Here is a 60,948-nt window from a genome sequence, read left to right as displayed (position 1 = left end):
GCTTTGTCAAGCCTGACCTTAAAAACCTCTAAGGAAGGAGATTCTACCACCTCCCTAGGTAACGCATTCCAGTGTTTCACCACCCTCTTAGTGAAAAAGTTTTTCCTAATATCCAATCTAAACCTCCCCCACTGCAACTTGAGACCATTACTCCTCGTTCTGTCATCTGCTACCATTGAGAACAGTCTAGAGCCATCCTCTTTGGAACCCCCTCTCAGGTAGTTGAAAGCAGCTATCAAATCCCCCCTCATTCTTCTCTTCTGCAGGCTAAACAATGCCAACTCCCTCAGCCTCTCCTCATAACTCATGTGTTCCAGACCCCTAATCATTTTTGTTGCCCTTCGCTGGACTCTCTCCAATTTATCCACATCCTTCTTGTAGTGTGGGGCCCAAAACTGGACACAGTACTCCAGATGAGGCCTCACCAATGTCGAATAGAGGGGAACGATCACGTCCCTCGATCTGCTCGCTATGCCCCTACTTATACATCCCAAAATGCCATTGGCCTTCTTGGCAACAAGGGCACACTGCTGACTCATATCCAGCTTCTCGTCCACTGTCACCCCTAGGTCCTTTTCCGCAGAACTGCTGCCTAGCCATTCGGTCCCTAGTCTGTAGCGGTACATTGGATTCTTCCATCCTAAGTGCAGAACCCTGCACTTATCCTTATTGAACCTCATCAGATTTCTTTTGGCCCAATCCTCCAATTTGTCTAGGTCCTTCTGTATCCTATCCCTCCCCTCCAGCGTATCTACCACTCCTCCCAGTTTAGTATCATCCGCAAATTTGCTGAGAGTGCAATCCACACCATCCTCCAGATCATTTATGAAGATATTGAACAAAACCGGCCCCAGGACCGACCCTTGGGGCACTCCACTTGATACCGGCTGCCAACTAGACATGGAGCCATTGATCACTACCCGTTGAGCCCGACAATCTAGCCAGCTTTCTACCCACCTTATAGTGCATTCATCCAGCCCATACTTCCTTAACTTGCTGACAAGAATACTGTGGGAGACCGTGTCAAAAGCTTTGCTAAAGTCAAGAAACAATACATCCACTGCTTTCCCTTCATCCACAGAACCAGTAATCTCATCATAAAAGGCGATTAGATTAGTCAGGCATGACCTTCCCTTGGTGAATCCATGCTGGCTGTTCCTGATCACTTTCCTCTCATGCAAGTGCATCAGGATTGATTCTTTGAGGACCTGCTCCATGATTTTTCCAGGGACTGAGGTGAGGCTGACTGGCCTGTAGTTCCCAGGATCCTCCTTCTTCCCTTTTTTAAAGATTGGCACTACATTAGCCTTTTTCCAGTCATCCGGGACTTCCCCGGTTCGCCACGAGTTTTCAAAGAATATGGCCAATGGCTCTGCAATCACAGCCGCCAATTCCTTCAGCACTCTCGGATGCAACTCGTCCGAGGGGGAGAGTAACCCTATCATGACCATTCTGCTACATGGACTATGTTTCCGAAGCAGTGCAGTGTTCATTGAGGGTAAGCAGTCTTGCACGTTCCACACATTTGCTATCAGGGAGTGGCCCAGCAGATCCTTGGGTGGAGAAGGTATAACTGTAACTGTTAAAGAGAGCACCTGTGGACCCAGTGGCTGATTGACATACTACATAGTGTGAGTCCTAGTCCCTGTACTGCTTTGACACAGGCTACAGGTTTGTTTCACCAGCAACTGAGGAGACCAGTAAGCTGTTAACCCCCTGGCTGGGATGCTGCTCACTTTGGGGGTCCCCTGGCTGGTTGATTTACTGACAAGCCTCTGCAGTGTTTGTTTGGAAAAACCAGAGAGAGGCTGCCCCTCTTCCCGGCTCTGAAAGGTCCCAGTGACACCCGCCTCCTGGCATGGCCCCACATGGAGACTGGGAACTCACCTCCAACAGAAGAGCCCAGGGGAATTGGTTTGCTAAAGCAGAGCTGGGGAAATGTTATGCTGAAACTTTGCACAGAGATTGGTCAGAGTAACACAGCGAGGCAGGCTGTGTAAAGACCAGTAGATTCCCTGCCCGGTAGCTGTTGTTTAACAGGGCTCTGGAAGGATTCCAAATGCGATTCACGACGTACTCTGTGTATCTTGTGTGTTTGTGTCCTAAGTCCCTGTGCAGGACTCTTTCTGAAGCCGACTGGGGACTGTTAAGGCCTACGCTCGGGGTGTTCAGACAATTGCCCTGCGGTTTAACTCTGTGGTTTTCTGCCCAGGCCTGAGAAGGCAGAATCCTGGGATAGTGCAAGAAGGGAAACTCAATACATAACATTGTCTCAACATCTACCCCTGTTTCACTCTTCTCTGCGCTCCACATCCTCTCCATCACAGGCTGCTTGTTGCAGAGAAACCCAGGGTCAATTTGGGTTCAGCCAGACCCTCATTGCCAGAGCTTGGCTTGGTCTGGCACCCGGCGGTGCAGCCTGGGGGCCCCTCTCGGCAGCTGCTGCTGTTTATCCTCCAGAATCTTAGCTTTTAAACGTCAACATTGTTAACGCCGGCATTACTCGTGTAGGAAAGGAGAGGGAGGGTTGCAGATCTCCCCAATCGAGCAGCAGGCTTTCCAAACTGCAGTCTTAAAACCTGCCCAGCATGGCCCTAAGTGGCCACTAGATGTCCCCATCGTTCTGGCCTATAACGTTCAGTCAAGATACCAGTTCCTGAAGGCCAGAGCATGGGCTGACCATCGCAGTGTGGATCTGCCCCAAAGTTTAGAGCATTTGAACCTGGAGTCGCACTCGTTAGAGGGGCCAGAAGCCAGCTGCAGCCTGGCATGGAAGGAGCAGGTGAATCCCCTCCCACCTTGTGCTTCCCTTCTCTTTGCACCCTGGGGCTTTTCGTTCATCCGGCCTGGGTTCAGACAGAGCCTGATCTCTGACTGGGGCCTCCCCAGCCACTAATAAAGAGGCAAGCGGCTGCAGGAAGCAGAGTGCATCAGGGCTCTGACAAAAACAAACAAACCAAACCCCAATTTTTCAGTTCCAAATTTCCTTTAAATTAATTTTAAAAAAAATAATTAAAACTGGCCCCAGTTGTTTTGATTTGGTCGAAACAAAATCATCTTGTGCATCAGTCAGCCTCACCTCAGTCCCTGGAAAAATCATGGAGCAGGTCCTCAAGGAATCAATTCTGAAGCACTTAGGGGAGAGGAAAGTGATCAGGAACAGTCAGCATGGATTCACCAAGGGCAAGTCATGCCTGACTAATCTAATTGCCTTCTATGACGAGATAACTGGTTCTGTGGATGAAGGGAAAGCAGTGGACATGTTGTTCCTTGACTTTAGCAAAGCTTTTGACACGGTCTCCCACAGTATTCTTGCCAACAAGTGAAAGAAGTATGGGCTGGATGAATGGACTATAAGGTGGATAGAAAACTGGCTAGATTGTCGGGCTCAACGGGTAGTGATCAATGGCTCCATGTCTAATTGGCAGCCGCTATCAAGTGGAGTGCCCCAAGGGTTGGTCCTGGGGATGGTTTTGTTCAGTATCTTCATAAATGATCTGGAGGATGGTGTGGATTGCACCCTCAGCAAGTTTGCAGATGACACTAAACTGGGAGGAGAGGTAGATATGCTGGAGGGTAGGGATAGGATACAGAGGGACCTAGACAAATTAGAGGATTGGGCCAAAAGAAATCTGATGAGGTTCAACAAGGATAAGTGCAGAGTCCTGCACTTAGGACGGAAGAATCCAATGTACCGCTACAGACTAGGGACCAAATGGCTCAGCAGCAGTTCTGCAGAAAAGGACCTAGGGGTTACAGTGGACGAGAAGCTGGATATGAGTCAGCAGTGTGCCCTTGTTGCCAAGAAGGCCAATAGCATTTTGGGATGTATAAGTAGGGGCATTGCCAGCAGATCGAGGGATGTGATCGTCCCCCTCTGTTCGACACTGGTGAAGCCTCCTCTGGAGTACTGTGTCCAGTTTTGGGCCCCACACTACAAGAAGGATGTGGAAAAATTGGAAAGAGTCCAGTGGAGGGCAACAAAAATGATTAGGGGACTGGAACACATGAGTTATGAGGAGAGGCTGAGGGAACTGGGGATGTTTAGTCTACAGAAGAGAAGAATGAGGGGGGATTTGATAGCTGCTTTCAACTACCTGAAAGGTGGTTCCAAAGACGATGGCTCTAGACTGTTCTCAGTGGTAGCAGATGACAGAACAAGGAGTAATGGTCTCAAGTTGCAGTGGGGGAGATTTACGTTGGATATTAGGAAAAACTTTTTCACTAGGAGGGTGGTGAAACACTGGAATGCGTTACCTAGGGAGGTGGTAGAATCTCCTTCCTTAGAAGTTTTTAAGGTCAGGCTTGACAAAGCCCTGGCTGGGATGATTTAATTGGGGATCGGTCCTGCTCTGAGCAGGGGGTTGGACTAGATGACCTCCTGAGGTCCCTTCCAATCCTGATATTCTATGATTCTAATGCAAACCCATTCCCCTCCCACTTTCCAATTTGCTGAAACTGTCAGCAGCCACCCGCAGGAGATACCAGCCATTACCGCTGTCGCTGCCCCCACAGCCTGCAGCCAAAGACCAGACACGCTTGGAAGCCCTTGATAGTGCAAAACTTTTTTATTCGGTGCTGTATGTAAAGTCTGAGGTTGGGCCGATCTCAGTTGTGCCCTGGGCTCGTTTGTGATCAGTTCTGGAGTTCGCGCCATGTAGGAGACAGACTCAAACTCCCCTCCTCTCCCCAGCCCTTGGGATCTTACCCTTGTTCTCAAAGGGGCAGCCAGCTGGCATCAGAGCTCCACCCCCATGCCCCTGCAGGTGCGTCTGGGAGGTCAGGGGGCACCTCACGACTATCCTGGGTTGACGTAGTCTAGATGCCAAAGGGGGCAGACAGTAGCTAAAGTGGAGCTGGGCATGGGTGCCAGCCATCCCTGCCCTGTGCTGCAGGCTCTGAGCACCTGGGTTGCAGCCGCTCAGGAGGGAAGAGCTGTGGGGTAGCTCCTTGCCCTGGCAGGAGGGGGCAGTGCTGGTGCCCATCCAGGGCAGGGGGCAGCGTGTCTGACTCTGCTGCTGCTTGATCTGCAGAGTAGCCACCAAGAACTCGTGGGCAGCGCGGGTTCCAGGCACGGCCCGAAAACAGGCCTTGGCCACTGTCCTGCAAGGAGGGGAATTTGCTCCCTAGCTCGGGCTTGGAAAGCTGACGACGTTCCCCCTTCCCTTGCCCCACAAAACCACTGGTGGGAGTGACAATCTCACGTATCCTGGCTGGAACATTGCCCAGCTGAGGATCTCAAAGCACTTTAACATTCACTCACAAAGCCCCGCAAGCCACCTGGGAGGTAAGTACGGGCCAGGAGACCCATTTTTGGCAGATGGGGAAACTGAGGCCTGGCATGGCACAGCCAAAGTCATGCAGGGAGCTAGTGGCTGAAGCAGGAGGAGAACCTGGGAGCCCTGAGCCCGCGTCTCTTACGCTAGCCCCTCAGCAGGAAGGTCCCCCCAATCTTTGGCTGCTGTTCCAGAGAGAGAGATAAGAGGTTGTGTCCCAGAGGCCAATTCCCCAGTGTCCCACTTCCTTGCAGTGACACCTGGGGGGAATTTGGCCCCACGCTAGTGGCTGGAGTGCCCCTTATTCGTTTCTTTGCATTACCACTATCTAGCACTTCCCAGCGCTTGATTGCAAAGGAGCATCAGCATCATGGTATAGAGGGGGAAACCGAGGCACGGGGTGGTGGGGACCTGAGTGGCCCTGTGTGACACACCAGGTCTGTTGGCTGCTTGCTGTGGGTTGGAAACCCTGGTGGATCTAGGCTGGGGTGGGGCAGGTCCGGGGAGAGCTGGTGTCACACCCCGTTGTGTTCCCCTGTGTCACAGGGGTGAGAACTGACACAGGGGCCTCGGCCCAGCACGCAGCCAACCTGCCCCCGGGGTCAGGGAGCCGCTGGGGCACTGGCAGAGTGGATGCTACAATCATCTGCTTTGTGTACAAACGTGAGGCGGTGCGGGGCGAGGAAGCAGCGCACGGCCGGGCCAGGGCCTTCGTGGGGGTTGCATGGTTTCTACCTTCCTAGGAAGCAGCCGGACCAGAGTCAGGAGCCTGTGACTGCAAAGAGCACTGGGCCAGTGGCCCACTGTGGGAGCAGGTCCGGCGTCCCTCCAGGGCAGCGCTTTCTGCTAGCGGGCCAGGAGGGGAGCAGCACTGCCCAGTCGAGGAGGCGGGTCCTGCACCCAGGCTGGGCTAGTCGTGTGCAGGACGTGCCCCGCATGGGGAAGAAGGCCGTTCAGAGCTTTTCCTTCCGGGCTGGAGAAAGGCAGGGAGATGGGCTGAGGCCGCGCTGTTCTCGTCCATCCTCCATCAGACTCAGCCACGAACACTCCCATCTCGAATGGAGCTCCCAGTCCCTGCGGGTCGGCCCGCACGCACGCCGTGGCGAGGCCGACTTCTCCTTGTTCCATGTGCAGAAGGGCAGGCCTCCCCTGGGCACGCCGAGGTAACAATGGGACAGTGGCGTGGCTGGAGAGGCCCAGCCCTGTGATACAGTGAAGTGACACAGACGCCAAGTCCTTGGCCCCAGCCTGCGGGATCATCATTAAATTATACAGACACACCCACACCGGCTCTTCTGTAAACATGAAATGCTCCAGCACTGGAGCGGATCCCAGGGCCGGCGCCGGGGAAGGCGGGCCTCCTTACGAATTCCCGCGGTATGTGATGTTAGTGAAGGTGGAGGTGGCGCCTTTGTATAAGGGGTTGTTGGCCTGTAACAGAAACACAACGGACGTCGCGCCACACAGCCCTGCTCACCAGCAGGCCGCAAAGCACCAAGGGAAGGTAAATAGCATCATCTCTCCTTTATAAATGGGGAAACTGAGGCACAGAGCCATTTGCCCCAGGACACAGAGCGGGTCAGTAGCAGAGCTGGGACTAGAACCCTGGTCTCCAGGGTCCCACTCCAGTGCCCTCACTGCTAGAGCATGCTGGGTAATTTAAGAATTTCGGGGAGCAGAGTTAGGGTCCGTTCTGAGCGTGCCCGGCTGGGGCCTGATTTCCAGATGGGCTCAGCACCATCTGCTCCCATCCTGACACAGCCAGATTTGTGTGCAGAACCCTGGGCAATATCTCTGCCTACCCGGGTGCTGCGCTCGGTTGGAAATCTGACCCATAACCTCAGCCCCCTGGTCCCAAGCACTGGTAAGAAAGGAGCTGGGTAATTTCAAATGGAGAGGAGGACACAGGTTCCCTCTCACTCTCTGATGTCTCATTCTAGTGCCTGTGTGCCAACAGACAGGGGCCCAGACTGCAGCAGCCTCTCTCCACCAGTTCAAATCCTCCCTAGGGGTCAGCCAAAGAGAATGCCGAAGCCTCGCCCTCAGGGACATTTCTCCACTTCGCCACCCTGTTCAAACAGGACTGTGTCGGCCTGGAAGGGATCAAGGGCTGCACGCCAGGACTGAGGGGCACTGGCACTGCAGGCTGGCAGAGCTGGGTGTGGGAAGCCCGGGGCTGGGGTAGCAGGGGGCTGCGGGTCGGGAGTGAGGGGCAGCGGCAGAGCTGGGTGTGGGGAGCCCGGGGCTGGGGTAGCAGGGGGCTGCGGGTCGGGAGTGAGGGGCAGCGGCAGAGCTGGGTGTGGGGAGCCCGGGGCTGGGGTAGCAGGGGGCTGCGGGTCGGGAGTGAGGGGCAGTGACAGAGCTGGGTGTGGGAAGCCCGGGGCTGGGGTAACAGGGGGCTGCGGGTCGGGAGTGAGGGGCAGCGGCAGAGCTGGGTGTGGGAAGCCCGGGGCTGGGGTAACAGGGGGCTGCGGTTCGGGAGTGAGGGGCAGCGGCAGAGCTGGGTGTGGGGAGCCCGGGGCTGGGGTAGCAGGGGGCTGCGGGTCGGGAGTGAGGGGCAGCGGCAGAGCTGGGTGTGGGGATCCCGGGGCTGGGGTAGCAGGGGGCTGCGGGTCAGGAGTGAGGGGCAGCGGCAGAGCTGGGTGTGGGGAGCCCGGGGCTGGGATAGCAGGGGGCTGCGGGTCGGGAGTGAGGGGCAGTGACAGAGCTGGGTGTGGGGAGCCCGGGGCTGGGGTAGCAGGGGGCTGCGGGTCGGGATTGAGGGGCACTGGCAGAGCTGGGTGTGGGGAGCCCGGGGCTGGGGTAACAGGGGGCTGCGGTTCGGGAGTGAGGGGCAGCGGCAGAGCTGGGTGTGGGGAGCCCGGGGCTGGGGTAGCAGGGGGCTGCGGGTCGGGAGTGAGGGGCACTGGCAGAGCTGGGTGTGGGGAGCCCGGGGCTGGGGTAGCAGGGGGCTGCGGGTCGGGAGTGAGGGGCAGCGGCAGAGCTGGGTGTGGGGAGCCCGGGGCTGGGGTAGCAGGGGGCTGCGGTTCGGGAGTGAGGGGCAGCGGCAGAGCTGGGTGTGGGGAGCCCGGGGCTGGGGTAGCAGGGGGCTGCGGGTCGGGAGTGAGGGGCAGCGGCAGAGCTGGGTGTGGGGAGCCCGGGGCTGGGATAGCAGGGGGCTGCGGGTCGGGAGTGAGGGGCACTGGCAGAACTGGGTGTGGGGATCCCGGGGCTGGGGTAGCAGGGGGCTGCGGGTCGGGATTGAGGGGCAGCGGCAGAGCTGGGTGTGGGGAGCCCGGGGCTGGGGTAGCAGGGGGCTATGGGTCGGGAGTGAGGGGCAGTGACAGAGCTGGGTGTGGGAAGCCCGGGGCTGGGGTAACAGGGGGCTGCGGGTTGGGAGTGAGGGGCAGCGGCAGAGCTGGGTGTGGGGAGCCCGGGGCTGGGGTAACAGGGGGCTATGGGTCGGGAGTGAGGGGCAGCGGCAGAGCTGGGTGTGGGGAGCCCGGGGCTGGGGTAGCAGGGGGCTGCGGGTCGGGAGTGAGGGGCACTGGCAGAACTGGGTGTGGGGATCCCGGGGCTGGGGTAGCAGGGGGCTGCGGGTCGGGATTGAGGGGCAGCGGCAGAGCTGGGTGTGGGGAGCCCGGGGCTGGGGTAGCAGGGGGCTATGGGTCGGGAGTGAGGGGCAGTGACAGAGCTGGGTGTGGGAAGCCCGGGGCTGGGGTAACAGGGGGCTGCGGGTTGGGAGTGAGGGGCAGCGGCAGAGCTGGGTGTGGGGAGCCCGGGGCTGGGGTAACAGGGGGCTATGGGTCAGGAGTGAGGGGCAGCGGCAGAGCTGGGTGTGGGGAGCCCGGGGCTGGGGTAGCAGGTCAGCGCTGTGTGCAGTGAGTTTTGCCCAGTGTCTGGCTCCAGCCAAGGAGGACAGTGTCATTGTTATCAGCACCGCTACATTTCAAAGAACGGGGCCTAAGAATGTCATCAGACGCTCATGCCCTGCCGGGGGCCCCTGGAAAGGTGCAGTGCTGCCTCGAACTATGCAGTGGGGGGACAAGGGGGGGTGGGGAAACCTTCCATAGACCCAGCCGCCCCCCTCCGCCTTTGGTGCTGAATTCCCCGCACTCCATGTGTCTCAGCCTTTCCAGCCATGCTGGGCCGCTCGCAGGGATGGAAAAGCAGGAGGAGAGTGAGTCAGAAGGACGTGCTGGGGACGAGTGCTCAGGGGACGGGGGAGGCCACTGGGACATTCTCTCCTGCACACGTGCAGCCCTGCTGACTGGCATGTGTCCGGAGGGCAGTGCCCTGTAGCCAGACTTGGGCTCTCCCTCCCCAAGGCTCTTGATCTTCCCCTCCCAGCACCCTTCCTGCAGAGCATCTCCTGGCTTCTCAGGACCTACCCCGGTCCCCTCTGACCCGCCAGGCCCAGACACCCAGGGCATCTGACAGAGGGGGGCGGGGCACAGCAGCCGAGCACAGTCACCCCAACACACCGTGACGGAGGGAGAGGAGCAGGCTGCCCACCCGACTCTTACCGTGTCCCATTTCGCCCGTGCCCTCTCTTCCTCGAACCTGGCGAACTCCCGCCGGTCGTGGACGGTGATCAGGAGCTTCCAGATGAACAGGGCGGCCAGGCCGATGAGCAGGATGGCTCCTGCCACCACGAGCAGAACCATCAGGACGTCTGGCCCCTTGGGACAGTCTGGCAAGGGAAGGAGGGAATTAGTGCTCGGCCATTGCCTGCTTAACCCAGCGCATATCCTACAGCTCCTCCACGCAGCTAAGCAACAGAAGAACGCCTTCGGCCAGCAGCAGTAGCAGGTCTCTTATCCTGTGCTACTAGAGGGCCACATCGCTCGCCCACGCACAGGGCCAGAGCCTCCTGCACTGAAGCACATGAGCATCCCCACTGCGTTATTCTTGGGCCGACAGGTGAGGTTTTCAAAGGGGCCTGAGCACCCAAATCCCCCTGCAATGCACCCTCGCTCCCTTTGGCTCCTTTGAACGCCCCAGCCAACGTGTCGGCAGGGCCAGGGGCAGGGCTCTCTATGCTAGGGTCTACCAGGGCGGAGGGGGGAGAGGAGGACACCGCCTTCAAAGGGCAGATATTCCCAGTCAAGTGTCGTATGCTGGCTTCACATCACGCAGCTAGAAATGCAAGGAACGCGGCATGTGGCAGCGGGGACAGACCTGCAGGTCCCTGAGCCTCCCTGCCCCGACTGTAACGGGGATCCGTGCCCTGGCTCCCGGGGTGCTGGGAGGGCGACTGTGATACAGACTGGGAGGTGCCCTGATGCTCTCAGAACAGGGGCCAGGTCGTACATCGGGCTGGGACCTCCCCTGTCCTCAAGCCAGCTGGTCCCCTCTCGTTAACCTGCTTTCCTCCACACATCTGATGGGCAAATCCAGGGCTCCGGGGCTGGGAGCAGAGTAGCTGGCCTCTAGCACCCACTGACGGGCCGCAGTTCTTGCGGCTTTGCTCGTGTTTCGATCTGTCTGAAGCTCCCTCCTCCGCACCCCTCCCCTGCGCTGAGCTGGCTGGCTATGTGCCCTGTGGCATCTGCTAACACCGCTGGGCGTGTCCGTGTCTGACGGAGGAGGGGACACACCCTCTCCCCAGGCTCTGACGCAGCACGCAACCCAAACAAACCTGAGCCACCCTTGCCCTCCTGTCTGCCGGGCCCAGCCCAGCCCTCGGCAGCCTGACTGTAATTACAGCTGGCGGCTGCTTTTCAAGGCCTTCGGGGAAAAGCTTGGGGTTGCTGGTGGCCCCCTACAATGGGATGCGCCAGGGCAGTGGCTGCCTCCTGCTTGCGGATCTGCGTGGGACCTGGTGTTATACCCCTTCTGTACAGGGGACATGCCTCTGTCCATGCCCAGGCTGGGGCCGAAAGAGCCCTGAGGCTCCCCCAGATTACACTGCAGTGCAGAGGGGTCACTGCAAAGCTAGGGAGCCCCAGGCGTTCTCTGGACAGGGCGAGGTCTCTACTGAGCTCGGCTCCCCTACGTGCGCCAATAGTACTGAGCTGTGGAGACAAGGCAGGGCCGTGCAGAGGGGATGTCTGGTCTCTGCAGCCCACGCTGGCTGCAGGGACGTGCTGAGCAAAGCACAGGGAGACGGAGACGGAAGTCTCTGTGCTGAATGGCGTGAAACAACAAGGAACAATCTAGTCAGGTTCTCACTCAGACCTCTCAGACGGCCAGGCCCCGCGTCCGAGCCGCACCAGCCAGGACAGGCAAACGGCGGCTTTAAATCCTGCTCCCTGGTGTACATTCGGGCAGCCCCCGCGGCTAGTCTAACATGCAGAGGCTCAGCCTGTCTGCTCCCCCAGTGCAGGGTGCTCCGGCCTGCTCCTACCATGCCGTTCTCTTGGCCTAAGGCCGGTCAGCCAGGTATCCCCCAGGGGCTAGTCGCCCTGGCAGAGAGAGGCCGCAGCAGACCCCAAGGGGGACCAAAGCCTGAGAGGTGCCGAGGCTTTCCACCCGCCCCGGACATCTGGGGAAGCTGCCGGACCTGAACTCATTACACGGGGCCAGTCTGTATGAATAGGGCCTGGAGGAGGAAATGGATCGTGTCCACAGAGGTTCTTTGTTCTGTTCCTCATGTTTCGGTTGCATTTTCTGAACGCAAGGGGATGGGTCTCGCTCTCCCGGCAGCGTGAAAGCTTACAACTGTGTGACGGAGACCAGAGTCCACCTGGGCTCCAGCTACTTTGGCCCAAAGCCGCTCCTGAGCCGGGGCTGCCAAACACGAGGCAGAATCGTTTCAGTTCATCATATTCAGCCTCAGAAAACAGCCAGGGAAGCATCCGAGAACAGAAGGGCCTGTAGCCCCAGGGCAAGGAAAGGCTATTTGCCATCCACGGGGCAGATGCTGGCATGCAATGTGGGCTAATTGGTTGGTGCTAGTCCCTGAGATTTCCCAACAACGCCCAGCAGCATTAGGACTCTGAGTACGCTCATAGTTAGCATTGGGAAACAACATGTTCTGGCACTTCCCTCGGAGGGGTATAAACACAGACACACACCCCCTCTGTTAGGCACTACTGTCATATAAATAAGACTAGAACCAAGCTGTCCTGACCCCCTGGCTCTTGCTTTATTCATTAGAATGCCTGTTGCCTTTAGAAATTAAATCCACATCACCCAGCCATGGGGAGACTTCCTGTGCAGCCCCCATGTGTGCTGGACCCCACCTCCCTGGAGAACCCGTTGGGGCCGATCGCCGGTTTGTTGGTGGCATCCTGAATTCAGATCTTGGCCAGTGGGCTGGATCTGGGCCTGTCTCCAACTCTGTCATGAGCCAGGGACCTGTGTCTCCTGGCCAAGGGTGAAGGGGGGGTGTCTCAGAAGTGGATTAGGATAAAAGGCAGATGCAGGACAGAGAATTAACCAAAAGGGGGAGAGGGCAGCAGGCGGGGAGAGGAGCCCCCAGAAGAGCTGGACAACCAACGGAGCAGCCACCGGGGCACCGGATGCCAACTCCTCCCCAATTCCTGGGTGAATTCCCACTGGCTGCACTGGGTGCTTCTCTAGAGACAGTGAATGTCAGGGGGATGGGTTCAAGGAAGAAAGGGGAGCATGAAACCTACACCCCAGCAGCTCAGGTCCTGTCCCTGCAGTGTGCCATAAACCTCCCACCACCATATGGAATAGGCCTGGGCTGAAATTCACACCCTGCCTATTATCCTTGGCCAAGCTGCTGTCTACTCCTAGGGCATGTCCAGCCTGTGATCACAGGGCATGAAAGCAGCTTGGGTCCGGAGCTGTACAAACCCGCCCAGCACCCAGGGCTCTGCAGCTGGCGCAGCTTCACTGCTAGCGGGATTCAAACTCGGTCAGCTCAGGCTGCAGTCCCGCCCTGTGATCACAGGCTAGACACCCCCCACGGAGAGGAAGCAGCTGTCCAGGCTGGACAGAGCCAAGGGCAGCTGACCTGCCCTGCAGAGATCCCATCCAGAAGCTGGGCTCCTCAGGGACGCCTGGCTGCGTATCTCCGCTCCCAGTGGCAGGAGCAGGGCCAGTCCGGGGGCTAACCCTCCTGGGCTATCGCTCGCTCCCTGTCTCACCTGGCTCCTCGACATAAAGGATGGATTTCCCGCTGGAGTCCTCATAATACTGGAACCGCACCACACAGTCGTTCTCATCCTTGTATGTGCAGTTCACCGCGTCTTTACCAGTGTCACCTGCGGGGGGCGAAGGAGAGGCCGTCAGCCCAAACCGTGCGCCCCGGGTGGGGTTAACAGATGCTGCCCAGCTGGACAGACAGTGAAGCTGAGGCCAGGCCTGCGAGTTCCCCCGGAGGCTTTGTCTAAACGAGGAAGAAAGTCAAGCCTATGTTGGGCCAGGGCCCAGGCTAAAACAGGAGCTGAACCCTGCCTTGAGATCCCCAAGCCGCACCTCAGCACTGGAGTTATTTCCGAGAGCCCCGGACCCGCTGCTCAGAGCGACCGCTGCTGCATGGGCACCAGGATCCCGGCACTGGCTGGGTGTGTCCAAGCAAGGTGTGAAATCCCAAGGGGCACCCACCATGTCCTGATGCTGCTCTTACGGATGGCAGGGCCCACCTCCCACAGAGCTCAACGGGAGTGGGATGGGGCCCCAGCTCTGTATTCGCTTTCCTGGCCAGCGCCCAGGGAAAGGAGGCTGGGGCTGGGCACGCTGGGAGGGGAGGAGGCGGGGATGATGCTCAGCGGGCAGGGTGCTGAGCTCTGGCTGCATTAGGCAGGTGGCCGAGTGGAGGTCAGGTGCGTCGAACGTTCGCTAGCGTGCCCAGTTCAGCTCACCTGCCTGCAGGCTTACCAACCAGCTGGCATGCATTTGTACCTCACTGTGCGGGGCGTCTCTATACAGCCCCAGTGAGTCCCCCCAGGAACGAGCAGCCTTTAGCGTCTCGTCTTGCAGGCCCTGCAGCGGGTGGCCTCTGCCTGGGGCATCGGTTTGGATTCTGGCTCCGGTTTCCTGGCTCTGACTCAAAGGGAAAGCTCTGGCTCCCAGAGATCTTGTTGCCAGCTTCCAGCAGTTTATATCTGCTGTTCATTTCTCTGCTGTATGTTGCCTCCCTCCCCGGCACTCGCGGTGACAAACGCTGATGATCCACTGCCCTGCCAGGCATCCAAGACTCCGGCTGACAGCCCAGCTCCTCCCTTGCTCACCAAGTTCCTGCACTTCCTGGATCTCGTCCCGGCAGGTGCGGCTGCAGGTTTGCTGCTCTGTCAGGGTCCCCCTCTCAAACTTCTTACACTCCACGCACTCCCTGAGGAGGAGGAGAAAAGTGACAAAGGACAGGAACATCAGCGGATGCTACAGTCAGCTCCAGGGCTCCCCGGGAAGCCTTTGGGTTTGGGGCTCAAAAATCAGACTCACAGCTGGGGGCTCCCGCAGGATCCCTGAAGCAGCTCTGCCAAATGGAGAAGGGGAGGGGAGAAGGGTCCCCCCCATCTGCTTCACATTGTTCCCCTATCCTATGTCCCTGCTTCCCAGCACCTCCATTCCCAGTGGGGATCCCCTGTGCTCCCCGATGGGGCCTGGCCCCTGACATGGCCACTGGTCTTGACCCTGCCTCCTGCCAAGCCCCTGAGTGCATGGGAGGCTTCCCGCAGGGATCCCAGGGAGGGGGACCCTGATTCTGACTCTCCCACAGAGGAGCGACCCTTTGCCCTGCATCCACCCTGATTTCACGCTGGAAGATTAGCTGCCTTTTGGCATCAGGGTCTCACAAACCTGCCTCCTCCCCGCCCCAGACTGCAGTCACAGCATCCCACAAAGTCTAGAGCTCAGCCTTCTTCTGGGGCAGACGCTTCCCATTGCGGTGCCACCGGGACCCATGCACTGAGCCCACGCCAGCTCCACCTGCTGAGATCCCTGCAGCCCGGAGCCCAAGCGAGCACCACCAGGTGTGGGTGTAATGAGCTTGTCTGAGTTGGGTGCCGCCTCGGGCCCTGCCCTGCCTGTCAGCAGCAGTGTTCCCCAGGCCAGGTCTAACCCCCTGGAATTACAGCAGCGCACTCTGGCCCCCAGCCCCACTCACTTCTTGATGGTGCAAGCATCAGGACAGGTGGGGCACTTCTCGCAGGTGTCCCCGTAGGAGCCGGCCTGGGTGCACTCGCATTTCCCGCACTGGCAGAGGCCGTGCCCGCTGCACACCAGACCGTTGCCGGACATGCAGGTGTCGGTGCGGGTGGTGCAGTTGCAGTAGTCCCCCATCCAGTCCGAGTCGCACAGGCAGTCCCCACAGCTGCACTGCCCGTGGCCTGCGGGCGAACGCAAGGGCGTCAGGAGTGACTGCAGGCCCCCCACCTAGGTTTCCCCCCCAGCAGCTTTGCCACCTTATCCTGGCCTGCAGCACCCCATGCTAGTCCTGACTTGGGCAGCCACACCTGTTGACGTCCCCTAACGTTGCGATGCATCTGTTAGCCTGGCCCTTTGTAAAACAAACCACCCCACTGGGATCTGAACTCTGCAGCTCATTGCAAAGCTGCTTGGGACTCTGCCCCAGTCCGGTTCCCCTGGGATGGCGAGAGGCAGCGGTCAGGGAGCACTGAGTTTGGGCCACGGGGGTTTTCTCTGTCAGTTTGGAATGAGCCTAGAAAGCGAAAGAGACACTTGGTTGGAAATCTTGACTCTTGCTCATTTCCTCCCCTGACCCCTAAGTCCTAGGGCCTCTCCTTGGGTAGGGCTGCTCCGGAAAAGACCCAGGTTCTCTGAACTGGGACTCATGCTGCAAAACGGAGACCCAGGTTCAAATCCTCTCCAAGCCTGGGGCTGTGTGGCTCATGGGGTTTGGTTCTGGCCCCAAAGATCCCAGCAAACCTAGCTGGAGTGCTGGATCCACAGCAAAGCCAACACAAGCCCCCCCGGCCCCGGCCCTCATTGGAACCCTGGGAAATTCTGCTGGTCGCTGCGGTTGGGAGCAGGACCGCAGCCCCTCAGTTAGGCTTTCCTTGGGAAAACTGTCCAGGGCTGCAGTTTCTGCTCAGCCCCGGGTGCAGGTCGCTGCTGGACAGACTGAATGTGTCACTTTTTAGATAATGGGAAACTAGGGATGAGTCAGGAAAACTGGCCAGAAAGGTGTCAGGAGAGCTACGTGCAGGGAGCCCCAGGCTGGAAGAGCAGTGGGTCCTGTGGGTCAGGAAGGAGGGAGGACGGTTAAGCTGCGGGGGTGCAGACGTAGCCCGACAGGTGCCTGGGAGCAGGCACAAGGCATCCGGGAGAAGGACGTCGGTATAAACTTTCCTCTCGCCCCCATTTTAATTTCACAACAAGCACCAAGAGAGTGGGGAAGGTGGAGCAGTGTGAGATACGGACCAGCCCCACCCATGAGCCTTTCAGCTGATCTCATTAACTTCTCGGCCCCTACTAGAGTGACTCCAGATTGACTCCAGATTCACAGCAGTGTGACTAAGAGCAGGCCCTCCATAGGCTGCCCCCCCGCCCACTATGGGGCTTTTACACTGCTACCCTCTCCCCCGGAATGACAGACCCCTGTCTGGGTGATAAACCGCCCACTCACCTCCTTCCTCCCCATGGCTTGTTTGTTTGTTGGGTGTCATCAATTTGTCATCGTCCTGATAACCAGCTTGGCCCCCTGTCTCTGATAACCAGCTTGGCCCCCTGTCTCAGGCCAAACATCCGGAGCCATTGCATTGCATAACAAGCAGGGAAGAGTGTGACGAACTGGCTCAGAGTGAATACAGTGGGGGGGGGCGGGGAGCCAGTCCTTCCAGCTGAGCACACTTATTGCTGTGAGTCACCGGGACACTCTCCCATTGCCCTGGAAGATCTGGAGGGCTCACTAGGGAAAAAACAGGCCTGCCCCTCCCACCTGCATTGCAATAACTGCGGATAAGGAGGCCCGGAAGGGAGGGGGGGGGTTAGGCAATGCTGTGGTCAGAGCAGAAAGCAACAGAGGTGCTGGGTGTGCTAGGGACAGGAGCCCAGTGGGGAATCCACCTCGGGGGGCTCAGTTCAGCAAGGGGGGTGGGCAAACACTGGGTTGGGAAGGGGCAGAGCCAGCTCTCCTGAGGCACTGTCTCCCCCACGCAGGGTGGTTCAGACACAGACCAGCCCCCAGGGACCTTATGGGAACCCCCAAGGTCTGCGCCCTAGGGCCCGGTGCCTGGGAAGGGGTAAAGCCTCTTGGGGGATCTGGGGATTTCCCTGAGTGCTGCTGGGTCAAGTGGCTGCCCCCTCTCCTGCCCCCTGGGCCCCCTGGGGATGTCATGGGTTTGAACCTGCTGGTGGAATGGGCCAAGGCTCCTCTCGGCTGGGTGTGGTCGGGGGCTCTTTCTGGAGTGAGCTGTGTGTGCATCTCCCAGCGTTTAGGGAGCCTGGGCAGGGGCTCGCTGGCCCCCTTTCAGGACATGCTGTTCTGAGTCAGGCTGTCTGCCTACTCCCTCTGTGAACTCTGCTCAGCTTTGCTTGGCTGCTTCCGTGAGAAGCTCCAAGGGAAATAAACAGATGTGGTGTTAACCCAGCTGGCTCAAGAAGGGGGAGCAAGGCGACTGGGGCCAGCCTGCCCTGCTGCAAGGGGTCTCCTCAGGCCTGCCATCCTCCTGCCATCTGCTCAGGTTAAGCCACTGAAATGCAGCCACCTCTGGGGTGGGACCTGGCAGCTGCTACACAGCACTGTACAACAATAGACATCCTGCATCCAACTGCACCTGGAATTTTAGGTAGTCCGTGTAGAATGACACAAGCTGGAGTACAATCAGAGTGAACCCCCCTTTTCCTTAGGGGAGCTGCCGTCGGATCTTGGATGACTCCCGGCATCTTAGACCCAGCACCGGCTCGGTGCTAAAACGGATGGGGAGAGCACAGCCGAGGGAACTCCCCACCCCTCCGAGCTCCCCTCAGCAGGCCAGGGCCAGAGGGCTGGTGCTGGGGTGGCGCCACTCACCCGAGCACATCTCGCCCTTGAAGCGGACGCAGGAGAAGTCGTCGCACTCGCAGTACTTGCCGGTCACCTTGCCGAAGTCGCTGGTGTGGCAGACGCACTGGCCGCAGAGGCACTCGCCCCGCTGGCTGCACAGGGGCTGCCCCGCGCCGGGGCTGCAGTTGTCCTGCTGCGCGGGGCTGTACTCCTCCTCGGAGCACTCGCAGCGGGAGCCCAGCCGGCCCTGGTAGCAGCGGCAGACGCCGCACTCGAAGGTGCCGTTGCCCTGGTTGCAGGCGGGGCTGTCGGGCTCGGCGTGCTGCTGGCAGGCACAGTCGCAGTCGAAGTTCACCACCACCGTCAGGCTGTCCTTGAAGCCCACGGGCTTGATAGTGAAGGATTTCTGCCGCTGCTGGGGGCAGCCCCGCACCTTGGCCTCGATGCTGAAGCTCACCTGGGGAGGGAAGCGCCGGGGTTCGATTGAGGCAGGGCTGCTCCAAGCACAGCAGGGGCCACCTGGCTGCAAGGCCTGAGACCCAGAGCCGCCAGTCCCTTCCAGGCATGTTTGACCCGACGCTGCCTGGTGACATGGGGCAGCACAGGCTGGCAGCGAGCCATTCGGAGAGAACCACAGGCTCAGTGTAGCATCCCCTTTTGTATTCGTCCCAGCAGAGCCCTGCCATGGAAGATATTACAAGCCTGTGACCTTCTTCCGCAGGGGCAGAGGCTGGGGAACGCGTCCAGGGCTGGGGCGTGGGATGATCCCAGAGTGCTGGGCCGGCTCCTGACAAAGCCCTGACTTGGATGATTTAGTTGGGGATTGGTCCTGCTTTGAGCAGGGGGTTGGACTAGATACCCCCTGAGGTCCCTTCCAACCCTGATCTTCTATGACTCTATGATCTCCCTCCCAGCAGGCTGCCAGCTGGCAAGACTCACCGTGTCTCCTATCTTGAGTCCCACGCAGGACTTGAGTCCCTGAATGACCTCGTCGTTGAGGCAGGTGGCGTTGAAGGAGAGGGACAGCTCCTCAGGCAGGTCTCGCACCTCCAGCTCTACCTTGGAGCGGATTTTCTGGAGGGAGGGAGAAACAGCGCACGCCCCGGATTTAGGAAAGGGCATCGAGAGGAGGCAGCTGAGCCCAGGGAGTGGGGAGCTCTCCCCAGTACCCAGCGCAGTTAGATGCAGGCCTGTGGAGACGCAGAGAGGGCCAGCCGGCTCCATCTCTCAGGAGTCACCAAGAAGCTGTCACATGGTGACAACTTTTCTCAGCTACCGCCCTGGGCTGGATCGGAACCGGTGACCTGCTAGGGAGAGAGGGAGGCTCTCCTAGAGCAGCGAGCTCAGCGCATGTCCCCGGGGTGCACTTGGGGAAAGGCCTGCTAGCCAAAGGTCCTTCCTCTGCCGCCAAGACATCAACCAGAGGGCCGGCCTGTCTGCCAGGAGGAGGGGGAGAGACAGCTGCCAAGGGGAAGGGGACAAGGTGGGAAATGGAATGACCTCACTTCCTCTGTGCATCGCTAAGGCAGATGTTCACAGCTGGATCCGGGGAGCTCGGGGAGTGAGATGGGGTTGCCAAAGTGCAGGTGCCTCTTTAAGGGCTGAGATCCTGTGGAAGCACCCCCCATTTTGCTCTGCTTCTGACACGGGGCTCCTCCCAAGTGAGGAGACCCCAGTAGGAACCCCCCAAAACTGCTGCAGGCAGCGGCCCTGGGAGATGCCCTAGGCTGCCCTGGGTTTGCCAAGGCGCCGTGGGCCATGGAGTCCCCGCTGCTCACACTCACCCCATAGGACTCCAGAATGAGCTGCAGGACGTTGCTGGAGTCTCTGGACAGGGTCCCCACAGTGGTGCCGGGAATCAGCTCGCTGTAGTTCTGGCAAGAAAACACACAGTATCCCGGATGCGCTAGGGAAGGGCAAGAGGGCGATGCCCAGGGCGACCGTGGCATGCCAGGGCTTCAGTACCAAGGCCTGGCACAAAGCTCAGATCACTAGCTTTACAGAGCATCGCTGCTCTCCTGGGGCATCAAGACGGCAATTGCCATGTGGCTCAAAGCTGTGCACCGGGGCAGGGGTGGGTCAAACCTCGTGTTTGCAAACACAGACAGTGTGAGGCCATGGCCAGAGCTCTGGCCTGGGAGCCAGGAAAGCCGGGCTCTGTTCCCGGCTCAGCTGCTGCCTTGCTGGGTGACTGGCCAGGCCATAAAACCTGAGACCAGAGAGCTGAGGGTCACTAAAGGCCCGGGAAGGGTTGCGAAAGGGTTTCTAGCCACTTGGGAGCAGATTGTGGGCAGACGCAGTGTCTGCTTTCATCAGCCATGGGTGGCTCTAGGCAGCCTGGCCCTGGGGGCTGCCTGCAAATGTCCTAGAGGGTCGGCTTACAGCTCCAGCTGTCCTGTGGGGTGGCCCTGGGTGTGCTGAGCTCTTCAGGTGCTGGGGAGGGGAGGGAGCTGCCATTGGGGGCGGAGCTTCCTAGGCTGTGGGTGGGGCATCCAGGACGCCAGCACGGAGCAGTCACCTTGTAGAGGCCGACCACGGTCTCCGTCACGGCAAAGATCAAGTTGATGTTTTTCTGGGAGAGTTTCTCAGTCATCAGGCCCAGCGAGGGATAGTCCTGGAGGGAGAAACGAGTTGTCAGGCCTTGGGGGCTGGTCCTTCCGCAGGCGCATCAGCTGCTGAGACATCTAATCCCCCCCAGCCCCACCGCACAACATGTCTCACCAGGCCCTGCCGGCCCAGCTTGTACTTCCCTCTCTGCCCCGGAGGCCTGTGTGGAGGTGGGAGCTCTGTCTGCCCTCAGCAGCCTGCACCTCCTCTTTCTGCCGTCCCATGCGGGTAGGGATTTCCCAATCCCACAGGCTGTTCCCCCGGGACATGGCTGGGGGAGCCCTGCAATCAGCACACATCCTCCCTTTACTGTCTTACAGAGGTGCACACACATGGACCATGAACATCCACATGTGTACACACAACTACACACACACACTCCTGCATTTACACATAGCTATCTGCGTGCTCTCGTGCGCAAGCCCTCCCCCCCCCACCATCTTATTATTTTGTTTACCTGCCTGCCGAATTCCCCAGGAACTCCCGTCCCATACCCGTGTCCAGGTTTGCACGGAGGACCCAGGAAGGTTTCCCATATTCCATAGGGACCCACTTCCCTCCCCGCCACCCGCAGGCAGGGCCCTGCGTTTACCAGTGTAGTTGAGGCCGAGTAGAGATTATCCTTGCCAACGTGGCACTGCCCGTCATTGGGCTGGACGATCCCTGCCAGCCTCCCGTCCAGAGCGATGTGGGTCTTGGCGTCTGTCGTGAAGACCAGCAGGTGACTAGCATCATTCCTCCAGCCGATCTTCTCCTGCAGCAAAACACAGGAGCGGGTTCCCAGTCTTTTCTATACCTTAGCACAGCTGGACAACCACGGAGGCCATCGTTACTGTTCCTGCCTGAGCTCTGGTAGCTGGAGCTCTCAGGGGTGACCAACCCCATGGGCAAGCCAGCAAGGAAGTATGGGCTACTCCTAAATGTGGGATATGATTAGGAAGGATGCAAATTAATAAGGGGGACACCCTGATGCTTCAGGGCATGAGCAGCACTGACTGCCTTGGGGTCAGGAAGAATTTCCCCTGATGGGCAGGTTATTCCATGGTCCAAGCTGGGATTCCATGCCCCTTCCTCTGAAGCATCTGGCACCGGTCCCAGAGACTGTTCTGTTCTGAGCCAGCCTGCCAATTCCTATGTTCAGCGTTCAACCCCCTGCACCTCACACCTGCTCTTGATGCATGTCCCACTGGCCTCACCGCACTGCGAGATGCCCAACCTACAGCATCCCGCCTAGTGATCCTTCTCTGCCCCGGGCCAGAGTGCTTACGTCACAGACGGTCGCTTGGATGATGGCATCGAACCCCCCTTCGGGTGCGTCGCGGTTCCGTGAGACACTCTGCTTGCGCACCTCCTCGTTGAAGCGGGTCACCTCGTCCGTGAGCGTCAGGACGTGTTTGTAGCCGAACATGGGCAGGCAAGTTTGGTGGATCCTGCGGGGAAGCAACCATGGAGAGGAGTACTGTAGCTCCCCAACACAGGGGAAGGTCAAGAGCGTGGACAGCGCAGCGCCCTTGCTGCCTAGCACGCACAGCGTCTTGCAGTGTCCTTACTGGAATGGTGATTTTCAACCAATTCTGTATTCCCCCCTCCATTCCATACTGGGACGCTTCTCCCAGCTAGCTGGGACTGCTCCCCTTTAGCAATAGGGGAACAGCAGGGTGTTAGAGACCCCCCCGGGGACACAGAGCAATCGAGCAGGGCAGCTGGCACAAGGCTGTGGAGGAAACTCCTGCAGGATCTTGGGACCAAACCTAATTGCGCTGCGCTCTGAGTGGAAGGCGCGCTCTGCCTTTGTGAATATAAACACAGCACTTGTGATGTATTTAATTTACACAGAAAAATCCCCCTTGGTAGAGGAAAGGAGAAAGATCCAGTGACTGACAGATGCCAGTCACATGGCTTAATAACCTCTGGAAGATGCTCAGATACCACGGCGATGGACACGGATATAAGAACCTGAAGAGAAAAACAACAGCTGAGCTCGTCTGAGAATCAGGCCTCCTTTGTGGGTGGAGAGTGCTTGAAAAGCTGGGCCTGAATATTTTGGAAAATCTGGCACACACCATCTGCACGTTCGGCATCAACTCCCCATTGAGTGCATGCAGCTCCCTTCGGGGGATCTAAAACACCAGGATCGCCATGGTGTAACACAACGCCAGAGACATGGGCCCATCCCTGTAGGTTTTTAAACACCCATTGGCCGTAACATTTAAAAAATAAATAAATCACTGCAGGCTTCGTGACACTAAACCTTCATCTTCTTTTTAAATCTTCTGTCATTTAAAAAAGAAAATCAGACAAACCTCCCCGTCCCCCCTGCCATATATTTTTCCAGTAGGAAATTGGAGAAACAGTGAATTTCTTATACCTAAGTTACATAACTCTAATAAATAGTAATGACACTTTACTCTTTTTTAGCCAGGCTGGATCAGATCCAAAGTCTATCTAGCCCAGGATCCTTCCACAGTGGCCAGAGCCAAATGCTTCAGAGGAAGTGGTAAGAACTGTAAAGTAGCAGATGCGGGATAATCTCTTCCCTACATTAGGTGTCATCTTGGGCCGTAATATAGATTTGCTTCAGCCTTGAAGCACGAGATCTAATATCCCTTCCAAAATGTTGGTGGTTGTTAATTACAACAACTCTGGATCTTCTTGTTATCCATATGAATATCCAGTCCCTTGTTCAGTCTTGTTAGGTTCTTGGCCTCCACAACTTCCTGTGGCAGAGAGTTCCACAGTCTGTTAACACATAAGGTGAAAACATCCTTTTTCCTGTCTTAAATTTCTCCTCTTCTCATTTCGCTGACTGTCCCCTTGTTCTTGTGTTAATTATCTTGCGGTCTCTCTTACTTAGCGCCTCAGCTGCTGTCACTTCTTGAGTCAGCTCCTGTATGCTACTTAAGACGAAGCCAAGACCAGCATCTCCTCTTGTGGGCTGTAGAGCTAGCTTTTCCAAGAAGACATCATTGAAAAGTGTCCAAAACCTGCTATTTCAAACTTTATCCTGTTGTGCTGCTTGACCAGTAATAATAATAATTGACTCTTATCTAGTACTTTTCATCAGTAGAGCTCCAAGTATTTTACAAAGGAGTTCAGTATTATTACCACCTTTTTAGAGATGGGAAACTGAGGCACAGGGAGGGGAAGGCAGGGCCCAAAATAGAGTCCCGGTTTTCTGAGTGTCAGTGCAGTACTCCATCCACTAGGCCACACATCAACACTTCAATAACTCTCTGAGGTTGGCAATTTGGAAGAGTGGATAGAGCACTGGCTCGGGAGTCAGGACTCCTAGATTCTGTTCCTAGAGCTGTTAGTGACTCACTGTGTGGGTCTGCATAGTGCCCAGCACAAGAGAGCCCCATCTTGGCTGTGATCGCTAGACGTTTCTAGACGAAAACAATACGTCACAACAAATACTGTTCTATAAAACGGCAGCTTACTCCTGTAAGGGTGCTTGACAATCTATAGGTGAAAAATGACATTGAAGTGTTTTATCCTCCTCCTTTTGCAGACGGGGACATGAGGGCCAGAAAGATGTAACCTTTTGCCCATGGTCCCACAGCAAGGGAGCAGCAGAACCCAGGAGCTGAACTGTGTGTATGGCTGACTTTTCGGTTCAGTGGCAGAACCAAATAAAAAGAAAAAAGGGTTTCGGTGAACCAAAAATGCTGACAAAATTTCAGTTCAGCTTGAACGAAAAGTTTTGTTTGGTTTGTGTGTGTTTCTTTTTTAAAATAAAATTGAAATAAAATTCGAAACAAAAACCTTTAGATTTTTTCAGAATTCACCCCCCCGACTGAAATAACTTGCCGAATTTGCCACAAAGTCTTGAAGTATTTCAGTCAACCCCAATCTGTGTTTTCTGTTGATAAAATTTTTGCTCAAAAAGCTTCTCCCAGCACTTCCCAGGAGCCCTAGTTCCCTCTTTGCAACTATTAGACACAATGGGCCAGATCCTCAGCAGGCATGAATCAGCGAAGCTCCCTTGATTCACACCAGCTGAGGCTCTGCTGGAATGTCTCCCACTGACATTCTTGTGCCATAAAGCCAATTGGCTTTGTGCACCTATGACCTCAATGCCCATTTGAAGTCAATGCAAAGACTCCCATTGACTCCAGTGGGGGTTGGCTCAGGCCACCAGGGCTGCTGCTTCCTCTGGGCTGTGACTTACTCGTAGCACGGGTTGTCGATGGCTTCTTGCGGGGAGATGTACATGTACGGCGAGATGGGCTTGTCCACAAAGGCCCCGAAGCCGATCCGCAGGTTGCTGGTCAGCTTGCGCATCTCAGTGGCTAGCTTGGTGCCCAGGCTCTGGATGTTGTGGAGATCGTCCTTCATGGAATTGGACAGGTCCATTAGGTAGTAGATGTCTACTGGGTAGTCCTCCACCTGGCGCACTTGGACGGAGAAGTTCCGGGAGTCATCTGAAAGGGAACACGGCAGCGGGGTTAGGAGCAGGTGTAGGAGATCTCCCATGGATCCCAGTGGGATGGAAGGAGGTTGAACTGTCCAGGGTGTCGCAGCTCACAGACCCAGATGGAAGCTATGTGTTTGTCTCATTGGACAGGAGTCTTCTGCCCCATGGAGGGTCTCAGCCTGCTCTGGTGAGACAGACAAGGGTAAACACAAATGGGGGTAATACTGCAAAGGGCACAGTGCTTGGGATCAAACAGGAATGAATTCTGGGAAGTCCCATGGCCTGTGTTGTACAGGAAGCCAGACTAGATTATCGTAATCCCGTCTCATAATCTAAAATATATGCTGGTTTTATCCCATATGGGCAAAAGTGCAAGGAGCTTGCATGCATGGTCTAAGGCTCCCACATGGATATTGCAAGAGGGTCCTTAGCTAGGCATGATCCTTGCAATCGACCTCAAATAATCTGATCCTTGGGTGATAACATCTATTATGGGCATGAGCAGGGATTGAACTGGGGACGAAAAGCATGTGCCTCTCACTGCGGTGACAGTGACAGTTTCCGTCAGGCATGCGATTCTGAATCTGGATGCAAAATGCGTGTCCGCCATGCGGCGTGACTGGCGCTCACGGTGTGTGCAAAGTCATGCTGTTCGGAGGATGGCATTTGGTTCGGGGGCAGACAGAACCATCCCCTGGGCACAAATGGTTGTGGGGCATGCACTGCACGTGCAGATAGCATGCCGCTCGCTTCTCTTAGGACAGAGCCTCTAGGTCTGAGCTGTGACTCACTCAGATCCTCACTGCTCCAGATAAAGAGCATTAGCCGCTGAGTTATCCCAGGGGTACAGGCAGAATGCAGACGCAGCCTCTCTGACTCTGATGGAAATTTTGATGGGGAACTTTCCTCCCAGGAGGCATTCAGAAACCCCCAAGGTGAGAGAAAGAACAAACCACACACGACAGATGTTAGTCATGTCACTTAGCCCGTGACTGCGAAGCGCTCAGGTGACTATGGCGAGATACAAACCTGCATAGAATAGACGCAGCCTTTCCCCTTCCCGAGACCTAAACAGACCCTGACTGGACCCCTGCCAGCACTCAGTTCTTGATGGGCTCCTCCCAGCCGTTCAGAACCAGACTTCTGGGCGGTAAGTGAGCAGACGGGTTCATCTTTCCCCGCAAAAGGAGACGAGACACCGTGTGATGTTCTGATGATTTTCAGGCTGGCAGGGGCGGGTCCCACAGCTCTGTGCCAGGTTGCGGCACGAACTGCTTACCTACAGCAATGGCTCCTCAGCTCCGAACTCCTTCCCTATGGCGGCTAGCACTTGAGTTGAACCTTTCACCCTCAGCTCAGTGCCCCAGGCTGTAGGGAGCCCTCAGACTCTTCTCTTGCCAAAGAAATATTCCTTCTCTCCCACCCTCGTGCACTTCCTGGCTTGGTAAAAGACACCCAGAATGCATCACTTAGCGGCCCCATGGATGGGCTACCAAAGGACCATAAGGAGTTTCCCAAGCATCTTCTCCCTGAAGCGGTGGAATGGGAGGGGTGCCAGGACTTTAGGAAGTTGGGGGTTAATTATAACATGGATAAGAGTATTCACGTTCGGGGACTCAACTCTTTTCCAGATACTGGGCCCAAGTCACCTATGGCCTGTTCACCTGTCTCCTCCCTGCTGGGGTTGCCAATTTTGGTTGGATGTATTCCTGGAGGTTTCATCAAATGACATAATCATTAATTAAAGATTCATCTTTAATTCCTGGAGACTCCTGGACAATCCTGGAAGGTTGGCTACCATACTCCCTGCAGATTTTGGTGGAACAGGCGTAGCTTGCCAGCCCCCAAAGAAATAGGATAGGAGACTACTTGGCTGCCCAAAGAGGACTAGAAAAAGGAAGAGGGCGGCCAGGTTCACCTGATGGGAATGGGGATAAAAGGTGGCTGCCCCCCGCACTGGGAAGGTGGCTCGAGGGAGTCCCAGGGGCTGTTGCAGGGAGTAGATCCAATGCGGAGTCGCACGGTGAGAACGGAGGTTTCAAAATGCCCATGTGGATAAGATTCTTAGTCATGGCTCAGAATAGTTCCCAGGTACTCAGAACCCCAGGCCCCACAATAAGCAACACACAGGACCTCACGGACTTGGCTGCAGTCCAGGGTAAGCAAACCCAGGCCTCCAGAATAGCTTCTCATTAATAAGGGAGGGACCACAGGTACACAGGACATGGCCTGATGAGTCAGGAAACCTGGGCTGTCGTTCCAGTTCTTCCGCTGACCCTGTCGTGTGACCTTGGGCAAGCCCCTTCATGCCTGTTTCCTGGGCTGTCTCTGACGCTGCGTATTACGCGGTCTAGCATAAGGGGGCCCTGAGCTCAGCTGAGGTCTGTGTGGCATGCGAGTTGGTTTCGAAGGCATTTCACCAGGGCTGCAATTAGCATGCTGTATGTATGTTAGATACAGACCCCGTGCGTATGAAACACAAAACACAGCCCTACATTAGGCTGCTCTCCACCACATCAGGCGAGGGGTAACATCTTCTAAAGCACCCCGTTGAATTAGGAGCCTACCAACTTTCAGTTCAATTGACCTGGGCAAGTCACGTCCCTGCTTTATACCTCAGTTTCCCCTTCTGTTAAATGGGGATAATGATACTGACATCCTTTGTCAAGCGCTTTGAGATGAAAAGTGCCATGCAGGTGCTAGGCTTTATTATGATGATGTCAGTTAGACTTAAGCCCCCAAGCACATAAGTGGCTTTTGAAATTGGGACTTTGGCACCTAGGTCACTGAAGTGCTTTTGAAAATTGTATTCTGTAACTAGTCTGGCATCGAGTCACAGGTCCAGTCTCAAGGCCTTAACAGCTCACCTGGCCTACAGCATATCACCTGGCCTGCAGGGTTAATCCATTGATTAACATTGGGTTCCTGTAACAAAGACACCACCTTCCTGATTGTAAAGCTACACGATTGGATGTTGCTCTATGTATGTAACCTACACTGACTCGTGTGCTACTCTGTCCCTCTCTCGTGGTGGCTGGGCCATGTACAGAGGCTGATGAAGCTACTACCAGCCAAGAGACCTACTTCTGTTAGCCCAGACAGTAGAGGCTCATGGTTTGAGAGCCAGAGGTTTCAGGTTCAACCCCAACAGGGGTTTTTTTGGCTCCTACCTGGCCGCAGGTGCAGTTCAATTTTCTGAGGGCTCATTTGGGTGGTGACGGTCTGTCCAGAGCCGGTGTTACTGAGTGGCTTGTCCTCTAGGATTTCCATGCTGCTGACCGGGTACTCGATGAAATCCTGCGTGCAGCCATTTTGGAGGAGGTTCTTTTTCAGGTCGCAGCGAGGGGTTCCCTGCCCCAAGCCCTGTGGGCAAGAAGGCGGAGATAGAAGCAAAGTCCCAATGCGGCTGACTGCCAGGGATTGGGACTGGGATGCGGCTGACTGGGATTAGGCCAGAAATAGGGGCAGTGGATCAGGCGCTGTTGGGAGTGGGGCTGTGGCTCTGAAACTCCTTAGCACAGAGCCTGGGACAAACCCGGGCTGGATGGCCAGCAGGATGCAATATAGGGGCCTCTCCTCTCTGAGGACAGCAGGAGAAGAGGTGGGGAGCCAGTGACAGGATGGGAGCCGTAGCAATACATAGACCCAGAGGTAACCAATCCCCTAATCCAGCTCAGCACCCGTTCAGGCTCGAGTTTCAGAGGTAACCAATAGACCCAGAGGTAACCAATCCCCCACTCCAGCTCAGCACCCGTTCAGGAACGCATTGAAGTGGCTCGAGTTTCAGAGGTGCTCAGCCTGGGGCAGGGCCCTTAGTAAGCGTAACTATTGCCCTGGCCTCTGGCTGGCCCCACAGCCAACAACAGCGTGCTCCTTGTGGGGTGCAAAGGGAGCAGCTCCTTTAGCTCGGGTGGTAAAGGCCAGTGCTTTTGATGCAGAAGATTCCCAGGTTCAAGCCCTACAGGTGCCCATGGGGTATGCAGGTGTGGAAACCTCTGGCTCCCGTGGGCTTGGCACAATAGCCTTTAGCTGCTGGCAAAGGTTTCCTGAGTGAATTTGACTCTGCTTTGCCCCAGAGCAGACCCAATGTCCATCGAGCCCAGATCCTTTCTCTCTCAGTGGCCAACAACACCAGTTGCTTCTGAGGAAGAAACTCTGTGGGAGGCAGTTACGGGCGAACACACCCCTAGGGAAATTTGTTCCTGAACCCCAGTAATTAGAAGGCCTGGAGCAGGATGGTTTAAAACCCTTGTCACACCAGGGCTAAGATGGAAGGACCCAGGAGGGCTGCTGGCTCAGACCTTTCTCTGCAGACACTTTGCAAACAGCGGCTATGTTTGCTGGGAGAGGGGGAGATGCAGCCCAGGCACTGACAGAAGGTGGGGACTGCGCAGCCAAATGGGATTCTGACCTTTCCATGCCCTGACTTCCCGAGTCATGGGGGCAGCAGAGTGCAAAAGCCTGGAGCTCTGCCTACGGGAGGGTTTCCAAAGTTGCAGGGAAGTAACAGCCCCACTGCTAGAAATTCATCCCGAATAAGAAGCCAGCTGGTTGTGGGACAGCCTGTCACATTGACGAGGTTAATTCCTGGATGAGGAAACCACAGGCTTATCTACTCACTCCAGCCTCCTGCAGGCTGCAGTGCTGTGGAGGAACAGAGCACCAAAAAAGGAGTAAAAGAACCGAAAGAGCAAGAGCTGAAACAGCGAGAGCTGGAGGAGATGCTGTCGACCACCCCGCAGGGACCAGAAACTTAAATGGCAAAGTCACTGTGTATCTCCAGGCCCCGTGGGCATTTCTGAGAAACCTGCCTGGCCCTTTCCCCCGGGGCCAGTTTCTAATCTGCCTAGGGCTGGTGCTGCCAGCTTCCCCGACACGCTGTCTCTGGGGGGAGGTGGTTTCTCAGGTAGGCAAATATGTAATAATTGAACTCCTGCCCTCTGCTGTCCATGAACTGGCTAGAGACAAAGGCCAAGATTTTCAAATTCCACTGGCACCTAAACACCATCAGGGCTCTGTTGTGTTAGGGGTGGTACAACTCTAGAGCATGGGCTTGTCTACACATGGAAATTAATTCCGAATAAGGTGTGGGGGGGAGTGACTTTAAAGCAGATTAACTATCCCTGATTAACGCCAGGTATGGACGCTCTTATTCCAAATTCGCTTAGTCTGCTTCCTGGAGTTAATCCAGAGTAGCTATTCTGGAATAACTCCGCATTGAATAAAGCCTAAGAGCCAATCCCGGCCACAAAGAATTTATGGTCTAAACAGGCAAAGGCTGGGAGAGAGAGGAAGAGGCAAAGTGACTGGCACAAAGTAACACAGCAGGTCTGTGGAGAGCCAGGAATAAAACCCAGGTCTCCCAGGTCCCAGTGCAGCACCTCTACCCACTGGGCAGCGCTGCCCCTCTTTCACCCTCCCTTCTGAAAATCAGAGCCTCTTTGATCACCGTGATGCTTGCAGGAATCCCATTATTCCCTCGGCTTGTATATTACATAGAATCATAGACTATCAGGGTTGGAAGGGACCTCAGGAGGTCATCTAGTCCAACCCCCTGCTCAAAGCAGGACCGATCCCCAACTAAATCATCCCAGCCAGGGCTTTGTCAAGCCTGACCTTAAAAGCTTCTAAGGAAGGAGATTCCACCACCCCTCCCTACCTTCCCCCAGCCCTTTGCTTTGTCTAGTTGGACTGTTGGCTCTCTGGCTATATCAGACCAGGGCCCTTGCCTCAGCTGGGCCCTGGGGTGGTACCGTAATCCAAACCACAACATATGCAAACACAATGTCTGTTCCTGTATCCTGCCCTCCTACCTCCCTGTGGGTTTATTCCCCTGCTGTGCATTGTCTAAGCCCCAGATGGAGAACTCTCTGGGGCAGCCGCTTTTGTGTTATTTGTCTGGACTGTGCCTAGTCTTACTGAGACAGAGGTCAGTAACAGTCCTCACAGCATTATCCTAAAGCTACTGTGTGTGTCTCTCTCTGCTTCACAGTCATGCTTCTGCTAAGAATCTCCCCCAGCGTCCCTCTACCTGGCTTCCTGTTACACATTTAAAGGCATACGACATGGATCCCCCTAAATCCAAAGTCTCTAGTCCATCTGCATCTCCTGATTCCTCCTTTGCGCCAGTGTGTGGCTCCGCTGACGGCTGGGGCGTGATGCTTGGTTTAAACTGGTGTCACAGAGATCGGAATCTGGCCCTGTGTTTCTAGAACAGGCAGAACCAAAACTGGAGCTCTGGGACACCTCAGCACTGGAGGGTTTCGAATGCCGAATCCAAACCTTCCCGGAGCTGGAGGTGGTTAGAGTCAGCTCGTTACAAAGACAGATTCCAGCTGCGAAGTGGGATCTGAAAGGGCCCAGGAGAAGGGACTATCTTTTGTTTGGATCAAATGAGTGGAAGGATACAAATGGCGTTGTGAGGCAGGCCTCGCTGGCAGTGACTGCACTATTGGCCTCGCTTCCCCCCCAGCAGGGCCGATAGCCACGAAAGGCAGGAGCAGCGAGCTCCCTCCTTTGAGGGCTTCCATTTCTCAGCTCTCCGCTTAGGCTTCCTGCTGTCAGTCACTGGCCAGATGGCATCCGACTCTGCTCCATATTAGCGACTACATGGCCAGCCACGCCAGATGACCGGGGCTGCTGGGCCTTGATAACTTGTTGCCTGGCAGTGGGCTAGGAGTCCTGGGTTCTATTCCTGGCTTTGCCACCGACTTGCTGCGTAACCACAGGCAAGTCACCCGGCCCCTCCCTCTGCCTCCGTTTCCTCATCTGCAAAACAGGGATAGTATTTACCTCCTTCACTGGGTGGCTGAGAGGCCTAGTCACTAACTTTGTACAGTGCTTTTGGGGTGGCTGCCATCTTGGCTGATGGACCGCGGTCCCCAAGAGCTCAACACTGGAGCTCCTACCTCTTGAACCAAAGGTTGCCTGACTGGGGCTGTCCCAGCCTCAGCTCCTTTGCAGATCAGGGATGGAGGGGGAGAGGTAACACTCACTCCCTGGGATGGATCCTTGCTACAGGTGTCTGGGTCCCATGCTGTGTTCCCCATCCTAGCCCGTCAAAACCAGAGCAAGCCACGGGTTAGGGATATTCTGCAGTGACAGTAATGCCAGACTTAATAACATTGCTGGCCAGACAACACGCGCTGGGCCCCCACAATTCCTATGGAGTTCACAGGGAATCGTTCAGCACCTGTCAGGATCAGAAGTTTTAGACACACTGCTCGAGAGGGGGTGCTCTTCCCCTGAGACTGCAAGTTAATGCCAAGAAGCCCTCCAACACCCCCTCCGCAGGGCTCAGAAGAACCATCAGCTGGTAATTAGCTTTGGCTGCTAACGACCAGGGTTCGTTTTAGACTCATAGACTTTAAGGCCAGAAGGGACCCTCATGATCATCTAGTCTGACCTCATACACGTTACAGGCCACAGAACCTCACCCGCCCATCCCTGTAAAAGACCCCTAACCTCCGGCAGTTACTGAAGCCCTCACATCATAATTTAAAGACTTCGAGTTACAGAGAATCCACTGTTTACCCTAGTTTAAACCTGCCAGTGACCTGTGTCCAAGAAGAAGATGAACCCCCCACCAGGATCTCTGCCCATCAGACCTGGGGGGAAATTCCTTCCCAATCCCAAATATGGTGATCAGCTGGACTCTGAGCACATGGGCAAGATCCCCCAGCCAGACACCCGGGAAAGAATCTCTATGGTAACTTGGAGCCCCCGTCCAGTGTCCTATCACCCGGCCATTGGACATATTTGTTGCTAGCAGTCCCAGTTTTGAACTGGCAAGCTAGCAAGGGAGAAAACAACATGCCACTGACGGTCCCCTGGGCTACCAAGCCCTCCCATCCCTGAGTCCTAATAACAAGCAGGGCTGCGTAGAGCCTTCCTTAGGTCTCTGCAGCCTCTGTAGGTCCCGCTGCCAGCCCACAGCTCGGGCACTTTGCTAATGCTTGTGACTAGGTTAGGGACACGGTGCCAGGGGAAAGCAGCTGAATCCAGGCAAGCTGGGCTGCACAGGTCACACTGTTCTGTAGCTGCATAGCCATGGTGACTGGCTGGGACGTCACAGCCTTCCGTAGTGCTCTGTGCTAATTGAAAGCCACATGTTCTTATGGGCAGGGCCCCAATTTGGGAGCCAGGAGGCTGAAGTGCAAATCCCAACTCAGCTACTGGGTGCACATGGGCTATTACTTCTCCTCTCTCTGCTTCAGTTTCCCCAATGAAGATAATGATTCAGACCCACCTTCAGGGATGTCTAGGGTGAAGGTACTAAGGACAACAATTTATTATTCATGCACTCATGGATGATGTTCAGACTCCCATGAAAATAGCATCCACTGCTGAGATCTCCGGGATAACACCGATGGATCATTTCCTCAGCCGTAGCAAATACTTAATGCCTCAGAGGCACCCTCCTTCCCTTATAATGCTCCTAGCCAGCTGTGGAATAGTGTGTGGGGAGGGAGGTTTCCTCCTGACTCCTACCAGAGACTATGCCCTGAAGCCTGAGGGTCCCCTGGATCGCCACATGCAAAAGTTATGAATGGCCATCAAAATCATCCAGCCCCAGTCTGCAACTCCCCGACCTGCAGCAGCAGATGCCACAGGCTGGATGGGATGCAATGGAAAGCAGCGTTTCCCTCGATTGTTTCCTCATGTATGTCCCTGCCCTGTCATTGCAGTACCCACTCCCTGGTTTTCAGCTGGGTCCCATGCAGGGCCAAGACTGCCTGGATGGAGGGAGGGAGGGTTAGAAAAAACTGCAACATGCGAAATTCTAAATTTCTGCAACTCAAATTCTGCAACAACCAGATGCTTCCTCTACCCTTAAGGAGACAGTCACAGGGCTTGGCCCTGCAAACGTTGCTCACGCAGAGGTCTGAACGCAATGGGACTACTCACTATACTCTGTACTACTCAGTGTGAATAATGGAGGCAGAACTGGCCTGGTTCACAGCCAGGCCTGAGTAAGTGTGACTGGGGTCCCCTGTTTAGAATGGAAGCGGCTGGAATGCAAAGAATTCCTGCAGGAAGGAACCAAACAAATAAAGGTGCTGTCCCTTTAAATAAAGTGCGATGAAGTGGGGGGAGGGGGATCTGATTTGCTAAATTAAGAAAATGTGGCCAGATGTGGGCAGCCACACAGTGGAGCGGCTTTGCGCAGCCCAGCACTCTGGGGGCCGGCTGCTGACAGTCAGACGTCTCTTTCCCAAATTGTCACGTCTCTGTAAGTACGGCCCCCCCCAGCGAGTGCGGGGAATATTTCCTTGTTTGGAAATTCTGGCTGGATCCGGGGAAAGAACTCACAGCACGTCAAGCCGCCCCCGCGGCCTGAGAACAAGGGCGGGGAGGGGAAGGCTTGTGCTGGAGCCAGTTAGAAAAGCCCCATTTCCCCAGGCTGCCCCAGAGACAATTAGTGCAGTCCTGCCTGGAGGTTTGGCTGTCACATGCCAGAGAAACTCGGGGTAATCACAGCAAGCCTCTCCCTGAGTTGAGAACAGATCGGCCTTAGTTATCAGATGGGCAAACTAACAATGGCTCCCTTTCCTAGACAGACAGACACACCCACCCCTCAGTGTCTCCCCCTCTCCCAAATTCACACACAGTCAGACACTCAAGCACACACAGGCGTGGATACAAATCCTGTCACATGCTCATGCATTTCAACACACACACACACACACACACTAACCCCGAGGACCTGATCTATGCATAAAATTAGCCTGACCAAGTGGCAGATGCTCAGGGCTGTGAAAAATTTCCCCTGTGGAGATGCGGCTAGATCAACCACCGAATGACCACGCCTGGATTAACCACATGGATGGAAAAACCCCTTCGAGAAACCCCAACCCCCGAGACACCCCCTCACCCCATGTTTCAGAGCCTGGGCTCCAACCCAAACTGGAACGTCTACACTGCTATTTTTAGCCCAGCGGCCTGAGCCCCGCAAGCCTGAGTCAATTGACCGGGGCTCTGAGACTTGGCACCCTAACCGTCAGAGATTGGCTTAAATGCCGAAGCACAAGATTTAATATCCCCGCCAATGTTTTTATCCTCACTCATTGCTCCTTGCCGGATAACATCGTCACGTCAGCCGCCAGCAGCTCCCATTGTGACACTCCTTGGTACAAGTTTAAAAGCATCCAGCACTCAAGGGGCCACGATCTTGTTACAAACGATGGTTGAGCTTACAGAGTAGATAGGGCCAGAAGCACCCTGGACCCAGATGCAACTAACATGCAGCTAAAGGGCTGAATTCATTCATCATTAAGAACAGGGCTAAAGGCAGCAGCAGATAAGCAACGAAAGGCTGGGCAAAGGTATGAACCACACAGGCTGGCTGCATGTTGTCCCCTTACCTCCTGGAAGCACCATGCACACAGCGGGCTCACGGCCAGACACTGCTTGCAGGAATTCACCCCGCGAGTGGTACAGATGTTACCTGAAAGAGAGAGACAGAGACCGATTAACACCTGTGCCGGCCTGGCCTGAAGCAAAGAGGCTCCTTCCAGATGCAAAGCAGGGTCACATTGTTCTTTGCTGATCAGGAAGGCTGGCTGGCGCCCAGCTCTCCTCGCACAAGGAAATGGCAAGTCTCTGAAATTCATTGTTATTGTTGGTATGTCCGAGAGGTCGCAGCCAAGATCAGGGCCCCATTGTGCTAGGGGCTGTACGGACAGTCCCTGCCTCAGAGAGCTTCCAGTCTACATAGACAAAGGGAAGGAGGGGAAGCAGAACCACAGAAGGGGAAGCAACTTGCCCAGAGTCCGGTAGCAGGACCAGAAGCCACGTCGCCTGCATGCTAGTCTAGTACCATCTCCCCTTGGCCATACTGCCTCTGTCTTCTGTGCCACCCTGCCATGCTCTGATTACAGAGGAGGCCATTTGCCTCTGTGGATGCCCGCAATCCGCGACTATCACACTGACTCTCCGATCGCCATGCCATGGGCCCCCAGTGAAGACAGTGAAGAATGAGAAGCCGCCAAAGAGTCTTGGGCCTGATTTTCAGAAGGGAGTACCTGCAATTCCCAGTGGCTTCAGTTCAGTGATGCTCACCCAGGCCGCCCATCGCACACAGACCCAAGAGGGGCACTGGCTGGTGGGAGCCCTTGGGTTTGGAGGAACAGCCCAGCAAATGCAGAAAAAGGTCCCACTCCTCTGTACTTGGGAAGGTTTGTGCCACCTCTGGTCCTGCCTTCCATGGTGCACGGGTCAATCATAGAATCATAGAATCATAGAATATCAGAGTTGGAAGGGACCTCAGGAGGTCATCTAGTCCCACCCCCTGCTCAAAGCAGGACCAATCCCCAATTAAATCATCCCAGCCAGGGCTTTGTCAAGCCGGACCTTAAAAACTTCTAAGGAAGGAGATTCTACAACCTCCCTAGGTAACGCATTCCAGTGTTTCACCACCCTCCTAGTGAAAAGGTTTTCCTAATATCCAACCTAAACCTCCCCCACTGCAACTTGAGACCATTACTCCTTGTCCTGTCCTCTTCTACCACTGAGAATAGTCTAGAACCATCCTCTTTGGAACCACCTCTCAGGTAGTTGAAAGCAGCTATCAAATCTCCCCCTCATTCTTCCCTTCTGCAGACTAAACAATCCCAGTTCCCTCAGCCTCTCCTCATAAGTCATGTGTTCCAGACCCCTAATCATTTTTGTTGCCCTTCGCTGGACTCTCTCCAATTTATTCACATCCTTCTTGTAGTGTGGGGCCCAAAACTGGACAGAGTACTCCAGATGAGGCCTCACCAGTGTCGAATAGAGGGGAACGATCACGTCCCTCAATCTGCTGGCTATGCCCCTACTTATACATCCCAAAATGCCATTGGCCTTCTTGGCAACAAGGGCACACTGTTGACTCATATCCAACTTCTCGTCCACTGTCACCCCTAGGTCCTTTTCCGCAGAACTGCTGCCGAGCCATTCGGTCCCTAGTCTGTAGCGGTGCATTGGGTTCTTCCGTCCTAAGTGCAGGACCCTGCACTTATCCTTGTTGAACCTCATCAGATTTCTTTTGGCCCAATCCTCCAATTTGTCTAGGTCCCTCTGTATCCTATCCCTACCTGCCACTCCTCCTAGTTTAGTATCATCCGCAAATTTGCTGAGAGTGCAATCCACACCATCCTCCAGATCATTTATGAAGATATTGAACAAAACCGGCCCCAGGACCAACACTTGGGGCACTCCGCTTGATACCTACCGGCTGCCAACTAGACATGGAGCCGTTGATCACTACCCGTTGAGCCCGACAATCTAGCCAGCTTTCTACCCACCTTATAGTGCATTCATCCAGCCCATACTTCTTTAACTTGCTGACAAGAATACTGTGGGAGGCCGTGTCAAAAGCTTTGCTAAAGTCAAGAAACAATACATCCACTGCTTTCCCTTCATCCACAGAACCAGTAATCTCATCATAAAAGGCGATTAGATTAGTCAGGCATGACCTTCCCTTGGTGAATCCATGCAGATTGTTCCTGATCACTTTCCTCTCGTGTAAGTGCTTCAGGATTGATTCCTTGAGGACCTGCTCCATGATTTTTCCGGGGACTGAGGTGAGACTGACTGGCCTGTAGTTCCCAGGATCCTCCTTCTTCCCTTTTTTAAAGATTGGCACTACATTAGCCTTTTTCCAGTCATCCGGGACTTCCCCCGTTCGCCATGAGTTTTCAAAGATAATGGCCAATGGCTCTGCAATCACAGCCGCCAATTCCTTTAGCACTCTCGGATGCAACGCGTCCGCCCCCATGGACTTGTGCACATCCAGCTTTTCTAAATAGTCCCTAACCACCTCTTTCTCCACAGCGGGCTGGCCACCTACTCCCCATGCTGTGATGCCCAGCCCAGCAGTCTGGGAGCTGACCTTGTTCGTGAAGACAGAGGCAAAAAAAGCATTGAGTACATTAGCTTTTTCCACATCCTCTGTCACTAGGTTGCCTCCCTCATTCAGTAAGGGGACCACACTTTCCTTGGCTTTCTTCTTGTTGCCAACATACCTGAAGAAACCCTTCTTGTTACTCTTAACATCTCTTGCTAGCTGCAGCTCCAGGTGTGATTTGGCCCTCCTGATTTCATTCCTACATGCCCGAGCAATATTTTTATACTCTTCCCTGGCCATTTGTCCAATCTTCCACTTCTTGTAAGCTTCTTTTTTATGTTTAAGATCAGCAAGGATTTCACCATTAAGCCAAGCTGGTCGCCTGCCATATTTACTATTTTTTCGACACATTGGGATGGTTTGTCCCCGTAACCTCAACAGGGATTCCTTGAAATACAGCCAGCTCTCCTGGACTCCTTTCCCCTTCATGTTATTCCCCTAGGGGATCCTACCCATCAGTTCCCTGAGGGAGTCGAAGTCTGCTTTTCTGAAGTCCAGGGTCCGTATTCTGCTGCTTACCTTTCTTCCCTGTGTCAGGATCCTGAACTCAACCAACTCATGATCACTGCCTCCCAGATTCCCATCCACTTTTGCTTCCCCCACTAATTCTTCCCGGTTTGTGAGCAGCAGGTCAAGAAAAGCTCCCCCCCAATTGGCTCCTCTAGCACTTGCACCAGGAAATTGTCCCCTACGCTTTCCAAAAACTTCCTGGATTGTCTATGCACTGCTGTATTGCTCTCCCAGCAGATATCAGGAAGATTAAAGTCGCCCATGAGAACCAGGGCGTGCGATCTAGTAGCTTCTGTGAGTTGCTGGAAGAAAGCCTCATCCACCTCATCCCCCTGGTCCCGTGGTCTATAGCAGACTCCCACCACTACATCACCCTTGTTGCTCACACTTCTAAACTTAATCCAGAGACGCTCAGGGTTTTCTGCAGTTTCATTCTGGAGCTCTGAGCAGTCATACAGCTCCCTTACATACAGTGCTACTCCCCCACCTTTTCTGCCCTGCCTGTCCTTCCTGAACAGGTCCCCTCCGAGAAGGCTGCGGAAAGCAGGCCGTGGCAGTGCACAAAGAAGTCATGGTGGAATGGAGCAGGGAGACGGGAGAAGAGGCGAGTGAACCGAGCTGGGCTGGCTCTGCAGAGAACTGGAAGGGATGGAGGCAAAGCAAGTGCACCAAGGTTGTGAGTTGAGGGGAAAACTCCTACCAGCTGAAGGATCTCTGGGGTTCAGTGTAAGCCTGGACCAAGGGGTTTGGTGACAGCAAAGGAGTTGGGGGGCTTTGTTCTGCAGCGGGCAGGGGGAGGTTTTGGAGAGAGCAGTGAGCTGTGAGAGCAGTGAGAGCAGTGAGCTGATGTGGATGGCTGCCCAAGGAGCAGGTGGGGGAGGATCAGGTTCTGTATCTGCACGCTAACGGGTGTAAAGTGGCCTCGCTACGGTGAAGTCAACGGAGTGGTGCTGACAGAACCCAGCTGGGAATCTGGGCTGATATTTGCACACACATGTGATGCAAGAGGAAGAGAAACAGAAAGATGATGACGACAGGTCTCACTAACTTGAGATAGGGATAGAAACCAGTGAACATGAGAAGTCAGGCTTCCTTGCCCTCCTCCCTCCCCCAATCCCTGCCCCCAAAACGAGTGCCTGTTCCGGGTGCAAGCAGAACTGGCTCCTTCCCAGCTGAGCAGAGGGCCTGGCTACGTTCCAAGGAGTTTAATCCTAAAGTGAACGCACTTGCACATAGATTCAGGAATTCCTTCTCCGCTCTCAGCGGCTTTCCATGCAGCTGGGGGCAGGAATTCCTGAGCATATGCAATATAAAGAACAATGCACAAAGCCTTCTCCGAGGCCAATCCTGGGAACCTAAGAACTGCCACAGCAGCTTCAAATGCTGGCACATCTAGTCCAGGATCCTGCCTCCGGCAGGGTACATCTACACTGCAGAAATAGGTGTGTCCTTCACTCGGCTTCAATTAGCAGTGTGGACACAGCAACCCGGGCTAGCAGAGCAAGTTACAACTGATAGGAGAGCCTGGGGTTGAAGTCGCGCTGCTAACCCAAGTTAGAAGCCATGTCTTCGCTGCTGTTTGAACCCGAGTTGGCGAATCTGGCTTGCAAACACTCCTTTTTTGCAGTGTAGACGCACCTTCCATGACCAGAAGAGAAGGAAGACAAATCCTCCTGGGGCTCCGCCGTGTTGTCTGTCTAGTGGGGACATCAAAGTTTCGAGAGAGCTTTTCTCCTCTGCTCAGCCACAGACTTGGCCTGCTCTGGTGTAGCTGAATCCTTGACAAGCGCTAGCATAGACAGACCAAACTGCCACCAGATGCCAGTTGAATGGGCCCATCCCAGCCCACTTTCAAGCCTTCTGAGGGGGATTCGGCTCCACGGGCAATAGCCAGCTGGGAGTTCCTGCAAGGACCGGCTGTCACCAGCTGTCAGGGCACTGCGCCAATCAGACCTTATCTCATCAGGGATAGAGGACATGGGGCAGAAAATGCTGGCCACAGCCTATCTATGCTAGGGCTCCCAGCAGTGGAGCCAGATACATGTCAGCAGTGGTCGGAAACTTTCACAAAATTCCCCTGGTGTCGGCAGGACCCTGTGGTTGGGGCCTGTTGGTGTCAGCCTGGCTGCAATGTGGCCAACAACGGTTGTTACCAGCGGGAACTGGTGCTAGTGCAGACAGAGCCAGTGCGTGTAATAAAACTCACTGCTCCAGGGCACCCCCTTGCAACGTCAGGGGGCATCGCAGCAGCTTTGCCTCAGTTTCCCCTGGGTCTTCCAAAACTCCATCCAGCCTCCAATGCCTTCCAAGCTGCTCTGATGACTTAGCCCTCCAACTAAGCCACATTTAGCCCCACCCCTTCCAGTGTACCAGTGTCTCCAGGCCTTAGGTCAATGGGAGCGACACTTCTATAGTTAGGTCGGTGTAAACTGCCTTGCATCGCCCTAACTCTGTAGCATGTACCTGACCACAGATCTGCCATTTTTCTTCCTCCCCTGTATCAGGGCTCCCACATTCCTTCTTCCCCCTGACTGCAAGGGTCCCCTCCAGCCCTCTCATGAGGATCTGTAAAGAGTCCTCTTAGCTTAGCTTCAGGGTCCTCAGGCTCATGAGGACTCCGTCCCCAGACCCTGGCCATCAGAGATCTAACAACTGCCCCTCTCTCCCCTTAGCTCCATCTAGTAGACTCCTCATACAGTCACACCACTACTACGCTCCCTTACCCTGCTCCAGAGGCTTTAAAAATCCCAGGAAAGTGCTTTCCCAATACTCTGAGTATCTTCTGTCACCTTCAAGTATCTAAATTCTCCCCATAGACCCTGCCTTTCCTGGGAACACGCCCTGCATTCGCATATCAGCTGATCAGCTGTTTCTTTAACCTGACCTGCCTTTCCCAACCCATTGTTGTCTGGACTCAATAAAGATCAATGATTATTCAACCCACAGGGACTAGTCAACACTGCAAATGTGAGAACGTCACTGAGCCATGCAGAACTTTGCTGCGAGTAGTGCATTTGCCTCTATTCTGGGGCTTTTTTTATAGCCTCTTCTTCCTCTCATCGGCCAGTAATTCTTGTCATTCCTTTTTAAACTAACCTTGAAATCCCTGATTACTCAGTGGAATCTTTAGAGCAATTTCTCCATATATATATATGCTTTTTCTCCACTCACTTATTTACTCCCCCTCCCAGCTCAGCTTTTTTCCTTTTAAGGCCCCACTCTGTGGAGGTATGGTGGGGCATGACTAATTGAACAGGGCTTTCAGCTGGCCCCAGGCCTAAAAGGGGCAGGCTGCCAGTCACAGGGTGCTGGGTGATGTTGCTGGCCTGTGATATGCAGGAGGTCAGACTAATCTAGTGGTCCCTTCTGGCCTTAAACTCTATGGTTCTCCAGTGTCACTGCCTTTTCCTGCACCTCAGTTTCCCCATGAAAACACAGAGCTGCACCGTCTTCACTAGGATGCTGAGCATTCGTGTAACTAGTGTCTGTAAAGTGCGTGGGGATCCTTCGTGCAATCGACGGATCGCTGTGGTTACCGCAGCGCACCTGGCTGGCGGCGGGTGTAACGCTGTGACTCTTTGGAAATCCTTTGCTGAAGGGCAGTTGTTGGTTCTGAAGCCTCTCCCTCCTGCATGGCCTGGCATCACCGCCTGGGACTAACAGAATCATAGAATATCAGGGTTGGAAGGGACCTCAGGAGGTCATCTAGTCCAACCCTCTGCTCAAAGGGGGACCAATCCCCAATTAAATCATCCCAGCCAGGGCTTTGTCAAGCCTGACCTTAAAAACTTCTAAGGAAGGAGATTCCACCACCTCCCTAGGTAACGCAAATCATTGCCTCACAAAGAATCATTGGGTCGCACGGCCACTTGTGCACATGTGCCGAGGCAGCAAAGCACGGGTGATAGCTGTCTCGCTAGGGACTGTGCCGGCAACCTCCAGCGCAAAACACCTGAGCTACTATGGCGTGAGCCAGACCTCCCCAGCAAGGTCTGTAACAGCCTCAGGCCCTCTGTGGATCAGCACAGATGGGGACACACAGCACACACTGCGCAGTGGGTTCCACATGTATGTGTTTTCCTGGAAAAGAGGCTTCCATTACCAGAGCCCCTGCGGACTGACTGGTCCCTCTGATTTCAATCCATCCAGGGCTTCTTGGCATCCTGCCTCCACCTGAAGCACCCTTCAGGGCCCCATGGATTTTATCAGTGCAGTGCCCACACCAGCCAGAGAGGGCGCTCTTTAGGTACATGGTAACCCACCTCTGCATGGTTTGTGAGTTCTCTCCCGGCGCCATGGATGAGGGCCCCATGGATTTTATCAGTGCAGTGCCCACACCAGCCAGAGAGGGCACTCTTTAGGTACATGGTAACCCACCTCTGCATGGTTTGTGAGTTCTCTCCCGGCGCCTAGCACAACCAGGCCTGGGGGTCTGACAAAGGCGCTAATACAATACCAACAATACTAACTGGTCGGACTGGCCGCAGGAGCTGATGCTGCCTGTAAATGGGTCCTGTTGTGGGGAAGAAGGGAGCCAGAGGAGGCAGCTGGCTCGGGGGCTGAGGGAGACCCGCTGACTGATGACCTCTCTCCTGTTACTGAGGCCCCGTGATGAGTCAGCTGGGTTTAAAGCACCAGGCCTCCTGCTCCAGCCCCATCGCTTGCCCCACTGCAGTGTATGTTGACAGGACAGAGGCTGGACTGAGAGGCGCCTGTCGCAAAACAAGACGGCCTGACTCCCTGCTCCGGGATGGCCTGGCTCTGTGCACTGCAGCTGCAGACGCGGGGGTGGAAGTACCAGCGTTTGAGTGCTGTAGCTAAGGGGATGGGAGGAGGGGAAGGCAGGAAAATGAAAGCAGAACAGGAAGAGGAACCAGTGAAGCAACAGCGGCTGGTAGGAAATTGCTTAAAATAGCTGGGTGCCCAGACTGATTCTTTGCCCTTGCCTCAGAGCGATCGGAGCAGGAAGGGACACCCTCCCTGGGCTCGCTTGTATGCACGGCTTTTGGCCCTCACTGGGGCAGGACATAATGGGCCTGCCCTTAGCCAGCGCGGGGCACATGGCCAGGCTTCCTGCTCCATCCTAAGCAGCAGCTCACATCAGTCATTTGCACAGGGCAGGGGTGCTGTAGGCAGGCTAATGCCCACTGTAAAACTCAGCCCCCACACTCTTTAGGGACCCATTTTTCCAAAGAGTGATGGGTGCTGGGGGCAGTTTAATGGAAAGGGGTCTGATTCCTTTCCCCGCCCCGAGCCTTGTATCTCCTACCAGGAGAGCCACATCACCCATGTACAGTGAGCATCTGATTCTGCAGCACTGGGCATTCACTCTGCACTGGTGTCAGTGCCCAGCCCCAGGGGTGAGGAAAAGGGCCATCAACACTGAGCTTTGCCCACATAATCCCTAGCTTTCATACAGCACGTTTCGCCCATAGATCTCAAAGTGCTTTACAACCATTACCCCTATTATACAGAGGGGGAAATCAAGGCACAGGAAGCAGAAGTAATTTGCCTAACATCACCAGGACTAGAACCTGGCTCTTTTGAGTCCCAGAGCAACACTCCTTCCATAAAACCACCAAAGACCCTTATTAAAGAAGATAATCTCTATTGACCACCCAAATTACAGGTCACTAAGTGCCCGTCTATATTGAGGGCATTCATACCAGCGTAGCTACAATGATGTTACAGTCAGCGCCCTGCTGTGTAGATACACAGGTATGGATGGTTATCACCTGTTCTTTCCGTTCTCCTGCCCCCTTCAGTGTCAACTCTCCCCAGCCCTGCCAAGACCCTGCCAAGCTGCAGTCCGGGCACTATGAGCACGGGCACTGGATTTCTTTTGCTCATCAAAGCTGGAAGACAGCCACAAAGGGGCTCAGAGAGCGGCTTAGTGCTAGGGAAATCTCAGGAGAAGCATTAGCTTGGCAGCCTGCGGGAGAAGCACAAAGGGACCCTCAGTTGGCCATTGCGGGCGTTCAGGATTCTGCACTGGGTCCTGCAAACCACTGGAGCTCCTGATAGATACATAAGACACAGAGGGTACCTTTGAAAGCTAAGGGGGCTCAGGCCACAGGGGTGGGCAGTGTCTAGCCCCCCTCAGAACAAAACCTGTGAGGCAGCCCTCACATGGCGTCCCGCAGGTTTGAACCAGTGCCACCACAGTCTCGCGGAGGGAGGGGAAGGTGTTCAGGTAGGCTCCCTGACCCCTCTGCAGCCCGAGAATTTCCTCCATTCCTCACTTCTGTCTTCCTAAGAACCACATTCACCCGCTGAGTCATGGGTTGCGATCACCAGAGCGCAATACTGAGCCCATGGTGCTTAGTTCTCCTTCAGCAGCCAACCGGCAGAGCATGCTTCCTATCAGACAGGTTTTCTCCCCTCCGTGTTCGGGGCCTGTTGACAGGTGTGGTCATTAGTCTCACCCTGGGCTAGCTGGGGCTCCTCCCTTGCCCCACACAGCTGTGTTAGGGATAGAGCCCGCCTAGGAATGAGTCAATGTGGGGTCTAAAGCTGGCGCTGCATGACCTTGGGCAAGTCACTTAGGCCGAGTGTGGCAGCACCTGTCATGGATGTGAACCTGAGCTAGAGGCCATCTGTTGGACACAAAGCACTAAATATCCTGGGCTAAAGAACACGGGGACAAATGGCTCCCCATCTGCGTGTTGCAGCCACACTGTGCAGCTGGGACCTGGTGTGGTAAGGTCTCCCCTGGAGGGTCCTGAGCTAGGAACCCCATGGAGCACGTCCAACAGAGGCTGAGCCGGTCGTGCCAGCACTTGGAGCAGAGAGCTCAGCTGTAGCTAAACTCTGAGGCCTCCTGAAATCCGCCCCCCTTCCCCCCCCAGCGCCCTCGGGAAAGTCAAGCACCAGCGATGATGAATCCCAGCTCAGCTGCTTTCCAACCAGCGCCACCACTTAGCCCCTGTCTGCTGCGTTACCCTCCTGGCCACTTCCTTTTGATTCACTGCAGTAGCGAGAAGGGCCAGGGGGTTTTCAGGGCTGGCTACAGGCAGGTGGTGAGGGAGAAGCAGACTCAGCAATGCTGGTCCCAGAGGAATTGTGTTTCTGTATACAGAGTGCCAAGTTTTCTTCCTTGGTGCTGGTGTAACTGGCAGACAGTGGGGTGAAACTGGCACCAGTGAGATCTGAATCAGGGCCCTGGTGCTGTCTCCTTTTGGGCGGGGCTGGTCAAAGAAGCCGGAGGGGGATAGGTGCACAAATCCCATTGACATACAATGAAAGTCAGGTATCTAACTCCTTTAGGCTCCTGTGACCATCCTGGATTCCACATAATTCCAAGCTCCTCTCTGAGGCCTCGATCCATGTCCCCTGTCCTGGGCAGACCCCTGCAGGGCATTGGCACTGCAGAGCCACCTATCTGCCTTCTCCCTGACTGGATGGGCTCTGCTTGTTCATTGGTTCATGGTGCAGTCAGCGCTCTGGCTGCCCGCTGACAAACACAGCGGGCTGAGTCTCCATTGTCCGACCCCTTGTGTCCTCATTTACACCCAGGCAAAGAGGGCGTAAAACTCTCCCCATGCAGGGAGCAGAGAATTCAGATCTGGCAGCGTTTTATCCCCGGGCAGACTGGCTAGCCACTGTCCCGGGCACGGGAGTCAGTATTGTATGCCAGTGTCTGTTACCTGCCCAAGAACATTAGTTGGAGCGGAGGCAGGGGTAAATTAGGTGGGATGCCAGCAGGAGAGAAGCAGTCATATCCCCAGGCGGCCGCCTGGTTTTGCTGGGTACTATAGGGGTCATGATGAGCTGGGAGATTGTACCCTGGAGGTTCTGATGAACAATGGTAAGGGTGGAGCAATGTCTGAGTGGTTTGAGATGTTAACAGACCCCCAGAGATGAGACTGAACACACGCATTCCCTGACTGCATTACTAGCATAGTGCCCCAGCGCTGAGACAAGACTGCTGCACGGAATACAAAGGGGGGTTCTTTATAGCCTCTGCTGGACACAGACAGCCCCGGTCCTTTCTGGGCCTCTAGCTCCCAGCCTGTGCCACCCCAGTTTCCGCACACGTGGTCTCCCCGAAGTCCTGGCCCGGCCCAATCCGCACAGAAGAGACTGCTAACTCTGCAACAGGCTATCCGCAAAGGGTAACCCTCCCCCCAGACCCTAACCATTCTCTGTGGCCATGCACCTCGTGTCGCCATCTACCCCAGTGCCAAGCAGGTGGCAAACGCTGCCACTCGGCTCTCTGGGGGCAGGGACTGGCTTCCTGTGCTGTTTGTACAGCACCTACCACAACACATGGAGTAAATAATACGGATGATTCTGGTTCACCCAGTCAGCTCGCTGTGGCCACACTCGACCCAAAGCCTCGTTGAAAAACCTGGCCAGCCAGCACATCGGAAAGCACAACCTGTGTCCCCCATCTAGACTTACCCCTAGGCTCCAGCTGTGGCATAACTGACACCAAGGGGGTTTTATTGCTGCCAAATAATTAATGTGCAAGAGTTTTCTCACTGTAAAATCCTCAGTAGAGACATGGCCTGGATAGTTTTATTGCCTGGTAGCCAGGCAAGGCCAGCTGTAAACCCTCAGGGAAAACCAAAGTGCATCCAGCGGCCAGTGCCTGGGCGGTTGTTATCCCATGGTAAAAACACACCTATTTTGTCAGGCGGCGTGGGCAGAAGTCAGAGGTGATGTGTCAGGTGCAGGTCTCATGGACTCACACCCATTCACCATCGTGTAACTAAGTCTCAGCTGGTGTGTGATACACACCCAGAGGGCTGGAAGGGGGCAGGCTGCATCACCATAGCCCTGCTCTCTGTGTCTGGCCCTGTGTAGCCCGCATGCACTCAGTCTTCCCCTGGCCCAGGAATGCTTGACAGGACCTCGCAGTGGGTGGGTCAGGAGCAAGAAACTCAGCACCAGCCCTCTCAGCGCTGTCAGGCCTGGTCAGGATGGGGGGTAGCCTCAGGGGAACAGCAGGAAGGGCTGAGATGGGGCGTGGGAATGGCCGAGGAGAGACCCGGCCGAGTCCTCCGCACACGGCTTTGCAGCGCAGGGATTTGGGACCCAGCTCTCGTGTGATGCTGGCTTGTTTCACCAGGAAAAACCCAAACATGGCAAGGCTTTCTGCCACCTCTGCAGGAGCTGCCCTGTGCATGTCCCAGTATGCTTCTTTCCTGCACAGAGGCTGGGAATATTCCTGCTAGACAGAGACACAGCCAGACATGTAAACCCACGCCCAGACACCAAACCAATCACAAGGGAAGTGCCAATCCACACTCATGCCGATGGTGCCGCGCCATTGCGCAGCACCACACACCAAACACACCCACACAACATGGTGCAACCACACGTCACAAACCACACACTTCCACACGCGCGCCAAGGGTGCAGTCACACACCAACCCACAGCAACACAAATGGTGCAATCACACATCACAAAACACTTCCACACACACGCACCAACACCAACGGTACAACCACACATCACCAAACACACACTTCCACATGCACACTGAGGGTGCAGTCACACACCAAACACACACACACACTGGGACTCACAGATCCTCGAGTTCGGAGATAGAAAGGACTTATGGGGTCCCCAGTCCATTTCAGGGGCCAGGGCAGGTTAGTCCCTGCACACACCTCAGCTAGTTTTAAAAAGCCCAAACAAAGGGGCTCTGGTACCTCTGGCTCTTGCCAACGCCAAGCCTTCAAAACTCAAACGATTGGCTTTAAAAACACGAGATTTTAAAAACACTCAATTCTGGGGTTCTTTTTATTTCTCTTCCGGGCGTGGGGGGCGGGGGGCGTCTTTGGGGTCACCTTTCCCAGCTCTCCCCTGCCGCTGTGAGGCTTTTAAAAAGTGAGTCTCATGCAACCCCTTGAGTGCAGGGGCTTGAAGAAAAGCACCAGGCTATCGCAAGCCTCAGGCTAAAGTCACGAGCCGTTGCAACACCTCGCTGCCTGGGGAGGACACCTCAACCTCCTGTAGCCCAGGGGCTATGCAGACTCCTGGGGCTTTCACCCAAGCAATGGCCCGCTCGGATCTGGAGACCTACCCAACTCCTAGCGCCTCAGTGTGCGGAGCATCGAAACGCACACACCCAATAGGAGCTGAATACGCAGAAACACAGAGTCAGGTACCTACCCCCCCCCCCCCCCCCAACGCGCACCCATCCCCTCCGGCACAATCTATGCATCGCTGGGAGCGGAGCAAACAGAGTTTGCAACCTTCCCCCCCGGGGCAATGCCGGGCACCGGCCACCCTCGTGCCCGAGGGTAACCCAGCGCGACCCCCGGAGCCCGGGGAACCTACCCTGGAGTCCCGCAGCGCACAGCGCCAGCACCAGGGTCCGGAGCGCCGGGCGGAGTCCCCGCATCTTCTCCGAGTCCGGACTTCAGCGCTGGGAAGGCGGCGAGGGCTGGAGCCCGGGGCTGGGACGGCCGGAGCTTTTGAGCCACCCGGGGGGATGAATCATGAGGCTGAGGGCCTGAGCCGCACGGACGTGCTGATCCAGAGCCCGGGCTGCCTGGAGGAAACTCCGCCGTCAGCTTTGAGTCAGCGACTGCCCCCGCCTGTCTGCCTGCAGCGCGGCGCTCCTGTCTCTGCGTCCGTCTCCTCCCAGGGCCTTATAAACCCAGCCTGGCTCCGGGACCGCCGGCCTAGCCCCCGGGCTGCAGCCACTCTGGGGCCAGAGCCTGCTTTTACACCCTGCACCCGCCCCAGGAGCGTCTCCCTGGGTTTCTTTTCTGCCTCTGCTCTAGCTAGAGATAGGGCCTGGATCCAAACCCTTGGAGTCCAAATTCCGGGGGAGGTCAGATCCAGATGCAAAACACCCAACTCTCTTCTGGCTGACGCTGGTGTAAATCAGGAGTAACTCCACTGAAGTTAATGGAGTGATGCTGCTGTCAAGCTGGTGTAAGTGCAGGGGGGTCCGACTCAGGGTCTGAACAGACAGGGGCTTTGAGTTTGGATGCAGCCGTCCCAAAGGTGGAGGAAGTTTAAGATCTGGTTCTGAACTTTGGGCCTGCTTCGCCTCCTATCTGCACCAGTTTTACCTCGTTGACAAAAGTGGAGTCGCTCCAGATTTACACTGATGGGAGAGATGCTTTCTGTCTCAGACCCAGCTCTACTGTGGGGAAGTAGCCAAACTTCGGGGGGGCTTGTCTGATCTGGGGAAATCTCTGACCTTTTGGATCTGCCCAGAGTCCTACCTGTCCTCGGTGCATGGCTGGAAGGGGCCAGTGCCACAAGGAAATGAACCTCTAGTACTACACCCCTGCACAGTCCCAGGGTGCCCTGCCACTCCCCCAGCAGCTCCCTGGCACTGGCAGGTTCAGCCTTCCCTTGGAAGGATGCAGTCTGGGGCCAGTAGGGGCAGGGACAGCAGGTCTCTTCTCCCTCCCCTGCGTTAGGGAGCAGCCCCTGTGCACAGCCCCGGGATGTGCTCCATCACTCACGGTCTGTAACTCAAAGCCGGGTATATTTCCAGAAGTTACAGTCCTGCTCAGTCAGCGCTGCTGGGCCAGGTGCAGGAGTTACTGGGCGAGATGCTCCGGGCCTGTGCTATGCAGTGGGTGAGACTGGGTGATGCAAGCGATGAATCTGTATAGGACTGCTTGCCCACCCCACCTCTGCCCTGTGGTGTCCTTCCCTGGGGCACCGTTTACCTCTGTCTGTCTGTACCGCACCTAGCACAGGTAGCTAGATGCTACCCTAACAATAACAGGAGGCAGGGTGAAAGAGAAGGACACATCTGTTTTCCTCTTTCTCCAGCCCTTCCCCTTTCCAAGCTGCTGGAGCACTTGAGTGAGGATGAGTTGTCAGGCAGATATGCCTCATGCCAACTCAGCACACGCGTGGCCGGAAAATCAGAGATCTTAGTCCTGCAACCACCTGCTTGCCACAGCCTCCGGAGTGATTTAACACCCGCTCTTTCGAAAAGGAGCCCAAATCGCCACCACAGCTGGGAAAATGGATGGTCTGTGTCTTTATCAGCGTTTTTTATATTTCAGGAGCAGCTACCGACCAATCAGGATCAGGGCCCTGTTGTGCTGGGTGACTGACACACACACTGACAGCCCCCCCACACCCACACCCCCCCCTTAGCATGGGACACTGAAACTGAACTCAGCCCTGGGTCCAAGTGGCTGGGAGTGGGTACTGGAGAAAGAGTCAGAGAACATTTGTAGATGCAAGGACAGAATAGCTGGTGCACCAGATTAGGGGGGCGGGAACCCCTGATTCTCTTCCAGGCTTTGCCACTGCCTGTTATGAGATGTTGGGTAAGTAACTTCACTTTCATCTACCTCTATTTTCGCTCTTCTCCTTTGTCTAGTTGGACAGTAACTTCTTCAGGACAGAGACCGTCTCTCACTGTGTGTCCGTCCAGAACCCAGTATGCTCCAGGCCTGATCGCGACCTTTGGATTCTACTGTAATAAAAACACTTCCATACAAACGTGTGATCAAAAAGTTCAGGTTGCAAAGTCCAGCACTTGGCAGTTAGGAAATGCCAGAACGAAGGTTGGACTTTCACTGGCCCCCTTTGTGCGTATGGATGCCAACGATGCAATCTTTAATGACCTGATCACATACTATTTTGTTTGCCATTGGACCCTCCCTCACTGGCTCAGTGCACAGAATGGACAGCGCTCACAGAAGAGGCAGGTATTTGACATTTCTTTGTATCCTGCTCATTCAAAGGGCAGCCCAGGTCTTATTTAACGCACCCCCTCCAAAACCGGCACTCAATCCAGAATGATTAATTTCCCCCTGGATGCTTCTGTTGGGCGTTCACCAGAGTACCCGAGTGCTTCGCAGACATTCATGAATTTATCTTCACAACCTCTTCACATGAGGGGCTGCCGTTAGCCTCGTTTTTCTGATGGAGAACCTAAGCCCAGCGAGATTAAGGCCCAAAGTGTCCACTAATTTAGAGCGCCCAACTCAAGAGAACTAGGGCCTGGCAATCTTCACAGGATTTAGCATTTTTACCGTGATATGGTCAGGGCACAGCTCCTTGTGTCTTCTGCTGCAACTGTGAGCGTCCAGCACTTCTGCACCTCAGACACCCCACCTGTCTCAAACTGGGCACCTAGACACCAAGGAATACACCATTAGTGACCACTGGTGAAACGTTTGATTTAAGTGACTCGCCTGGTATCATCCAGGAATGCAGACAGGGATAGAATCCAGTTCTCCAGAGCAGCAGTCAGCTGCCTTAACATGAGACCATCCCTTCCCTTCCTGCAACCCCCTGCCTCCTTCACTACACACTTTCCAGCTTTTGCAACAAGCGAGGCAGGGGTCTTACCGACAACAGTCTCCCTCCCTGCACCGCACTGATTTGTCTCCAGGGCAGCTCCCATCTGTGCACTGAATGAGGCAGGGGTCTGGTGGAGAAATGAGCATGCAGTCATGTAATTAAAGATGGTGTCCTAATGCCTATGCACAAGGGAGCTGAATTAACCTTGCACATCATTTTGTGTATGTAATTTCTTATTTTAAAAAAGCAGAATGCAATCCCCAACAATTCCGTCGCGTGGACCCAGATTGGCACCCACATAGGTCAGGTCATCAGCATGGCCACTTGGGCTAACAGAGTAAGCGGTAGCAGTTGTAGGTTGTTCTCCTCTATGAATCATAGAATCATAGAATGTCAGGGTTGGAAGGGACCTCAGGAGGTCATCTAGTCCAACCCCCTGCTCAAAGCAGGACCAATCCCCAATTAAATCATCCCAGCCAGGGCTTTGTCAAGCCTGACCTTAAAAACTTCTAAGGAAGGAGATTCTACCACCTCCCTAGGTAACGCATTCCAGTGTTTCACCACCCTCCTAGTGAAAAAGTTTTTCCTAATATCCAACCTAAATCTCCCTCACTGCAACTTGAGACCATTACTCCTTGTCCTGTCATCTTCTACCACTGAGAATAATCTAGAACCATCCTCTTTGGAACCACCTCTCAGGTAGTTGAAAGCAGCTATCAAATCCCCCCTCACACTTCTCTTCTGCAGACTAAACAATCCCAGTTCCCTCAGCCTCTCCTTATAAGTCATGTGTTCCAGACCCCTAATCATTTTTGTTGCCCTTCGCTGGACTCTCCAAATTTTCCACATCCTTCTTGTAGTGTGGGGCCCAAAACTGGACACAGTACTCCAGATGAGGCCTCACCAATGTCGAATAGAGGGGAACGATCACGTCCCTCGATCTGCTGGCTATGCCTCTACTTATACATCCCAAAATGCCATTGGCCTTCTTGGCTACAAGGGCACATTGTTGACTCATATCCAACTTCTCGTCCGCTGTCACCCCTAGGTCCTTTTCCGCAGAACTGCTGCCTAGCCATTCGATCCCTAGTCTGTAGCGGTGCATTAGATTCTTCTGTCCTAAGTGCAGAACCCTGCACTTATCCTTGTTGAACCTCATCAGATTTCTTTTGGCCCAATCCTCCAATTTGTCTAGGTCCCTCTGTATCCTATCCCTACCTGCCACTGTATCTACCACTCCTCCTAGTTTAGTATCATCCGCAAATTTTCTGAGAGTGCAATCCACACCATCCTCCAGATCATTTATGAAGATATTGAACAAAACCGGCCCCAGGACCGACCCTTGGGGCACTCCACTTGATACTGGCTGCCAACTAGACATGGAGCCATTGATCACTACCCGTTGAGCCCGACAATCTAGCCAACTTTCTACCCACCTTATAGTGCATCCATCCAGCCCGTACTTCCTTAACTTGCTGACAAGAATACTGTGGGAGACCGTGTCAAAAGCTTTGCTAAAGTCAAGAAACAATACATCCACTGCTTTCCCTTCATCCACAGAACCAGTAATCTCATCATAGAAGGTGATTAGATTAGTCAGGCATGACCTTCCCTTGATGAATCCATGCTGACTGTTCCTGATCACTTTCCTCTCATGCAAGTGCTTCAGGATTGATTCCTTGAGGACCTGCTCCTTGGTGGAGGATGAGACACATGCTTTGACAGTGGGTTTCACAGCTAGTTGCTGACAGCAGATGAACAAAGAGAGCCAGGAGGCCTGAGTTCAAGTGCAGGGTCTGGAAGGGAGTGTGGACTAGTGGCTATAGAAACCTTTCTGCCCTGTTCCCCCATGTGATTCCTGCTCCTATCCACCCCCACGTTCTAGTATGCACAGAACTCTGCAACAACTTGGGAGGATGCAAGCTAAGTGCACGGGCAGAGCTACCAAGGGGCCTGGGCCAGCAGGGAAGGGCGGCAGGCCACTAGTGTGAGCAGCCTGTGAGCGACTGACTCTGCCTGGTCTCCGCTCCAGGGCACCGCTTTTCAAAACACGCATCCTGAACCCTCATTGGTTCCCTCGGCTGCCCCGTGTCCTTTCCATGGTGTTCTGGTGCTGCCCCCTAGTGTCCTCATGTGCACACTGCTGCTGAGCAGATGCAGAAAAAAGTCACTGGGCAAAGTGTCTGGCCTCACACCGACTTTTTGTCCTGTTGATTATAACCCCTTAGTGCTGGTCTTACATGGCATTTCCGGTTAATTCCCTCACTTTAAGCACTAAAAGAAAAGTAGCAGGAATCCTGCAAGTGTCACGGTAACATTTATTACCCGCAATAGTAACACTGTAAAGACTTTAATAGTGTCAGCTGGCTGGTGTTTATGGAGATCGTCTTTAGGCAGAGACACCCCACTGAGGCCTTAAAGACCCCAACTCCCTCTGTTTGAAGAACTGGGGGGTGTCCTGAAAAGGGGAGTTTGGTGTCCTGGCCAATCTTTATTCAGCTTCCCAGTCCCCTCTGAGGTCACAGAATCATAGAAATGTGGGGCTGGAAGGGATCTCGAGAAGTCATCAAGTCCAGCCCCCTGTGCTGAGGCAGGACCAAAAAACCTAGCCCATCCCTGACAGGGATTTGTCCAGCCTGTTCTTAAAAACCTCCAATGACGGGATTACGCAACCTGCCTTGGCGGCCTGTTCCAGAGCTCAACTATCCTGAGAGTTGGAAAGTTTTTCCTAATATCTCACCTAAATCTCCCAGGCTGCAGATTAAACCCATTACTTCTTGCCCTACCTTCAGTGGACATGGAGAACAATGGATCACCGTCCTCTTTGTAACAGTCCTTAACATATTCAAAGACTGTTATCAGGTTCCCCTTCGCTGTCTTCTTTACTCAAGACTCATGCCCAGTTTTTTTAACCTTTCCTTGGAGGTCAGATTTTCTAACCCTTTTATTATTTTTGTTGTTCTTTTCTGGACTCTCTTCAATTTGCCTACATCTTTCCTAGTGTGGCATCCAGAACTGGATGCAGTACTTCAGCTGAGGCCTCACCAGTGCCGAGTAGAGCAGGACAATTACCTTCCGTGTCTTACATATGACACTCCTGTTAATACAGCCCAGAATGATATTAGCTTTTCTTGCAATGTATCACCCTGTTGACTCATGTTCAATTTGTGATCTACTATAGCCCCCAAATCCTTTTCAGCGGGACTACCACCTAGCCACTTGTTACCCATTTTGTAGTTGTCCATTTGATTTTTCCTTCTTAAATGAAGGTTTGCACTTGTTTTTACTAAATTTCATCTTGTTGAATTCAGACCAGTTCTCCAATTTGTCAAGGCTGTTTTGAATTCCAATTCTGTCCTCCAAAGTGCTTGCAACCCCTCCCAGCTTGGTGTCATCTTCAGATTTGATCAGCATGCGCTCCACTCCATCATCCAAATAATTAAATGAAAATATTTAATAGTACCGGACCCAGGACTGACCCCTGTGGGACCCCACTAGATCCACTTCCCAGTCTGACAGCAAAACATTGATAACTAGTCTCTGAGTACAGTCCTTCAACAGGTTGTGCACCCACCTCATAGTAACTGAATCTAGACCGCATTTCCATAATTTGCTTATGAGAATGTCATGTGGAACTGTGTCAAAAACCTTATTAAAATCAAGATATATCATGTCTACAGCTTCCCCCCATCTGCTAGGCTAGAAACCTGTCAAAGAAGGAAATTAGGTTGGTTTGGCATGATTTGTTCTTGACTATTATAATCCTATTATCCTCTAGAGGCTCAAAAAATTGTTTAATAATTTGTTCCAGTATCTTTCCAGGTATCAGTCAGGACTGGTCTATAATTCTCTGGGTCTTCTTTGTTCCCCCTTTTAAAGAGAGGTCCTAGATTTGCCCTTCTCCAGTCCTCTGGGATCTCACCCATCCTCCAGGAGTTCTTGAAGATAACTGCTAATGGGTCCGAGATCGCTTCAGCTACTTCCTTATGTACCTAGGGTGAATTTCATTGGTCCCTGCTGACTTGAATACATCTAACATATCTAAATAGTCTTTAGCCGGTTCTTTCCCTATTTTGGCTTGCATTCCTTCCCCCTTGTTGTTAATATTCATTTTGTTGACTGTCGGGTCATCATTAACCTTTTTATTGAAGACCGAAGCAAAATAGGCCTTAAACCCCTCAGCCTTCTTGATGTCACCAGTTGTTAGCTCTCTTTCCCCATTAAGTAGAGGATCCACACTTTCCTTTATCTTTCTCCTGCTGCTCATGTAGTTATAGAACCTCTTCTTATTGCCTTTATGTCCCTTGCTAGTGTAACTCATTTTGTGCCTTAGCCTTTCTTAGTTTGTCCCTATGTGCTTCTGCTGGGCTTTTGTGCTCCTCCTTAGCAATTCATCCATGTTTCCACTTTTTGTAGGATTCCTTTCTGATTTCCAGGTCATTAAAGAGCTCCGGATAGAGCCATACTGGCCTCTTCATATTCTTCCTATCTTTCCTTCGCTTGGGGATAGTTTGCACTTGTGCCTTTATATTGTTTCCTTGAGAAGCTGCCAGTTCTCCTGAACTCCCTTTTCCCTTAAATTTCCTTCCCATGGGACTTTACTTGCAAGTTCTCTGAGCTTGCTAAAGTCTGTTTTTTGGAAGTCCTTTGGCCTTAGTCTGCTGATTTCACACCTTCCTTTCTGTAGGCTCATGAAATCTATTGTCATCAAATTGCCTTCCACCTTCAGAGTCACTACCGATTCCTCCGGTTGGTCAGAGCCAAGTCTAAAATGGCCGTCCTCCTGGTGACTTCCTCCACTTTCTGAAACACAAAACTGTCCCCGGTATGCTCCGAGAGCTTACTGGGACTTCTGTTTTGCTGTATAACTTTTCCAACAGATGCCTGGGCGGTCAAAGGCTCCCAGCGCTATGAGGAATCGTGTTTTGGATCTTTCTGATGTTCGTTCTAGAAATGCCTCATCCCCCTCCTCTTCCTGATTTGGTCATGCTCTATCTTCCTGCCTGAAACCTGCCCTGGACCGGTTTACGATGCTGTGTCCCTATTTGACTAACTGGTGCAGAAATGGCTTTGGGATCCAGCAGCTCTGCACATCTGACAACTGCCCTCTTGGCTGGGACCCCAGGGACTGAACTGGGGACCTCCAGAGCTAAAAAGACTCGTAGGTCCAGGTTCGGCTAAAAAGCCAAGCCACCCCCTCCCCGTCGCCCACTGGGGGCTGTAACAACTCCTGTGGCTCAGCCCAGAGGGGACACGGTGACACACACTCACCAGCTGGCTACACACGAACTTTGCACTGCACTTTGCGATCCTTCAGGAAGGAAGTTTCATTGAGGGCTTGGATTTTAAGGTCAGCAGGGGCCATTGTGCCAGAAACGCTCGGCCAGTGATTCGTGCATCCAGCCAGACAACCTGTGGTTGAACTGGAGCATCTCCATTAGAAAATCAATCCGGCCTTGCTCCGAGGACTCCAGAGACTGTAGCACACCCACGGTGCAGTGGGTGGCTCGGCACGTCCCCTCCTTATGCGGAGTTATTCATGCCGAGGTGTTACGGGGGCATGTGCAGAGTGTGCCTTGGGCAGCGGGATTGGCATCCCTCTGCGTTTCCCTCACCCGTCCTGGAACCCGTGCAGCAGAGCCCCCCGTGCTCCTTAGCGCACACCTAGAAGAGGCAGCGCAGGGGTGGCTTGAGGCCTTCCCCTGCCCTCAGGAGCTGCGCGGGACTTGGAGACGTCTCTTCCCCCCTGCCCCATTCAGACACAAGACTCCTACCCCATGGCACCAGGTCCTCCCTGGCCTACAAAGCATCTGGCCAGACCTGGTGCCCCACAAAGCTGACCATAAACTCCCTGGCAGAGACACAAGGACGGCTGTTGCCAGGCTGCAGCCACCAGAGGGGGCAAAAGCTTCTTGAATTGGGAGTGAAATGAATGGAGGGTTAGAGAGAGCTCCTGCGGCACTATCCGATCCTGTAGGGACAGCTCCTTCCACGCCCGGGGTTTACCCCCCAGCGCGGCCTCTGAATTCTGATGGTGAGGTGGGCTTCGGACCAGGCTTTGCTAAGGGATCGCCACGCTGTGGGCGGGGGGTCTCAGCTCTGGGCTGCCCAGGGTGTCTGGGGGGGTGCAGGACACTATGTTGGAGGGAGGGGCAGGGGGCGGGCAGGGGATTCTCTGCCATCTGATGCATGGCTCTGGCTGCAGTCAGGGGTCCTTACTCCATCACTAGGCTGGCAATAAGGGGCGGAGTCCTGACCACTCACAGGTTGTTGTGCACCAGTTGGGATGTACCTCATCTGTCTGAAGTTTGCTCTTTTTAGCCCCGTTGCACCAGCTCCTGATGCCCTGTCACAGATGGGTTGCAGAAATGAGCAGGAACAGCTCCCAAGACCTCCCCTTCTGGGCAGAAGTCTGACCTAGTGATTGCAACGCAGGCATCGGCTCCAGAACCCAGGCGCTGTACAAACAGGTCACGAGAGACGGCTCCTGCCTCAGACAGCTTCCAATCGAAATAGACAAGAAGTGGGGAAACTGAGGCACAGGGAGTGAAGTGACTTGCCCACGGTCATGCTGCAGGTCAGTGGCAGAGCCAGGAACAGAACTCAGGTCTCTTGACTCTTAAGCCAGTTCCCTTTCCTTAATCCAATTACTGAGCTCTTTGGGGCAGCCACTAGCTTTTTGTTCTGTGTTTGTGCAGCCCCCAACACAACTGGGTCTTGATCCACGGCTGGGGTCCAAGGTGCTACTGCAATAGCTTGGGACGGCAGGTGCTGCAGGAGGGCAGTGTGCAATTAAATCTGGGTTGGTGCCATATACTAAACCTCTCTGGCCTCCTTCCCTTGTATTAGGGAAAGTAACTGTGGTTTTAGTCTCCCCGGCCAGCCAGGCTCAGAGCCTCTGGGTAGCAGCAATGCCTTGATAGGTGTCAATAAAAAGACCCTGAACAGCAGAAGACCAGGCCTTTGTGAGGGGGAAGGCTGGTCTTGTGGCTAAAGCACGGGCTGGTGAGTCAGGACGCCTAGGTTCTTTTCCCAGCTGTGCCAGTGACTCCCTGCATCCCCTTGGTGGGTCTTCTCATAATGGTCCCTTCTAATCTTGAGATCTATGAAGGGAACTTCCCAGAATTTGCCAGCCGCAGGGAGAGCCAGTGAGCTGGCAGGAACTCGATCCTTCCCCAGCTCCAGGCATCTGTGACAGGATTTTCATACCAGGTTAGCTTCTTGCAGGGAATGATCCCCGATAACCCCTGATCATCGCACACAAAATGCTGGAATGAACAAAACATCTGCTCAATGCAGGAAACCCCACCTTGTACATCCACCCTTCGCTCACCGTTGGAGGACTGGCTGGCCCGTGGGACTGGTACTAGTAGACAGGGTCAAAGCAGGCCTGTTGAGAGACATTTGGGGCCCCGCCCCACCCATTTCACCCCAGTTACAGACATGTTAGGCCGCCCTGAGTTCAGGGCCCACATACAATGTCTCCCCTCCCCATCAGCCCTGGGTCAAATGCTGCTCAGTGTGGCAGTGACCAGCTTGGCATATTGTGGTCTGGAATGAGCTGGTCTTAGTCAGATGCCTATGGGGATGGTGTCATGAGGCGCACCGTCCCAGAGCACCCCCCACAGCAACACCCATCACCGCAGCACTCCTGCCTCAGTTTCCCCACATCCATTTTTAGTCTCCTCCCGCTGGAGAGGTGCTTTGCTGCAGTGACTTAGGCCCTCCAGTTAAGTCAATACCAAAACTCCACCCCCCCACCCCCACATCCTGGGGTATCCAAATACAAAGCAAGCAAAACACAAAGCCTTTGCCCCAGTAACCAATTGGGCCCAGCCCCATCCTTCCCCAGGGGTCTGTCCTCTTTCTGCTGATTCAAGCACTCTTCTGCCCACCCTTTGGGCTCAGCTTTCACCCTGCCCACGCTCCTTTCCCTCCCTGCCCTCAGCCCCTCCTGGGATGGGATCCTCTAGTTTGCTCCCTGCTCTTCCTGAGCCTTCCTGCCTGGAGCCTGCCACACACCCCTGCCTGCCTTTTGCACTACTCTGGCCCTCTGCTCTGCTGGGCATCCTTCCTCTTAAGCCCAATACCAGCCCAGGGCAGGACTGACTGGCCCCAGGCCTCCTGGCCCCTGTGGGGGAAGCCGCCTTGTTCCTGGCAGGCTTCCAGTTTGTGGAACGTTGCCACTAGCATGGCAGGCCCAGCACGGAGGCCAAGGAATGGGTGGGTCATGAGGATGAGGAGGATTGAGGAGACACATTGGATGGGGCAGGGTGCGGTGATCTTGTGTTGCTGCTACTCACGCCATCCCTGGATGGGATAACTAGAGGCCTCCAGGCTCCCGGGCTGTCAAGCTGAAACTCATCACAAACACATTTAAAAATAATAGCAATCATAACTAGTAACCCGTTACTGGAGATGGGTGGAAACTGGCGTCAAGATGTCTCTATTGCCACCATGACCAATCAGTAGCAGGGATAGCCCTCAGGTCGTCCTGCTCCGAAAGCCCAGTCCCCACCCAGTCCTGCTCCAAAAGTCACTTGAGCTAAAGGAGAATCTCCACTAAGTGTTAGCAATATAGGGCTTATGATATGCAGTTGAGCATTACTGATTCCATCCAGTAGGGGGCAGTGGTACACATACAATCTAGCCTGTTCACTACAAAATGTAATAATAACCAATGGCCGGTCTTTGCCCTTACAGTCCTGAAGCTTTCAACTCTCACCTGTCCTGTCAAGGTGTTTATTGGCCCTCAGGATGAATCCCATGGAATAACAGTAGGACCCAGATCCTCACATCAGTGGAAGCGAGGTGATTAAATACCTTTCAGGATCTGAGCCTGGTTTCCTGCAAAGCCAGGGCCAGTTTATGCAGGAGCTGTCTCTGCTTTGGCTGCTCCAAAATCCTGATGTGGCGTATGGATGGGAGACTCTGCAGGATAGCACTTGACCTTGCTTCCCTTCTCTGAAGCCAGGGGATGTTTTGCACCATGGTAACAATCCCAGGCTTGCACACTCCTGTCATCGGATTGGATGCAATTAAGAAAACTTTGGATTCAACTTTCAGGGGCTGAAGCTCCTGCTTCCTTAGGGACTCTTTTTATTTTATTTTTTTTTAAAAAGGAAAGGTGAAAGGATACCAGCACAGGAAGCATTTCTTAGCCTAACA

The 60,948-nt window shown here is 54.6% G+C and overlaps 1 protein-coding gene across 1 annotated transcript; it reads right to left on the bottom strand.

The window, feature by feature from the left end:
* Positions 1-4,549: 4,549 nt before the first annotated feature.
* ITGB3 (integrin subunit beta 3) lies at positions 4,550-49,233 on the bottom strand. Its single transcript, XM_048830334.2, has 15 exons — positions 48,829-49,233; positions 35,506-35,588; positions 28,312-28,504; positions 24,896-25,148; positions 21,992-22,154; positions 21,317-21,478; positions 20,636-20,731; positions 19,902-19,991; positions 19,057-19,191; positions 18,145-18,574; positions 15,277-15,499; positions 14,402-14,502; positions 13,316-13,432; positions 9,782-9,948; positions 4,550-6,707 (listed from the first exon to the last, which is right to left on the bottom strand). Exons 1-15 carry the CDS (start codon positions 48,890-48,892, stop codon positions 6,639-6,641), a joined length of 2,346 nt encoding a protein of 781 aa, XP_048686291.2. The 5' UTR covers positions 48,893-49,233; the 3' UTR covers positions 4,550-6,638.
* Between the last annotated feature and the right edge of the window lie 11,715 nt (positions 49,234-60,948).

This window comes from Caretta caretta, chromosome 27 (genome assembly GCF_965140235.1).
Source record: "Caretta caretta isolate rCarCar2 chromosome 27, rCarCar1.hap1, whole genome shotgun sequence".
NCBI classification, from domain to species: Eukaryota; Metazoa; Chordata; order Testudines; family Cheloniidae; genus Caretta; species Caretta caretta.
The sequence above is the reverse complement of the archived record's forward strand: the minus strand, read 5'-3'. Positions and strand labels throughout refer to the sequence as shown.

Coding starts and splice junctions, on each gene's coding strand:
- ITGB3 (XM_048830334.2), bottom strand. CDS start 48,892: ATGCGGGGACTCCGCCCGGCGCTCCGGACCCTGGTGCTGGCGCTGTGC. Junction 22,155..24,895: donor ATCGACAACCCGTGCTACGA/GTAAGTCACAGC, acceptor GCTTCCCCGCAG/GATCCACCAAACTTGCCTGC. Junction 18,575..19,056: donor GACTCAAGATAGGAGACACG/GTGAGTCTTGCC, acceptor TTCCCTCCCCAG/GTGAGCTTCAGCATCGAGGC.